Consider the following 71,559-nt stretch of genomic DNA (forward strand, 5'->3'; position numbering starts at 1 on the left):
CCTCTGACAAATTATCTTCTATTATTTTTCTTTAATCTGAACATTTTTGTTTGAGTTTGTGCTGGCAGAATCTTTTCGATCTTTTTGTGCTTTTTTAAGGAAGAAAAAAGTCATCTCATTCTAAAACCTTCGATCGTGTGGAAAATTCTTTATTAATTGAAGCTGAAAGACAGGTTACTTCAGGACGCTGCCAGTAAAGACTGATTACAGCAATTTCCTCTTTGCCATTAATGTACCAAAAGACTATTTCACCGTTTCACACTTTCAATGTTGAAATATTAAATCAGTGTAGGCTACTTAAGTAAACAATGGTTGCATCAACAGAATTAATAAAGTTACTTTTGACACCACTAATCTCTCAAAGTTAAAGCATTGACGTCAAAGTACATCACTAAATTATGCATTTTAACTAAATTATTAGTAATCCAGTTCACCTGTGGCTTGATTGCATGTGACATCTGACAGAATACACATCTTTATTGATATATCCTCAATTTCCTGATTGTATATTGCCATTTTGAAACACAATGGACTATTCATTATAAATGCATGGCAGGATCCACATCCTTGACTGAGTCACAGCGGTTCGTTTATGCAGCTCCTCCAACATCATCACATGTCAAACCTCTCCTCCCTAGAGCAACATACATCATGATCCTAACTCAACAATGAATATCATGTATTCAGTGTCCATTTCGTGCTCTCAGAGATGGGTGTGGAAGGACACATACGGAGACGTCTTATTGAACAAGCACGGCTTTGATTAAGTCTCGCAGGGCCAAATATCCGTGTTTGCCTTGCACGGTTTCTCCCACGCTGGTCTGAGCAAGGCCATAAATTTCTTATTTTAGTTTTTCATTGTCGTTCATTTTTTTTTTATGTCGCACACACATAGAGCTTGAATCTGCCAAATCTTTGTTTTTAGATGTAGGCTCTGTGATGCAAGAGTTTCATGCTGCTAATGAATTGGCGCATTAAAGTTGGAGGATTTTGAAAATATTGATGTTGGTAAAAGACACGTATGCCTTCATCTCTATAACTTTGAATAGAGCCTTTGAATATGATTTTACACATGGAGATAAATTTCTCCCTCTGTTATTACTCAGAGCTTGTGACAGTCTGTGTATTTCTGCTCTCATACACTCCTCTCTTCCAACCAAGATCTCAAAGTATCAAAAATCCTTGGTATGGATTTGGTATCAATCTAGGAAACATTTCAAATTTCTAGCTTCATTTCCTTCAGGTCAGGCGTCATCACTATATGGATACCCTGTAAAGAAATAATTCCAACTCGGAAGCAAGGGCTGCTTGGGGGCCGGAGCTCAGATTCCGAATCAATGTGGAATGGTAGGAAGAGGTTGTAGGTGGGCTACATATTGTCTTGTTTTGTGCTCGTCTTGCACTCATTCAGTTTAAGGTTATACACTGGGTCCATCTTTCTGAAATGTATCCAGACGTCGAGGACAAATGTGATGTTGGGTGTTTGAACCCACATTGTCATCTGAGCCATATATTTTCAATTACTGGAGTGGCTACTTAACTACAATGTCTACCGTAGTGGGAATGCATTTGCAACCCTGCCTATGTATTACTATCTTTGGGACCAAGAAGACTCATGACTTATATGTAAAATCAAATTATGAATTTCCCATCCTTTTTAGCCAGATGTTGTTTACGCCTATATTGGAGATCTCCTAGTATTCCCTCAGTTTCACAGCGGGTTGCAGCTTTTATCATATGAGCCCCTACTTACTTCTAATCGTTGGTTTCCTTTTCCTTACTATAGTTGAAAAACAACCTAATATCTATAACTGCATGCTCATTGTTATGTCACCTGATATGGTCTTCAATACAAATTCTCTAGTCTAGCATGACACTTGACTGTGTCATAATTGTGTATTGGGTCTGAAACATTGGAAGTTGTGTTATCCATTTCACATACAACGAGAGATGTGAACATGACATTTTTCCCGCAAACCTTCATCCTTCACTGCAATTGGCTGAGAATCTTTGAGGACGCAGCTCCATTGCTTACAGCAGGGGGCAATTATTTTTTAGTGTCTTTGTTTCTTAGCAGCAAACAAGTGTGTGTGTCTATGTTCACGAAGCAGCCTGCTCTGCTTGCAAAATGACAGAAAATCAGCACCCCCTGAAACCTCTGCGTCTGGGTCACAGGTATCTTCCAGCATTTAGGCCAGGGGTGGGCAAACTTTTTGATTCGCGGGCCACAATGGGTTCTGAAATTTGACAGAGGGGCCGAGCCAGTCAAGGATGGATGGAGTGTTTGTGTGAACTTATATAAATGACATGTAAAAGCTATGATATGAAAGTATTTGGCCTTTAACAGGCAGCAAAGCATGAATATACAAGTATCATTGTACAAATTGTTTTCCAAATGCATTAATTTAATTACATTTTATTTTAATAAACAGTAGAGAAATTTACGTTCAGTTTCAGTGAGAACAGTGTTGTTGATCTCAATTTTTTGCCAGTGCATCAAAGTCTGGAGTTAGTTTTGTTGTGGCAATTCTCAGGATAGATCTGAGATGTTGGTCGGTTAACCTGGATCTGTGACGGGCTTTGTTGATGATCATGACGCTAAATGTCTGCTCACATAATGTAGGTCAAGCCAAAAAAAAGTCAGCATCTTCTGTGCCGTCCTCCGGAGGTTTGCAAACGTGGCTTTGTTAAGTGAAGCATAAAAGTCATTCAGTTTAAGAGAATTGAACTTCTCCTTTAGGACGGAGTCAGATTCAAGATCGATCAGTTCCAATTGCAGCTCCTGTGGCGCTCTTTCAGGGTCTTGTGGCAGGGGACAGGACACCAGCTGAAGTGACTTTTCAATGTTTTCAAAATCAGAGAACCTAAGGCAGAATTCTCCGTGCAGGTAGTCAAGTGATTTGCTGTATTTCTTTGCGTTTTGCATCGCCTCTTTTTCTTGCGTTGACTGCTTGCTAGCGTAGTTAGCACGCTTCGTAGCAAAGTGACGGCTGATATTGTACTCTTTGAAAACCGCGACAGTTTCTTGGCACATCAGGCATACAGCCTTTGATCGGACTTAAGTGAAAAAATGTTTTGTTGTCCACTCCGTATCAAACACTCGGCACTTACTGTCCACTTTTCGTTTCTTTGATCCACTCATTTTTACAGAAGGGCTCGTAGGGCAAAGTGAAGAAGGGCGTAATACGGTCAATGTCTCTGAAGTGCGCCATCTATTGGGAAAACGCGGGCGTTGCGGGGAAATGTAAAACGAACAAGGTTTATTTAAAATAAAAAAAATTATTTAATAATATAATAATAATTCGGCGGGCCAAATTAAAAAGCCCAATGGGCCGTATATGGCCCGTGGGCCGTAGTTTGCCCAACCCTGATTTAGGCTGTTCCTACGTATGGGAGGAGGGAATGAAGAGTCACTCCTAATGCACAGCAGAACTGATATATTACTGCTGTCTGTCTTTCTTTCTTTCTTTCTTTCTTGCCCACTTTAATCTGTAATTTCTTCCCTTCTCTCTTTCTTCCTTCAACTCCTTTCAAAACAACATATTTAACCTACAGCAAATATAAGCTACTTTGTGTTTGTTGCTAAAAGAATAGTGTTGGATCTGCTTAATTAAACAGGGTGGTGTTTTTTTGTCTGTAGTGATAGAAGGAAAATAACAGATGTATTTGCTGAACAAACACATCTTAGTACACACAACATGGAAATGCCATGAAGGCCCATCCCAGTCACACAGGTGAAGTGGCTGCAGCTCCGCCTCATCTCACAGAGTATAAAACATGACATCCCTCAGATAAGTTCACTCATAGGCAGTCAGTCCTCAGGAACCAACATGGGGTCCACAGGACTTCACTCCACATTGTGGCTCATCTGTCTGATGCTGCTGGTCGGCTCAGCCTTCACTCAGTACGGTCAGTGCATCGCTTACTATTGATACATGATCAGAATATTGGAAGTGCTGCTTTGCTCTGCTTGCCTGTAAAAGCAAACCTTTAAGTCCTTGATTCTTTCACGCATAACCTGTGTCAGCATTGTAATGGTTACACCTTATTAACATCTCTTTTTACCTACATATAATTGATTTAATTTGAGTCTGTGGCAAGAGCTTTTTCTTGCTCTTCCTTTTTCAATCAATAGTTGTTGAACAATTAAATTTATTTAATTCACAGCAAGCATTATGTAGCTTGATTATATTCTATATATGAATTATAATATATATACATATTAAATAAATCATGTTATATATACAATCAAGCTATATATATATACGTGATATTATCATACTGTTTTCTTTAGATTAAATAAAATGTTACTTCAAACCTCTGAAACATCAAACAGTCAGTTTGATGTTTTCTTGTGTTTTTTTTTACAGCCACTACTGTTTCAAGTTCACTGAGTGTGAACCAAGGTAAATAAAGTAATCCTCCTAAACATATACAGTCGCTGTAGTACATCTTGGCTTTTCTGTACTAATGTTCATGTTGTTGTTCTAGCTAACACATCGCATATTGGCCGAGTATGCACGACTTGGGGAAAAAACCACTGGAAGACATTTGATGGGCAGTTCTTTGATCTGCCCTCCACCTGCAACCACGTGATGCTATCACAGTGTAATGCAGGCTATGAGAACTTCAACTTCCAGATGAGACGCAAGATAGTCAATGAAGCTCCCACCATCATCGACATCACCATGAAGCTGGAGGGAGTGAGGCTGGCGATCACTAAAGAGACTGTGACTGTCGACGGCAAGGAGTAGGTTAACTTCAAAGGACCTTAGTCCACTCAAAACAAAACCCACTTAACACTGCTGTAAAATATCAACTAGGGCAGAGATGGTGTTTTTTGTTTCAAACTCCGTCCCGTGTATCTGTTTCACAGATTTCATGAAATATTTCTTTCTTCTGTCTCTCTGTTGGTTGTCAGCCTGAGGGGCCTTTAGGGCCTGTAAAGCCCTTTGAGTCAATTTATGTAAATGATGTTCCTCAAGCCATAATGGGGCTCTTTCGTTTCATCTCGCTTGGCATACTGGGATTCATAATTGCCCTGCCTCAGGTCAATCTCAGCTCTGAAAAAAACACAGCTGGTTCAAAATGCTGTGGCCAGGCTGCTCAGCAGCACTAACCACAGAACAAACATCTACCCTGTCCTGGCTAGATTTCAAGATTTTCTATTTCTGTTATAATGCTCTCAAAAATCAGGGTCCTGCCTATATTTGGCCCCATATTCACCCACAGAACTCTCAGGTCTTCTGATCAGACTTTTTTCTCCTTTTGGAGCTTTGGAACAGCTTAATCCCAGACATCACGTCAGGCAACAACATTACCTGCGAAGCACTTTGTGACGTTTACTCTTGAAAGGTGCTCCATAAATCAACTTTACTTTAACTTAGCATATTGTAACTTACTTTACCTTACCTTACCGCTACCTGAAAGGAAAGTTCAGGAGCTACTATTTTGTTGCTGAAATGGGCCCTGAAACCTTGATCAAGTTACGAAACTGCATTCTGATATGTGCTTCCACTCGCATATTTCGTCCCCAATATACTCAAGCTTCACCACTTTGTTTAGTAGAAGAGACAAGAGAGCCGAAGGCTGCTCCAGCTCATTTTATCTGATACCTTTCAGCCTCTGAATAATTGGCAACTTTCAGTGTATTATCAAGGCACAAACACTGGCAGAGCACTAGCCTAGTGTACATCATATTCAGAGATGCGGCAAATATATTTACGACTTTGAATTATATGCATAACCAAAAGAGGAAGTAATTATGAGTCACTATGTTGACTGACAAAGAGGTTATGTTTACATTGTTGTTGATTGGCTTGTTTGTTTGTCTGCAGGATTACCTGAAAAGTTATGAACTGATTTTCATGAAACTTGGTGGGCAGGTTTAGCATGCTTCCAAGGAACAACACTTTCAATTTTAACAGCGATCCAGATCCAGATTTTGACCTCCCAGCAGGTGTTATCTTGACAAGGATCTGAACAAGGATGTAGAATCACTGTGAAGTACCAAATAGTGATAGATGCATACAACTAACAGCATTATGAGGCCAAGATGTGCAAGAAATTTTTCATTTTTCAATCATTATGGATCTTGATTATATCGATTACACATGATTGAGCTTGAAACCATATGCCGGGTAACATTTACAATTTCACACTTAACATGAATAGTGTGTGTGTTGAGTGCTCCTCGCATATTCTCAGATCATATAATGGTTAGGATTTGTATATTTGGCACAGCACAGAAAATTTGTCTGGTAAGGCAGCCTTAGACTCAATAAAGTAAACATATGTCGATTGGTGCTAAAGTCAATCAAATTTCACTCTACTCTATGTGAGTACAGGTGAATTTATTTTGTTCTATATTAATTAACTTGACTGGAAGTTGAACACTCAAGGTGACTCTGAGATTAGGTTTGTAGGAATGTCATTTGCTAATTAATGTAACACGATTTTACATCTATAGAATTGTGGGTCAAAGCTGTGTTCTTCCATCATGTTTTAAGTTTCTTTTAAACATGCAGAAGTAAAAGAAGCTATTAAGGCACTCATTAGAGCACAAACCTCTACCAAGGTCCACCAGTCCACCAGGTCCTCATCACTGTAGTAATTGTACAATTGTTCATAATTTAATTTGTTCTTATTGTCTCATTTCACTCTGCTTGTGTGTTTTTCTTACTGTAGGGTGCCCCTGCCCTTTGTCAGGTACGGTGTGACTATCAGAGGGACTACGTCCAGTATCACTGTGGAGACGAAGCTTGGAATCAGTCTGGTCTGGAACGGGGACGACTCCCTTGATGTATGAATCACACACTTACATGTACACGCATTAATTCTTCTCTCCAAATTCAGAGGCTGTTGAAGTGTGCTTTCACAACACAGTTCATCATGACTCAACATCACCTGAAAGTATGTACACTAGCTGGGTAACTCTGTTTGCACGTGTGCACTGTTATATGTGTACAAAGACGCTGAGTCTTGATATATTTAAACATTCAAATATGACAAATATTATACCAGATCCACTGCGTAGTCAGAGTGAGTCACTTGGCAAGTTCTTTAGTTAACAGTTTAGAGGAATAGGCAAAAAGTGTTAGACAAAAAACAAGCATGAAAAGCACAAAGCGAACACACTGTAATGAGTTAACAGGCTGCTGAATGCTGCACTTCAAGAAGATGGACATGATTATATGCTTGCAGATTGATATCAGGGTAATAGGGGAAGTTGTGTGAACACATTTAGGTTGACTGCTCTTAAACATGACAACATCCTAATGTGTCTGTGAAGATTCTCAGTCATCGAGGTCATGGTATCCAAGGAAGGGACAACCAAGTCCAGGTGTCTGAGAATTAACCTTCCTTGAACGTCCTGATGTCATTTTGGGAATAATGCTGTTGTCGTGTCCTTTTTATTTTTATTCTACATAATAGTCAACAGTCCATATTAGGACAGAAAAGACAGCCTTTAAAATATTAATTTGATTGGGGTATTTGACCAATAATTCAATTCTTGACAGGTTGAAATTGATGACAAATACCATAAGCACACCTGTGGACTCTGTGGCAACTTTGATGGTGTGGACAATGATTTCCTTGAAAACGGTAAGTTTGTAATCCTGTTCTTAGATTTACTACTGCAGTGCCAGTCGGACAAGCATTGTGTTCATTCTTGTTTGACACAAATAATAATAAAGGAAAGCAGGTGGGCTTGGGCTTGTTTTTACAGCCCTGATTTGTGTTATTGTGGTTTTTAGGGGGGTTTATTTCAAAATGGCAGAAGAGGGTTGCAAGTTTTAGAAAGGACTGCCATAGTTTAAATTTCAGCCTGCAGTGATACTTAAGAACCTGGTAAGATTGTTGTATGCTTCTTGTGTTTCAGGCCAGGAATTGAGCATAGAGGATTACGCTGAGAGCTGTAAGGTGGATGAACCGACAGAAGTCTGCGATGAACCTGCGTCATTTGCTCAAAACACCTGTAACGATGAGGTACTCTCCCTGAGTGATAGGAATCAAACAAGCTGACAGACAATCCTGAGAGGACAAGCTCAGAGAGTGTGGAGAGGAGGATTTGATGGTTGACTGTGTCAAAGGCAGAATCCTAATCCTCAATTCTCATGCTGGCCATTCCACAGTTCTCATGCTGCTTGAGTAATTCAATCAGCATGACAATGATGAGAGCTTGACCTATTCAAGCAGTATGAGAACTGAGTTTGAATTGGCCGGCAGCCTTCACTGATAGTAACGTTTCCACTACGGACAAGAAGGCTGTTTCAGTGGATTGACCACCCTTAAAGGGAGACTTAACACAATTTGCAACGTTTCCTTGAGATATTGAGATACATTTTCTGGCAAAAAGAAACTTGACAGATCAACTGTTTTTATTTATTTGTTAGTCTCGGTTTGCCTGCAGTCAAAGGTTCACTGGTGCTTACTTCGATGACTGCAAAGACCGTCTGGATGTGGAGTCCTTCATTCAAGCCTGCATGACCGACATGTGCAACGCTACATCGCAAGACAAAGCCTTCATCCTCCTTTGCAAAACCATCTCTGAATACTCCAGACAGTGCATCCATGCAGGCGGCACGCCCAAACAATGGCGGAGCCCATCTTTCTGTCGTAAGCTCATCACACCGCTTAATTTATGTGCCTTCTATTTTATAATTTAAGTGGATATATTGTCAGTCAGTAGTGGCTTCTGTTTCTAGTTTGGCTGTTGTATTGCTATGGTACAGATGTATTTTGCTGGCTTGTATTTTGTTCCATGGACATAAGAGCTATTAAAGTGTTTCTCCACAGGTATGACTTGTCCTGACAACATGGAGTTCAGGGAGTGCAGCACTTCCTGTCCTGATACCTGCTCCAACCCTCAGGCTAGTCAGACGTGTGACAGCCATTGCCTGGAAGGATGCAGCTGCCCTGCTGGTACATGCGAGCAAAATGCATTTGATTGATTGTTTTGACCTGAAATTTAGAATGATCATTCAAACTTGAAATTTCATGTCACACTTGTTGTGTTTTAACGTGCCTGTAAAGGTACTGTATGTGAAACTCTTGCTGTCTTGTTTAAAAGTAGAAGTAGTAGGTCTGTCAGGACTGATGCTTTCTCCCCTCCTCAGGAACCATCCTTGATGATGTCAGCAACACTGGCTGTATTGCACAAACAGAGTGCGCCTGCATGCACAACAACAAAGGGTACAAGCCAGACGAGTCCTACACTAGCGACTGTAGATCCTGGTAAGATCAGAATTTCACAGCTTCTTACACATTCCTGAATGATAATAACAATGTATTGTCATTGTTATTCTTATTTCTCACACCCAAAGCACTATAATAGACACAGTAAAATTCGAACAGCGTGAAATTCAAAGAGTATTTTTAACCTTTTATTTTGTACTCATTTTACTCAATAGATCTCAAATCCTTGGTAGCAAAAACACAAGGTATTTGGGGCATTAATACAGATGACAGAATCATGCTCTGGAATACACGTAAAGGAACATAAATTGATACAAACTATTTTGCAAAAGACAAAGTTTCAGTGTAACTACAGTGTAACAGGACATCTTTTGTCACAAATGTGATTTCAACTCTTATTAAACAGCATTTGAATGGATTCCAACTTAAAACTAAATAAATCTATACCTCCTCCAGGCTTTTCCCTCTTAAGGATCTTTGCTTGTTTTGTATCAAAACCTCAAATGTATTGTCGCTTTGGATAAAAGCGTCTGCTAAATGTACAATGAACAGTCCAGTACAGCACTTCAAAGTTGTGGGGATTGAGGGAATTTGTAATTGAAACCTGCTTGGACATGGAGCCAAAGCAGTTGATTGAGGACAGGGATAATATGATAAGTGCGTGCGCGTGTGGCAGAAGAGGCAGATGAGTTTTGTTTTAACTTTTAATACAAGACTTCCAAGCATGACGTGTGTACGCCTCTTGGCATCTTAGAAAAGAGAGGACATGTCTTAGTTCAACTCACTTATCTCAGCACACCCAGCACTTCCCTCCCAATTACACACAAGCAATTCTAACTTCCGTAGATAAGGTTATAGTTTTCAGTCAGAGGTCAGTATTTACCAATTTACCAATTTAAATGATGGGCTTTAATATGAGGTGTAAAATACATTTTCATTGTTCATAGAGAATGCATTTGGTGCCACCTTTTGGTCAATGTTAAGTGGATGCGCATGTACACAGGTTGTAACTGTGTGTGTGTGCTTGCCTTTGACAGTGTGTGTAAAAGTGGCCAGTGGGCCTGCACAGAGAAGAACTGTCCAGGACGTTGCTCCGTGGAGGGAGGATCCCACGTCAACACCTTTGATGGGAAGGTCTACACCTTCCACGGGGACTGCTCCTACGTCATGGCTCAGGTACACCACATCAACCTCACCACACTGCCACTATGGCAGCACATCCGTACCATGGCTAGTGGAAGAACATGACTCCACTAAAAGGATGCCATTCTAGAAACAGAAATTCTTACAGAAGCTGACAAAAATATCAAACAATGCCAAAAGGAAACAAAACAAAGACAAGGCATTTGGCAAAAATGTTTCCGATATCTGCTGCTGCTGTTTCAATCCAGTGCATCAATACTGCGCTGACAACAGTACAGTTGTACCACATGCACGTGCACCAGTGCAAATACGATGTAAGTGAGTGTATAAAATCAACTTGTGAGTTCAGGCCAAGGAAACCAGCTTGAATCAGTTCCCTCCAGTCTAATTAAGGTTTGTCAGTCATTTGATGTTTTTTGTTTGATGCATATCCTGATGTTCTGGTTCTCACAGCCCTGTGAGCAGTTTCAGAAGGAGAGAGGCGTTCATAACCAGGTCACAATAGAGTGGCAATACAGAACGGTTGTCCGATAGCAGCCATCATATAATAAAGCATTATCTGTACATCAGCAGTTTGCAAGCAAAACAGAATGTGAGCAGAGATGCATCAACTTCCTTCTGTCCTTTTTGTGTGTCCTCTGCACACACAACTTCTGTCCTTCCCCGACAGTTGTGTCTTGTTTTGCATTGTAAGTCAAGTCAAGTCAAGTTTATTTGTATAGCCCAATATCACATACAATGTCTCAAAGGGCTTTACAGACCCACAACATTAGGACAATTCCCCACCCAGCCCAAAGCTCTCAAGGAAGACGAGGAAAAACTCCCAAGAAAACCTTGATAAATAAGGAAAAAAAAAAAAAATGATAAATGATAAATGCGTCCGTCCATGGATGCGGCCGTCTGTCACTGAAACAGCCATGGAGCTGAAAAACAGCTGGCCCGTGGACCCCACACTCAAGGGTGTGGGGCCCAGAGCCAGAGGGGTGATCAGTAGACATCAGGAGACATAGGGAGTAAGGTGAAAAGAATCGAGAGAGAAGATCAGCTAATGTGCCCCATCCTCTTACTACACTGACACTGTCACTAACCAGAGTGTACTAAGTCTAACTGGGCCCTGATTTTAACCTGGGTTAGCTAATCACTTTCCTGCAGGTAGGAGACTGTGCCACCTGCCCATTTAGCAGTTATCAAAGTTTGCTGAAAACAGGTGCGTTTTCAAGCGGGATTTGAAAGCTTCTAGAGAGCCTGCCTCTTCAACGAGTGCAGGAAGTGCGTTCCAGAGCAAAGGAGCGCGATACGAAAACGCTCTACTACCAAAGGTTTTCGTCTGGATCTTTGGAATAACAAGCAGGCCTGCTTGCTGGGCTCTCAAAGGTTGGGCGGGAGTGTACCTGGAGAGAAGGTTAGACAAATACACAGGGGTTAAGTTATGCAGTATTTTGTAAGTAAGAAGCAGTACCTTGAAGTCAGCCCTGGCACTGACGGGAAGCCAGTGTAGCGACGCTAGAACCGGTGTAATATGGTCAAATCTCCTGGTTCTCGTTAGAAGTCTTGCTGCAGTGTTTTGAACAAGCTGCAGTTTCTTAAGGGCAGAGGAGTTCAAACCTGAGAAGAGAACATTACAGTAGTCCAGCCTGGAGGTGACAAAGGCATGAATTAAGGTTTCAGCATCTGCATCTGCATTGCAGAATGATAAAGGCTCAGCATACACCGTGCTGGTGGACCTGGTGAAGTGCGGTCTGTCTGCCAGCAAGACCTGCCTCAGAGGTGTCACTCTGGCTCTATACGGACAGGCTGTGGTAAGCATTGCACATATACAACCACTCAAACATATATTACATATATTATATTCATTTTGTCAGCAGTCACATTGGTGGGTAGGGGTGAAATATTCGCTCTATAAAATACTGTTCTATACTGTACTGTCATTATGTTTGTATTTGAGTACAAAGTAACTTTTTTTGTAGCTGGATTTACAATGGACCTACAAGTATATAGAAGTAATAAATATTGTGCAACTCAGCCTGGGTTTATTAGTTCTGTCAGCATACATACTGTGCAGGGCTTTGTACCAAGAGACCAGGGAGTCATTGCTCAGTACCCTCTGCATTGAGATCCACAGTCATTACTCATTCATTAAGCAGCGGATTCAGTCAGAAATTTCTAGGGTTTAAAGTTTAAACCCTAGTTTAATCTTAAATTTAAACCCTAGGAATTACCTCTAAAGCAATGTTTGTTATCGTCTAAATGGTGTGCTGTCCTCCCTCTACAGATAGTCAAAATCCAGTCAACGGGACAGATCTTCTTGAACAACATATTGTGCCAGCTTCCACTTTTCACACGTGAGTGACCATACACACACGCGCACGCACGCACGCACGCACGCACGCACGCACGCGCACGCGCTCACGCACACACACAAACACACACACACACACACACACGCACACGCACATGCACAGGCTGCATGACTCAGCATGGTCGTCTTGGAGGTTCCTGGTTCGATTTCGGCCTCTTAGCAAGCAGAAAAGAATCCAGACTGAAAATCCAGCTCACTTTTGTTTTCTTCTTCTTCTTTATTATGGTGCAGAGGACATCAGAGCCTTCAATCCGTCCTCCTTCTATGTCCTCATCGACACCAAGGTTGGCATACAAGTGATGGTCCAGTTGTCTCCATTAATGCAGGTTTTCATCACGGCTCACCCCTTACTCAAAGGAACCACGAGTGGTACGTCTCGCATGTTTTATGTCATTGTAAGGAAAAATGCTCCCCCCCAAAAAAAGATTTGTCTTTCATAGCATAGAACAGGGAATCTACAAGATATATTTACCTTTTATTGTGGCTAGCATAACTTCTATCTTGGCTCTGTTTGCAACTTACAGAAAAACATCAGCAATGTAGTTAGGAGGTATAAGACCACTGCAGGATATCTTTAAATTCAAATCATAAATAAATAAATCAAATCAACATATCACAAATATGTTGGTTTGCAAATCTTCAGTCGTGTTCGATTTGTTCTTTGTGTTATTGTGTCACACTTCATCCCGACAGGCTTGTGCGGGAACTTCAACAACATTGTGACGGACGACTTCAAGGTCAGGAGTGGGCTGGTGGAAGGTACAGCTACGGCCTATGCAAACTCATGGAAGACCAGGCCCAGCTGCCCCGATATCAAACCAGTGTATGGACACCCCTGCTCGCAGGGCATCAGCAAAGGTACTGGTGGCTATCCTCTATAAGTATGGTGTAGCAAACCACGATGTATCAAACCATTGTACAACACAAATAATACACAAGCAAATTATTCAAAAAGAAAGACAATTTCTCAGAAACAGAAACACTTTTTATTGATCCCCAAGGGGAAATTCTTTTCCTCACTCAGTTGTATGCACATTGTTGTTGTACACAGACAGAAACACAAAAATGCAACACCCCCATGCAAACGAGGTCTGTATACAGCAAATTGTGGAAAGATGCCGAGTGAGGGGGAGCAATTTGGGGGGGTTAGGTGCAATTTGGGGGGGTTAGGTGGTTAGGTGCCTTGCTCAAGGGCACCTCAGCAGTGCCCAGGAGTTCCTCCAACCACCAGCCCATCTTCTGTTTTTATCTTGGTCCTTCCTGAGACTCAAACCGGAGACCCTTCTGCTACCAGCCAAGTCATTCTGCAGACTCAGGCACTGCCACCCCAGGAGATGTGTCCCTCCCTCGAAATGACTTACCACAATGCTAGTCAGTTAGCTAACAGCATGAAGTCTTCCAATAAAAAAAAAAGGTGTAACTTCTCTTGGTATTAAGCAAGGTCTTACAATTTTGTTGAAAAACCCAAACAAAGCACAGATTGAACACAGAAATCAGAAAATGACCAATACACATGGGCACAATGCAAGGCTACAACTACCAGAAACAACTACCGGAAAATGTTACCACTTGGTCACCACCAGCTCACAGTTATGTGAGCTATCAATTAGCACATTTTTAGAATGTCATTAAACAAAATAAAGGCTCAGCAACTACAACTTTGCATCATTGCCCCTAAAATGTCCTAACAACACGTGTTTCTGTTTCTCAGAGAGCTACGCCAAGTACTGGTGCTCAAGAATATCAGATCCCACCGGAGTGTTTGCGGCCTGCCACTCTGTCATCAGCCCCACTGTGTACAAAGAGGTAAGTGTGTGGATGACAGTCGTGCAGTGATACGCATGTCCGCTCTGTCCGTGTCCACACGCTCACACTGTCTCCTTCACAGAACTGCATGTATGACAGTTGCAACTGTGAGAAAAGCGAGGCGTGCATGTGTGCTGCAGTCTCCTCCTACATCTTCGCATGCTCAGCTGTGGGCATCCACATCACTGGCTGGAGAGACACCATCTGTGGTGAGTGACACGGATCACGACAGCATCCGGCCTCATATCAATAACCTATCAACTGATAAGAAGTTTCGCTGGGTGACTGACTTTTATCCAAACTCAGTTTAGTTTAGACTTTGAATGACAATGGAGGTATGGGGGAAAATTTACAACAACATGATTTGATCCCAAAAATAGCCACAGATTATCAACAGACAAATAACGTTTGTAGTTGTAGTTTGCTCAGATTATGCAGATATACATGCTTCATAGACCTTTTTGTGTCTCAGGCAAATTCAGCGCCACATGTCCGTCTGCCACGGTGTACGCGTACAAAATGAGCTTCTGCGGTCGAACCTGTCGCTCACTCGGCCAGACAGATTATTCGTGTCGGGTCACCTCCACCAGCGTGGATGGCTGTGGTTGTGCTGAGGGAACCTACATGAACGAGGAGGGTAAATGCGTGCTCAGCGCGAGCTGTCCCTGCTACGAGGGGGACACAATCATTCCCAGTGGACAGACCATAAGCCGAGACGACTCTTCATGGTAAATACTGTGTGATATTGATTTTACTGTATATAAATGGCTTTTGGCTTTTCTGTATATAAATAAGATCCATGAGCCCCCATGCACAGACACATAACATTACAAAAACCATATGTCCCCGATTTCAACAAAGAGAAAATGGCACATGAGAAAAACCTTGAAAAGCTTCTTTGTGTGAGCTTAGTTCAGTAAGCATCATCAAATAGCAGAAAAAAGTTATATTTGGGAATCCATAAAACTAACTTCATATTAATTCATTCAATGGCCAACAGACCTGTGAGCGAACACCAAATACCTTAAATCTCCTGAAAATCATGACAATGCAGACTGCATCGGGATGTAAATGCGTGTTGACGAGCCAGGGTACCACTAAACACGCTTACACGTCTACATGAAACTAGGTTACTTTCATACATTTGAAAGATAAGGAATATTCTCAGCTGATAAGAGGGACAAGGATTAATCATGATTTCTCATTCATGCTTTTATAGCATCTGCAGACATGGAACCCTCAGCTGCTCAGGGACCCAACATACAGGTACACATTCTACACATTCATTCTTGATATGCACGCACTCCTGTTGTGTTTTTCAACTCTCAGTCTGTCTCATGATTTCTAATTTTAATAGTCCTCATTGCAAAGGCCACCAAAGTAGCTGAGACAGACAGTGCTTAAGTGAGGAATGAACTATTGGGGATTGTTTTGTACGTCCTGGTTGTTATTATCCATTGCATCAGTAATGAAGATGCAAAATAATACGAATTGGCATTTTGAGTAAGAAGTCTGGCTAGCTGTATGTTGTGTTTGAAAATGTCAGTTCAGTATCTACCTTTAGAACCTCAGCAAGAACATTCTAGAGCTAAATTAGAGCAGCTTCACCACTTTTCTATCCTGATTTGTTTTACATTCATAATTCTTTTCTTGAGAGAATACAGCCTTTTTGTGGCATGTAAAGTTAACACATCTGCCTTGGGTTTTGTTTTGCTCAGTGACCCTTGTGTGCAAGCTTCCCATGGTGTACTTTAACTGCTCCAGCGCTCAGCCTGGAACCAAGGGTGCGGAGTGTCAGAAAAGCTGCAACACCCTGGATATGACTTGTGTAAATACAGAAAACCACACACACACACACACACACACACACAAACACACACACACACACACACACACACACACACACACACACACACACACACACACACACACACACATAATATGCTGTAGTGGCACACACGGACAGACCCGGAATCTAGCTCATTTGTTCTTTTCTGCTTCTGTTTTCCTGGGATGCAGATCAGCACAGGTTGCACATCAGGCTGCATGTGTCCCTCCAGCTTGGTGTCAGACGGCAAAGGAGGATGCATCGAGGAGTCCAGCTGTCCGTGTATACACAACGGGAAAGTGTACCAGCCTGAACAGACGCTCATTGCAGACTGCAACACCTGGTTTGTACACACGTGCCTCACACATTATGTACACAGATACAGGGTAGATATGCACCAGTGGTGGAAAAGTACCTTGAAGTAAAGTAAAAGTAGTGATATCTCATGAAATTCACCCAAATGAAAAAATACTTGGGTAAAAGTCAAGCTTTGAAAAGCTGCTGATGGAAATTTTACTTCAGTATCAAAAGTATTTTTGGGATTATAATTTATAATTTAAGAATTGAAAGATAAAGTACAAAACTTAAAGGAGAGATTAAAACATACATATGTTACATATTATATTTAAATAAAGGCAATGAGCATAAAATAACAGCAGCAGTCCCACAAACGACTAGAGAATATGAAGCAATCATACATCTGTTGAACAAGGATTAAAATGCCAACATTCCCCGATGTATGTTAAAAAAAGAAAATGTATCCAAGACAGCGAACTTAACCAAGACAGCTTTATGTATTTCAAAGTGTTTGTAATATGTATGTGTGTGTAGCTATTGCAGAAACAGGAAGTTTGTCTGTACCACCAACGTCTGTGATGGCACTTGTGTAATCTATGGAGACGGTCACTATGTTACATTTGACGAGAAGAGGTTTGACTTCAACGGACAGTGTGAATACACACTCCTGCAGGTACAGTGGCTGCTCAGCACCTCCCTCTTCATCACACTGAGGAAGATGAGAACATAGAGCTAGGCTGAGGAAGGTTTACACTGAGCATTTTGTGTCCCTCTGTCCTTCCTCAGGATTTTTGCGGCAGTGCTCAGAACAGCGGAACCTTCAGAATAATCACAGAGAATGTTCCCTGTGGAACCACAGGAACTACCTGCTCCAAGACCATCAAGATCTTCCTTGAGGTAAACAACACATCCAAACTCTAAATCATATCATCAAACTCAAACATAAACATTTTCATAATGAGGATGATGAAGTTTTTGACATTTCTTACTTCATTTACATCATCCTCGCCAAAAGGTTGCAGGTCTGATACTGGCAAGTGTGAGTGTAAACAATCAGCATAGATGTTTAGCATTTTCAGTGAAATAAAAGTCATCTCAACTATGAGCGTGTTAAATGCTCCTTATAAATGTATATATATTTCTTACAAAATTAAGATTATTTCCTTTACGGTGAAATAGATCAAAGTACTTGAAATACAGTATTTACATATTGTCTTAAAATGACTTCAGTCTAATGATCATTCAATGTAATTGTAATTGTAATTGTTGCCTATTTGTTGTTGATACCTACAGGACAATGAGTTCCAGCTTAAAGATGGAGGCTTGCTGGTGATAAAGGGCAGCGTCCAGGTGTTCCCCACTCAGCTGCAAAAGATGGGCGTCTACTTGGTGCTGACATTGAAGCCAGGAGTTGTGCTCATGTGGGATACAAAGACGAGTCTGCTCATTAAGCTCAGCCAAAAATACCAGGTACGCAGTTGTGAGCAGAAGTAACACAATTTCAACCCATAAATAATGTAATTCAGATTGAATGTTAAAAACCAATCAAAGTTCAAATTCAGAATGCTCATACGTTATAGGTTTAGATATCGAAAGCCAACTAAAACACAAAGGTGAACAAATCAAACTAATAAAGCAATATACTAACATGGAACCAAAAAGAACAAAACCCAATGGCTGTCAGGGGAGAATGACTGACTGACAGCAGCTTATAATCGGTGAGTCTAATTTCCCTGAACCAACTGAAACATACAAGGTCCTGCAGGGAGCTTATTTGCAAAAGCAGATACCTTTGTATTTGCTTTGCATTCCCAATAAGAGCAATCAAGCTGATGCTGGGTTGAAATACAGAGCATTTACAAGTATAACAAGTTTAGTTTTCAACCCCACAGTAATTGTAAAGTAAAGATAATTTTACATATTACACCATCAAAACCTTATGGAGAATTTGTGGAAAAGTTTGGGAATCTCATTGATAAATAAGTTTTTCAGAAAGGCCTCTGCTCATCGGTTGATCTCTGACTGTAATAACCCAAAAACAATGCAAATCCTGCTGGGGCCAATCATTTATCACCTATACTTATTTTCATGACCACAAACATGTACAAGTGTCATTGCATTCCTCTGCCTCAGGGTAAAGTCTGCGGCCTGTGTGGAAATAACGATGGCAACAGTAAGAATGACTTCACCACACGCTCCCACGAAACGGTAGCCGATGTTCTACTTTTTGGGAACAGTTGGAAGGTTTCCAGCAGTTGTCCCAACGCCGTGCTGGTTAGTGACCCCTGTTCCTCCAACCCATACCGGGCAGCCTGGTCCCAGAAACAGTGCAGCATCATCACCAGCGTCACCTTCAAAGAGTGTCATACACAGGTAACTATGGCAATAGCAAACAAATAAATGTGAATAGAGTATATTCGCACATTCAACATTTACAATATTTTCATTTCTGAAAATATGACAGTATCAACTCAGCGTGCTAAATAAGCGCTGTACTGGTTGAAACTTTTGTAGAAAGGAAAAAGTCTACTGTTACTCTATCTGAGCTCATTTTGGCAGCCTGCAGTGTATACATCAGGTTTTTTAGTTTAGTAATGCAATTGGAACATTCAAAGAGAAGATCATTGGGTGAGAGCCAGGGTACACCTTGAATAGGTCACCAGTTTATCCCAGTCGGGTTTAGACTTATCAGAAAATTGCTTTAAGTCTTTGTACCGGGTCCAGTCCATCTTAGGTGGTAAATCCAATTAGAATTTAATTTGCAATGAGCATGTAAATGCAGTGAGTCAGTGCTGGTGTCAACGCTACAATGTACTTGTACTGTGTAATAGAATGTATATACACTGTTTAATTTAATAACTTAACTGTTGAACTACCAGGAGGTTATCTAATTTTCTTTAATCCATTAACAAATGCGTAACTATGTGTTTAAGGTTGACCCTGGTCCATACTTTGATTCTTGTGTGAGAGACTCGTGTGCTTGTGACACGGGTGGGGATTGTGAGTGTTTCTGCACAGCTGTGGCTGCCTATGCCAAAGCCTGTAATGAAGCTGGAGCCTGCGTAAGATGGAGAACTCCAACAATCTGCCGTGAGTTTTGTTAGCTTTTCTCAGCAGTGTAAATTGTTAAAAACTTCATATAAATGATTCATATTATTGTTGTATTGTTTAGCAAAGCATAAAAACTTTTGCATTTGTCAACTGGCCATAGTTCAATTTTTTGTTATAAATGTTGACATTAAAATGTAGTGCCATATAAATATCATTAAACTGTCTTCTGCTGCTAAACAGCACATGAGCATCACAGTTAAAAAACCCTCAACGACAATACAGTATATCTGCTCTGTTACTACCAGGTGAGAGGTAAACATGTGTAGTGCTCATGCAGTGCATAACCATCTGATTTTACAAAGCACAACCTCAACCTCACAATCATCACATTCAGTGACCTTTTGGGCACCATGTTGGGCAAGAAAAGCCACTGAAAAACTAGACAGTAATTAGTTACAAGAGGATAGCTCTGCAGGAAATTTTCACTTGATAAAAATGTATTGTAAAAATGACACATTAAATACAAAATCAAAATCAACTTGAAACACGAAAAATAATATTCAAAAAGTTAGATCATGTCTTGTTTCTTGCAGCAATTTTCTGTGACTACTATAACAATCCCGATGGCTGCGAATGGCACTACAAACCGTGTGGAGCTGATTGCATGAAGACATGTCGGAATCCATCAGGAAAGTGCTCTAACCTCGTCACTTCCCTGGAAGGTACAGTGGCCAAAAACAGCACCAGCTTCAGTAACTACTAGCAGACCCAGTTTGTGTATACAAATAAAGGCCAACTCCATTGTGTCTGTTTTGAAAAAGAGTTTGTTTTTCCCATTCAAATCTCTTGAGTATATGCACATGTGAAATGGGATTCGTCAATACAAAACATGCATATGATAAGTTCAAGAGTGCAAACACATTTAAACATTTTTAAACCTATCTTTGCAATTGTGCATTCAAGGTAATGTTAGTCAACATGCTTTTTTAGTTTTTACTTATTTTACTGATTTAATAGTTTTTATTTTTTCACCCAGCTTCAGTTTTAGCCATATTTCTCAGAATGCACAATATGTTACTTTACTCTATATGTATTCTACCTAAATGCTATTGTGAGACAATGTGAGGATAATGCAATCTTGGCTTGAACATCATCCACCTCCCTTCCACACTGATGTATTGTGTATGAGGCAGTTAGCTGTATCTAAAATAATCTAGTTTTCTGAAAAATAAAAAGGGGGTTGGAGCGGAGGAAAAAAAATAAGCACTGATTCTGTAAAATGCTGTAAGGACAGAAACTGCTATATCTGTATTTCAGCTCAGGTTACTCAAAATGCTATGATGGTTTTGCAGGCTGCTATCCAAATTGTCCTTCTACCAAGCCCTACTTTGATGAAGACACCATGAAGTGTGTTCCTTGGAACCAGTGTGGCTGCTACGACGACGAAGGCAACCATTATGGCCTTGGCGAAAAGACTCCATCTGCAAATTGTTACAACTGGTGGGTTTCATACAAAGCCTTTGTCTATTGGATTGATGCTCTGCTTGTTAAATGATGCAAAATACTTTTTTCTAGTGAAATTTCAGACATTGCAAATTTATTGGGAAATATAAGGAAAACATATTTAAACTGTGTCTATAAATAGAAATCTTGTTGTTGAGTCACTCCCAGAGTACATGATGTAAATCTGAAAGTGAACAAATTCTTAACACATCGAAACCTCAAGCACACTTTACATTGACCATTTCCTTGGGTGCGTTCATTGTTGGAAAAACCTTAGTAGGGGTAATTCATAAACAAAATTTGTGAATCCCCTAAGTTTTTTCTTAAACATTTTATGATATTTATGGAGCCATGCTGGTGTCACTGCTGGTTTAATACTTATTTCTATGTCCCTTGAAAGACTCCATAAAAAAAAGAATAAATTGGCAGTAGTTTGTTGTACTTTGTGTATGTAGCTTCATAAATCAACAACAGATGAGTCAGTCAGTCAACATCTGTTTTCCCAGTTTAATAAAAATCTGCATTTATCATACAATATGATATTTTTTTCATCTTTTTCAAAAGCAAGTGCTGCCAAATGAAAATCATCTGTAGAGTCTAATTTAAGATTTACTAATTATTACTCTGTTATGCATTGTAAAGAAATTCATGACATTACAGTTTTATTGGATGGTATCATATTGACACATGCTGAGTCCCTCCATTTCTTTCTGCTTCACAGCTCCTGTACAATGTCTGGAATAAGCTGCAACTATGATGTGAACGGTAAGACCATAAGAAAACTCTGTTCTCTCATGTCTATAGAACCAATATTTAACTGACTTGCTTAACGATTGTCCTCTAAATCCATAGCTTGTTGCTGCTTTATCAATGGAAAGAATTATCCATATGGTGCAACTATCTACAACACTACGGATGGGCTTGGACACTGTATCACAGCTGCATGTGGGCCGAATGGGACCATAATCAGGGAGGTACACTCATGCGAAATAACCACCACTTCGAGGCCTTCAACTACACCGTTTACATTTACCACAGGTATGACAATGTTAAACACAAAGCACCTTTCTCACGTTGTACTTAATGCATAAACAATTTTACAAAATCTGTATTGGAAGTGAGGCTGTGATGGTGAGACCCAATAGGTCAACTTGGTGATAGAATTTCACTCAGCTTTACACACAGTTGCTGTATGTACAATTGTAAAGAAAGAGATGTAGAGACTTTTATTTGACATTCAATGGATCTGCGCATCCTGAAAAAAGCAGAATACAATTAATGGCTTGAAGCATGTAGGAACAAAGGGCATCCCTCTGTTATTAAAGAGAAACATACAAAAGATACTAAAGGTGGCGCTTAAACAAGTTCCAGTTCGCTTAAAGAAGTTAAAGTTCGCTAAAACATTTACAACTAATGAAATTCTTGGCCTACAACAGGCCCACCTGTGGTCACAACAACAGGTCCACCTGAGGTCACAACAACCCCACCTGAGGTCACAACAACCCCACCTGAGGTCACAACAACAGGCCCTGTTAAAACCACACCTTCAGTTGTTACGTCTACAACTGGTCTTCCAACAACAACCAAAAAGGAAAGTACAACTGGACCCTTTGTGACAACCACGCCAGAAAAAGAAACAACCACTGGCCCAGTGACAGCCTCTACTACAGTTGTTCCTGAAACAACAACAGGCCCAACTAAAGTCACAACAACAGGCCCTGTTGAAACAACACCTTTAGTTGTTACGTCTACAACTGGTGTTCCAACAACAACCGAAAAAGAAAGTACAACTGGACCCGTCGTGACAACCACGCCACAAAAAGAAACAACCACTGGCCCAGTGACAGCCTCTACTACAGTTGTTTCTGAAACAACAACAGGCCCACCTGAGGTCACAACAACAGGCCCACCTGAGGTCACCACAACAGGTCCACCTGAGGTAACCACAACAGGCCCACCTGAGGTCACAACAACAGGCCCTGTTAAAACAACACCTTCAGTTGTTACGTCTACAACGGGTGTTCCAACAACAACCGAAAAAGAAAGTACAACTGGACCCGTCGTGACAACCACGCCAGAAAAAGAAACAACCACTGGCCCAGTGACAGCCTCCACTACAGTTGTTTCTGAAACAACAACAGGCCCACCTGAGGTCACAACAACAGGCCCTGTTAAAACCACACCTTCAGGTGTTACGTCTACAACTGGTGTTCCAACAACAACCAAAAAGGAAAGTACAACTGGACCCTTTGTGACAACCACGCCAGAAAATAAAACAACCACTGGCCCAGTGACAGCCTCTACTACAGTTGTTCCTGAAACAACAACAGGCCCACCTGAGGTCACAACAACAGGCCCAACTCAGGTTACAACAACAAGCCGTGTAAAAACAACACCTTCAGTTGGTACGACTAAAACTGGTGTTCCAACAACAACCAAAAAGGAAAGTACAACTGGACCCTTTGTGACAACCACGCCAGAAAAAGAAACAACCACTGGCCCAGTGACAGCCTCTACTACAGTTGTTGCTGAAACAACAACAGGCCCACCTGAGTTCACAACAACAGGCCCAACTGAGGTTACAACAACAGGCCCTGTAACGACAACACCTTCAGTTGGTACGACTACAACTGGTGTTCCAACAACAACCAAAAAGGAAATTACAAGTCGACCCTTTGAACCAACCACACCAGAAAAAGAAACAACCACTGGCCCAGTGACAGCCTCTACTACAGTTGTTGCTGAAACAACAACAGGCCCACCTGAGGTCACAACAACAGGCCCTGTAAAAACAACACCTTCAGTTGGTACAACTACAACTGGTGTTCCAACAACAACCAAAAAGGAAAGTACAACTGGACCCTTTGTGACAACCACGCCTGAAAAAGAAACAACCACTGGCCCAGTGACAGCCTCTACTACAGTTGTTCCTGAAACAACAACAGGCCCACCTGAGGTCACAACAACAGGCCCAACTGAGGTTACAACAACAGGCCCTGTAAAAACAACACCTTCAGTTCGTACGACTACAACTGGTGTTCCAACAACAACCAAAAAGGAAAGTACAACTGGACCCTTTGTGACAACCACGCCAGAAAAAGAAACAACCACTGGCCCAGTGACAGCCTCTACTCCAGTTGTTGCTGAAACAACAACAGGCCCACCTGAGGTCACAACAACAGGCCCTGTAAAAACAACACCTTCAGTTGGTACGACTACAACTGGTGTTCCAACAACAACCAAAAAGGAAAGTACAACTGGACCCTTTGTGACAACCACACCAGTAAAAGAAACAACCACTGGCCCAGTGACAGCCTCTATTACAGTTGTTCCTGAAACAACAACAGGCCCACCTGAGGTCACAACAACAGGCCCAACTGAGGTTACAACAACAGGCCCTGTAAAAACAACACCTTCAGTTGGTACGACTACAACTGGTGTTCCAACAACAACCAAAAAGGAAAGTACAACTGGACCCTTTGTGACAACCACGCCAGTAAAAGAAACAACCACTGGCCCGGTGACAGCCTCTACTACAGTTGTTGCTGAAACAACAACAGGCCCACCTGAGGTCACAACAACAGGCCCAACTGAGGTTACAACAACAGGCCCTGTAAAAACAACACCTTCAGTTGGTACGACTACAACTGGTGTTTCAACAACAACCAAAAAGGAAAGTACAACTGGACCCTTTGTGACAACCACGCCAGAAAAAGAAACAACCACTGGCCCAGTGACAGCCTCTACTACAGTTGTTGCTGAAACAACAACAGGCCCACCTGAGGTCACAACAACAGGCCCTGTAAAAACAACACCTTCAGTTGGTACGACTACAACTGGTGTTCCAACAACAACCAAAAAGAAAAGTACAACTGGACCCTTTGTGACAACCACACCAGTAAAAGAAACAACCACTGGCCCAGTGACAGCCTCCACTACAGTTGTTCCTGAAACAACAACAGGCCCACCTGAGGTCACAACAACAGGCCCAACTGAGGTTACAACAACAGGCCCTGTAAAAACAACACCTTCAGTTGGTACGACTACAACTGGTGTTCCAACAACTACCAAAAAGGAAAGTACAACTGGACCCTTTGTGACAACCACGCCAGTAAAAGAAACAACCACTGGCCCAGTGACAGCCTCTATTACAGTTGTTCCTGAAACAACAACAGGCCCACCTGAGGTCACAACAACAGGCCCAACTGAGGTTACAACAACAGGGCCTGTAAAGACAACACCTTCAGTTGGTACGACTACAACTGGTGTTCCAACAACAACCAAAAAGGAAAGTACAACAGGACCCTTTGTGACAACCACACCAGTAAAAGAAACAACCACTGGCCCAGTGACAGCCTCTACTACAGTTGTTCCTGAAACAACAACAGGCCCACCTGAGGTCACAACAACAGGCCCAACTGAGGTTACAACAACAGGCCCTGTAAAAACAACACCTTCAGTTGGTACGACTACAACTGGTGTTCCAACAACAACCAAAAAGGAAAGTACAACTGGACCCTTTGTGACAACCACGCCAGTAAAAGAAACAACCACTGGCCCAGTGACAGCCTCTACTACAGTTGTTGCTGAAACCACAACAGGCCCACCTGAGTTCACAACAACAGGCCCAACTGAGGTTACAACAACAGGCCCTGTAAAAGCAACACCTTCAGTTGGTACGACTACAACTGGTGTTCCAACAACAACCAAAAAGGAAATTACAAGTCAACCCTTTGAACCAACCACGCCAGAAAAAGAAACAACCACTGGCCCAGTGACAGCCTCTACTACAGTTGTTGCTGAAACAACAACAGGCCCACCTGAGGTCACAACAACAGGCCCTGTAAAAACAACACCTTCAGTTGGTACGACTACAACTGGTGTTCCAACAACAACCAAAAAGGAAAGTACAACTGGACCCTTTGTGACAACCACGCCAGAAAAAGAAACAACCACTGGCCCAGTGACAGCCTCTACTACAGTTGTTGCTGAAACAACAACAGGCCCACCTGAGGTCACAACAACAGGCCCTGTAAAAACAACACCTTCAGTTGGTACGACTACAACTGGTGTTCCAACAACAACCAAAAAGGAAAGTACAACTGGACCCTTTGTGACAACCACACCAGTAAAAGAAACAACCACTGGCCCAGTGACAGCCTCTACTACAGTTGTTCCTGAAACAACAACAGGCCCACCTGAGGTCACAACAACAGGCCCAACTGAGGTTACAACAACAGGCCCTGTAAAAACAACACCTTCAGTTGGTACGACTACAACTGGTGTTCCAACAACTACCAAAAAGGAAAGTACAACTGGACCCTTTGTGACAACCACGCCAGTAAAAGAAACAACCACTGGCCCAGTGACAGCCTCTACTACAGTTGTTCCTGAAACAACAACAGGCCCACCTGAGGTCACAACAACAGGCCCAACTGAGGTTACACCAACAGGCCCTGTAAAAACAACACCTTCAGTTGGTACGACTACAACTGGTGTTCCAACGACAACCAAAAAGGAAAGTACAACTGGACCCTTTGTGACAACCACGCCAGAAAAAGAAACAACCACTGGCCCAGTGACAGCCTCTACTACAGTTGTTCCTGAAACAACAACAGGCCCACCTGAGGTCACAACAACAGGCCCAACTGAGGTTACAACAACAGGCCCTGTAAAAACAACACCTTCAGTTGGTACGACTACAACTGGTGTTCCAACAACAACCAAAAAGGAAAGTACAACTGGACCCTTTGTGACAACCACGCCAGTAAAAGAAACAACCACTGGCCCAGTGACAGCCTCTACTACAGTTGTTGCTGAAACCACAACAGGCCCACCTGAGTTCACAACAACAGGCCCAACTGAGGTTACAACAACAGGCCCTGTAAAAACAACACCTTCAGTTGGTACGACTACAACTGGTGTTCCAACAACAACCAAAAAGGAAATTACAACTCGACCCTTTGAACCAACCACGCCAGAAAAAGAAACAACCACTGGCCCAGTGACAGCCTCTACTACAGTTGTTGCTGAAACAACAACAGGCCCACCTGAGGTCACAACAACAGGCCCTGTAAAAACAACACCTTCAGTTGGTACGACTACAACTGGTGTTCTAACAACAACCAAAAAGGAAAGTACAACTGGACCCTTTGTGACAACCACGCCAGTAAAAGAAACAACCACTGGCCCAGTGACAGCCTCTACTACAGTTGTTCCCGAAACAACAACAGGCCCACCTGAGGTCACAACAACAGGCCCAACTGAGGTTACAACAACAGGCCCTATAAAAACAACACCTTCAATTGGTACGACTACAACTGGTGTTCCAACAACTACCAAAAAGGAAAGTACAACTGGACCCTTTGTGACAACCACGCCAGTAAAAGAAACAACCACTGGCCCCGTGACAGCCTCTACTACAGTTGTTCCTGAAACAACAACAGGCCCATCTGAGGTCACAACAACAGGCCCAACTCAGGTTACAACAACAAGCCGTGTAAAAACAACACCTTCATTTGGTACGACTACAACTGGTGTTCCAACAACAACCAAAAAGGAAAGTACAACTGGACCCTTTGTGACAACCACACCAGAAAAAGAAACAACCACTGGCCCAGTGACAGCCTCTACTACAGTTGTTCCTGAAACCACAACAGGCCCACCTGAGTTCACAACAACAGGCCCAACTGAGGTTACAACAACAGGCCCTGTAAAAACAACACCTTCAGTTGCTACGACTACAACTGGTGTTCCAACAACAACCAAAAAGAAAAGTACAACTGGACCCTTTGTGACAACCACACCAGAAAAAGAAACAACCACTGGCCCAGTGACAGCCTCTACTACAGTTGTTCCTGAAACAACAACAGGCCCACCTGAGGTCACAACAACAGGCCCTGTAAAAACAACACCTTCAGTTGGTACGACTACAACTGGTGTTCCAACAACAACCAAAAAGGAAAGTACAACTGGACCCTTTGTGACAACCACGCCAGAAAAAGAAACAACCACTGGCCCAGTGACAGCCTCTACTACAGTTGTTGCTAAAACAACAACAGGCCCACCTGAGGTCACAACAACAGGCCCTGTAAAAACAACACCTTCAGTTGGTACGACTACAACTGGTGTTCCAACAACAACCAAAAAGGAAAGTACAACTGGACCCTTTGTGACAACCACGCCAGAAAAAGAAACAACCACTGGCCCAGTGACAGCCTCTACTACAGTTGTTGCTAAAACAACAACAGGCCCACCTGAGGTCACAACAACAGGCCCTGTAAAAACAACACCTTCAGTTGGTACGACTACAACTGGTGTTCCAACAACAACCAAAAAGGAAAGTACAACTGGACCCTTTGTGACAACCAAGCCAGAAAAAGAAACAACCACTGGCCCAGTGACAGCCTCTACTACAGTTGTTGCTGAAACAACAACAGGCCCACCTGAGGTCACAACAACAGGCCCTGTAAAAACAACACCTTCAGTTGGTACGACTACAACTGGTGTTCCAACAACAACCAAAAAGGAAAGTACAACTGGACCCTTTGTGACAACCACGCCAGTAAAAGAAACAACCACTGGCCCAGTGACAGCCTCTACTACAGTTGTTCCTGAAACAACAACAGGCCCACCTGAGGTCACAACAACAGGCCCAACTGAGGTTACAACAACAGGCCCTGTAAAAACAACACCTTCAGTTGGTACGACTACAACTGGTGTTCCAAAAACTACCAAAAAGGAAAGTACAACTGGACCCTTTGTGAAAACCACGCCAGTAAAAGAAACAACCACTGGCCCAGTGACAGCCTCTACTACAGTTGTTCCTGAAACAACAACAGGCCCACCTGAGGTCACAACAACAGGCCCAACTGAGGTTACAACAACAAGCCGTGTAAAAACAACACCTTCATTTGGTACGACTACAACTGGTGTTCCAACAACAACCAAAAAGGAAAGTACAACTGGACCCTTTGTGACAACCACGCCAGAAAAAGAAACAACCACTGGCCCAGTGACAGCCTCTACTACAGTTGTTCCTGAAACCACAACAGGCCCACCTGAGTTCACAACATCAGGCCCAACTGAGGTTACAACAACAGGCCCTGTAAAAACAACACCTTCAGTTGGTACGACTACAACTGGTGTTCCAACAACAACCAAAAAGGAAAGTACAACTGGACCCTTTGTGACAACCACGCCTGAAAAAGAAACAACCACTGGCCCAGTGACAGCCTCTACTACAGTTGTTGCTGAAACAACAACAGGCCCACCTGAGGTCACAACAACAGGCCCTGTAAAAACAACACCTTCAGTTGGTACGACTACAACTGGTGTTCCAACAACAACCAAAAAGGAAAGTACAACTGGACCCTTTGTGACAACCACGCCAGTAAAAGAAACAACCACTGGCCCAGTGACAGCCTCTACTACAGTTGTTCCCGAAACAACAACAGGCCCACCTGAGGTCACAACAACAGGCCCAACTGAGGTTACAACAACAGGCCCTATAAAAACAACACCTTCAATTGGTACGACTACAACTGGTGTTCCAACAACTACCAAAAAGGAAAGTACAACTGGACCCTTTGTGACAACCACGCCAGTAAAAGAAACAACCACTGGCCCCGTGACAGCCTCTACTACAGTTGTTCCTGAAACAACAACAGGCCCATCTGAGGTCACAACAACAGGCCCAACTCAGGTTACAACAACAAGCCGTGTAAAAACAACACCTTCATTTGGTACGACTACAACTGGTGTTCCAACAACAACCAAAAAGGAAAGTACAACTGGACCCTTTGTGACAACCACACCAGAAAAAGAAACAACCACTGGCCCAGTGACAGCCTCTACTACAGTTGTTCCTGAAACCACAACAGGCCCACCTGAGTTCACAACAACAGGCCCAACTGAGGTTACAACAACAGGCCCTGTAAAAACAACACCTTCAGTTGCTACGACTACAACTGGTGTTCCAACAACAACCAAAAAGAAAAGTACAACTGGACCCTTTGTGACAACCACACCAGAAAAAGAAACAACCACTGGCCCAGTGACAGCCTCTACTACAGTTGTTCCTGAAACAACAACAGGCCCACCTGAGGTCACAACAACAGGCCCTGTAAAAACAACACCTTCAGTTGGTACGACTACAACTGGTGTTCCAACAACAACCAAAAAGGAAAGTACAACTGGACCCTTTGTGACAACCACGCCAGTAAAAGAAACAACCACTGGCCCAGTGACAGCCTCTACTACAGTTGTTGCTAAAACAACAACAGGCCCACCTGAGGTCACAACAACAGGCCCTGTAAAAACAACACCTTCAGTTGGTACGACTACAACTGGTGTTCCAACAACAACCAAAAAGGAAAGTACAACTGGACCCTTTGTGACAACCACGCCAGAAAAAGAAACAACCACTGGCCCAGTGACAGCCTCTACTACAGTTGTTGCTAAAACAACAACAGGCCCACCTGAGGTCACAACAACAGGCCCTGTAAAAACAACACCTTCAGTTGGTACGACTACAACTGGTGTTCCAACAACAACCAAAAAGGAAAGTACAACTGGACCCTTTGTGACAACCAAGCCAGAAAAAGAAACAACCACTGGCCCAGTGACAGCCTCTACTACAGTTGTTGCTGAAACAACAACAGGCCCACCTGAGGTCACAACAACAGGCCCTGTAAAAACAACACCTTCAGTTGGTACGACTACAACTGGTGTTCCAACAACAACCAAAAAGGAAAGTACAACTGGACCCTTTGTGACAACCACGCCAGTAAAAGAAACAACCACTGGCCCAGTGACAGCCTCTACTACAGTTGTTCCTGAAACAACAACAGGCCCACCTGAGGTCACAACAACAGGCCCAACTGAGGTTACAACAACAGGCCCTGTAAAAACAACACCTTCAGTTGGTACGACTACAACTGGTGTTCCAAAAACTACCAAAAAGGAAAGTACAACTGGACCCTTTGTGAAAACCACGCCAGTAAAAGAAACAACCACTGGCCCAGTGACAGCCTCTACTACAGTTGTTCCTGAAACAACAACAGGCCCACCTGAGGTCACAACAACAGGCCCAACTGAGGTTACAACAACAAGCCGTGTAAAAACAACACCTTCATTTGGTACGACTACAACTGGTGTTCCAACAACAACCAAAAAGGAAAGTACAACTGGACCCTTTGTGACAACCACGCCAGAAAAAGAAACAACCACTGGCCCAGTGACAGCCTCTACTACAGTTGTTCCTGAAACCACAACAGGCCCACCTGAGTTCACAACAACAGGCCCAACTGAGGTTACAACAACAGGCCCTGTAAAAACAACACCTTCAGTTGGTACGACTACAACTGGTGTTCCAACAACAACCAAAAAGGAAAGTACAACTGGACCCTTTGTGACAACCACGCCTGAAAAAGAAACAACCACTGGCCCAGTGACAGCCTCTACTACAGTTGTTGCTGAAACAACAACAGGCCCACCTGAGGTTACAACAACAGGCCCAACTGAGGTTACAACAACAGGCCCTGTAAAAACAACACCTTCAGTTGGTACGACTACAACTGGTGTTCCAACAACAACCAAAAAGGAAATTACAACTCGACCCTTTGAACCAACCACACCAGAAAAAGAAACAACCACTGGCACAGTGACAGCATCTACTACAGTTGTTCCTGAAACAACAACAGGCCCACCTGAGGTCACAACAACAGGCCCTGTAAAAACACCTTCAGTTGGTACGACTACAACTGGTGTTCCAACAACAACCAAAAAGGAAATTACAACTCGACCCTTTGAACCAACCACGCCAGAAAAAGAAACAACCACTGGCCCAGTGACAGCCTCTACTACAGTTTTTGCTGAAACAACAACAGGCCCACCTGAGGTCACAACAACAGGCCCTGTAAAAACAACACCTTCAGTTGGTACAACTACAACTGGTGTTCCAACAACAACCAAAAAGGAAAGTACAACTGGACCCTTTGTGACAACCACGCCAGAAAAAGAAACAACCACTGGCCCAGTGACAGCCTCTACTACAGTTGTTCCTGAAACCACAACAGGCCCACCTGAGTTCACAACAACAGGCCCAACTGAGGTTACAACAACAGGCCCTGTAAAAACAACACCTTCAGTTGGTACGACTACAACTGGTGTTCCAACAACAACCAAAAAGGAAAGTACAACTGGACCCTTTGTGACAACCACGCCTGAAAAAGAAACAACCACTGGCCCAGTGACAGCCTCTACTACAGTTGTTCCTGAAACAACAACAGGCCCACCTGAGGTTACAACAACAGGCCCAACTGAGGTTACAACAACAGGCCCTGTAAAAACAACACCTTCAGTTGGTACGACTACAACTGGTGTTCCAACAACAACCAAAAAGGAAATTACAACTCGACCCTTTGAACCAACCACACCAGAAAAAGAAACAACCACTGGCACAGTGACAGCATCTACTACAGTTGTTCCTGAAACAACAACAGGCCCACCTGAGGTCACAACAACAGGCCCTGTAAAAACACCTTCAGTTGGTACGACTACAACTGGTGTTCCAACAACAACCAAAAAGGAAATTACAACTCGACCCTTTGAACCAACCACGCCAGAAAAAGAAACAACCACTGGCCCAGTGACAGCCTCTACTACAGTTTTTGCTGAAACAACAACAGGCCCACCTGAGGTCACAACAACAGGCCCTGTAAAAACAACACCTTCAGTTGGTACAACTACAACTGGTGTTCCAACAACAACCAAAAAGGAAAGTACAACTGGACCCTTTGTGACAACCACGCCTGAAAAAGAAACAACCACTGGCCCAGTGACAGCCTCTACTACAGTTGTTCCTGAAACAACAACAGGCCCACCTGAGGTCACAACAACAGGCCCACCTGAGGTCACAACAACAGGCCCTGTTAAAACCACACCTCCAGTTGGTACGTCTACAACTGGTGTTCCAACAACAACCATAAAGAGAAGTACAACTGGAACTGTCGTGACAACCACACCAGAAAAAGAAACAACCACTGGCCCAGTGACAGCCTTTACTACAGTTGTTGCTGAAACAACAACTGGCCCACCTGAGGTCACAACAACAGGCCCACCTGAGGTCACAACAACAGGCCCATCTGAGGTCACCACAACAGGCCCACCTGAGGTCACAACAACAGGCCCTGTTAAAACAACACCTTCAGTTGTTACGTCTACGACTGGTGTTCAAACAACAACCATAAAGGGAAGTACAACTGGACCGGTCGTGACAACCACGCCAGAAAAAGAAACAACCACTGGCCCAGTGACAGCCTCTACTACAGTTGTTCCTGAAACAACAACACGCCCACCTGAGTTCACAACAACAGGCCCTCCTGAGGTCACAACAACAGTCCCAGTTAAAACCACACCTACAGTTGGTACGACTACAACTGGTGTTCCAACAACAACCAAAAAGGGAAGTACAACTCGACCCTTTGTGACAACCACGCCAGAAAAAGAAACAACCACTGGCCCAGTGACAGCCTCTACTACAGTTGTTTCTGAAACAACAACAGGCCCACCTGAGGCCACAACAACAGGCCCACCTGAGGTCACAACAACAGGCCCATCTGAGGTCACAACAACAGGCCCATCTGAGGTCACAACAACAGGCCCTGTTAAAACCACACCTTCAGTTTTTACGTCTACTACTGGTGTTCCAACAACAACCAAGAAGGGAAGTACAACTGGACCCGTCGTGATAACCACACCAGAAAAAGAAACAACCACTGGCCCACCTGAGGTCACAAAAACAGGCCCTGTTAAAACTACACGTTCAACAACTATTAAGGCAACTACATCTGAAGCAACCACCACTGGACCAGTAACTGAAATTTCAGCGAGCACAACTGTGTACACAACAACATACACAGTAGTTACAGGACAAGGAACTACAACCACTCAACAACCTAGTCCTCAAGTTTTTATTACTACAACATTGCCACCATTTACCACACCTGGCTTGTGTTCCTGTCACGTCAATGGAACTTACTATTATGCAGGTATGTCATTCTTTTATTTTTAATTTCAGAGTTTTTTATGCTCAGTTAGAGTAAGCAGTTGCCCTTTTCAGCAGCCCTAGTTTTTAATTCACTTGCTGTTTTTCTTTGTTTTTTTATCACTTGAATAATAATGAAAGTATTTACATTTTCTCACTAAATTTATGCTGTTCTCAACTATTAATATGACTGGAGTTGCATCAAAATTAATGTTTTGTTGAGAACTCATTCCTTCAAACAGTTTCAAACTGAAACCATGTATTTGTATTGATTGTACTGTATTCCTATTTTTTTGCAATTAATTAGTTGTAAATATTTGGCATGAAGGAAAATAAAGTAAAATTAACACTTATTGAGATCAAACAGAGATACACATGATGATATTTTGGTGATATATCCCAGCACATACAAATTGTAGTGGTTCTTTTCTCAAGTGGATGCATCTTCATTCTCCTGAGTTGTTAATGTTCATGTTAATGTTAATGTTGTTAATGTGGCTGCTGTCATTTCTCTCCAGCAAGTCATGCATTACTATGTTTGATATACCTTTATATTAATTGCTGCGACTTAATACAGTGTAAGATAGGGTGATGGGGTTAAATTGACCTAATTTAAAAAGCTACATTTAAAAGCTAAATTATTCATTTTAGACATATCTGAATTATAATTTATGTTATGTATATCTGCCACATTCTATTTTAATTAATAATTAATTAATAGTTTGTATTGTCTTGTTTATACTATGAAAATTAATGCAGTGTCCATGTTAAATACATATTCTATAATTCACGTGAAGTTTTTAAATCGTTTTTTTCCATTTTAATTTTGTTGTTAGTGTTTGACTGTTGATATCATTCCTTTATTTTCACAGGGGACCTGGTCTATAATCGCACTGATGGTTTAGGGTGGTGTTATGTTGCATATTGCAATTTGACTTGTGAAATCGCGCAACAGTCAAATCCATGTGGCACAACAGTGCCACCCACCACTACCCGCACTATTCCTACCACTCCTACCACAGTGCCACCTACAACTACTCTGGACTGCATCAATGTGTATCCACAAAGAAAGGTGTGAAATACTACATTTGTTTTTCCCAGTAGGATAACATCTTAATTCTGTTTGATAAGACTACTTACTTATTTGCTACTACTTTTAGAATGGGGAGTCCTGGAAGGTTGACAACTGCACTGACGCTGAATGCATCAATGGGGACGTTGTACAAAAAATGTATGCGTGTGCCGAAGTCCAAAAACCAATCTGTGTTAATGGACGCAAACTTGTAAAGGTCTATGATTACAGGGGCTGCTGCTTCCGTTATGAATGTGAATGTGAGTTGACAGATGTAAACCTACATTTGGTTACATTTACCATTTTCTTCTTGGACATCCACATAATTAATCAACTATAAATTGTGGTGGTCGGCATGAATAACTCATACATGGTACTTCTTATCCTACAGGTGTGTGCAGTCTCTGGGGAGGCTCTCACTATAAGACATTTGACGGAAAATCATATGATTTCCAGCAGGATTGTTCATTCTACCTGGTTAAAGAAATCATTCCTAAACATAAATTGACAATTATACTGACCATCAATGAATGTAGTACCTCAAACGATGCATCCTGTACCAAGTCTCTACTTGTTCTTTACCAAACCTACGAAATTGTCCTGACTCAGTTCAAAACATCAGGAACAACAACCAATGTGGTAAGCATTCCCATTTAACTTGTCAAGACATATTGGGGGTAATTCATTAAAAAAAAATCACAATAACCACACGGCTCTTCAGATACAAACGTTGAAAAGAGGCTCCAATTTGACTCTGATCTAAATTAATGGGACACTTAAAATCTGGCACTGTTTGTATGAATTACCACTTTGATTGAATTACCTCTATTGTTAACTGCTTTAATGACAGTATCTTACTTCATTCATGATGTCATTGAAAGCTACCGACTTGACGGTTAATGATGGAGTTTGACATGCTGCTATGTGCTATTCATTGTTTCCCTTGTGTTTTGTTGTGTCCTTCTTCAGGTGTTTGTGAATGACAAACGCATCTATCCTTCCTATCAAAATTCAGCCATTTGCGTCACTGGTACTGATATGGCGATCACTTTGACGATACCAAATATTGGTGTAAAAGTGGTTTATAGAGGTTCCTCCTTCACTATTAACATTCCTTATTCCATCTTCATTGGTAAAACTGAAGGACAGTGTGGTGAGTTATCAGAACCTTTAATGTGTGAAAGGCATTGATATGCATGAGGTATCTCTACTTTTACTGAAGTATAGCTTCAAAGTATTGATCTACCTCTGAACGTTGTTTTCTCAAAACAAGAAATAAATAAAGCATGTCTTCTCCATCCAGCACCTCCACCAGACCAACCACATTCATTAACATGCAAACATCTATGTCATTTGTAAGCATGTGTAATTACACTCACTGTCTGGGGTTCAGCTTGCCCATTTCTTATCCTGCTTCTGCCTTCTCAGGTACCTGCGACAACTCCCAGGCCAATGACTGCCGTAAACCCAATGGCCAGGTAGCAGACTGCAAAGACTCTGCAGGCCAATGGAATGTTCCCGACACACCCTGTGAGCCCACACCAACCCCACCAACTACTACTACAAGTCCAGGACCAACCACATCAATTACAACTGGACCAGAACCAACAGTCACAACCACAGCCCCATTCACTACCACTGTGCCTCCATGTGAGCCTGCCATCTGTGAGATCCTGAAGAGCAGGTGAGAGAACAGCTATATGCTTTATGTTTTCCCCCACATTGGTTTCGTCTGCCCAACTGCCATTAATCAGCAGGATTTCTCAAAAAGTATGAACAATTTTTCATGAAACTTGGTGGGCAGGTTTTTACCCCATAACCTTTGAATTATATATATTTTTTTAAAAACTGGATAGTTTTGTATCTCCTGCTCAACTTGGTGTCAACTAACACAAATTTCTACATACAGAGTGTCTTGACCAAGCAGGACAAAAAAATGTATCTTTGCCTTTTTGAACTCTATATCATTTTGCTGTAATTGACTGCCAAACTTGAGTAGCTGTGTTTCATTCTTCAAAGTGCTGTGTCGTGTGAATTAATGACTTACTTCTACAATATATTTATCCTTTAGTCTGTCTATTGTAACCAAACTTGTATATTTATCTATGTGTCCGTCTATTGTATGCCGTGGACAAGTGCACTCACTAGTACAAAAAAAAAAACATCAGTCAACTAATCAAATTCATAAAAGATGATTTCGGGTCACATTTTCTCAGATTTAGCTAAATAAATTACATGAATACATGAGTTATTTTGGCCCTATCCAGGCCATTTTTATGTTCTGATCACTTGCCTTAACCTAGTCTTTCTTTTTTGTCCCCTCTAGTGTATTTGCACCATGCTTTTCAGCTGTGCACCCAGAACCATACATTAAGACCTGCAAGTCGGACATTTGCAAAAGTGGCAATAACACCTGCGCCAGCCTGGAAGCATATGCTGCCGAGTGCTCTAATGAAGGAATCTGTCTCGACTGGAGGAACGCCACCAACGGGGAGTGTGGTAGGATTTGGATCAAAGAAACTGTTCAGAACTAAGTGTGTATAATGTCCAATTGTGGAGTATATGAGATGAAAGTGAAACTCTGGACTTTCTCAAACTGTCAGATAATGCTAACAAGGAAGGGCATCAATGAAACGATGATGGATGAAAAAGAGATCTGCATTTACTTCTGACATGTGAAAAATTTAAAAAAAATGTCCACATCAGAAACCATTAGAAAAAGAAAGCATTTATAACTTACACTACAGCTATAACAAAAACATAAATTTTATATCACTACATATGGTTATTTTTGAATTTTTTTCTCCAGAATGTTTAATTATTATAACTACATAGGCTAATACATTAAAAATCTATACATGAAGGGATAGTGATTAAGAACATGCAACCAGAAATTGAAGGAGCATGCAGGAGGTGGTACTGTTGAACTCCTGCTATTGGCGGATTTTGTGTTATCTTAAAGTGTGCACATAAATTACCTGCTTATGTGTGCTCAGCAGTCTTCAAATGTTTAAAAACTGATCTCTATCTTACAGTGCACGAATGTCCAAGCAACAAGGTGTACTTGGCCTGTGGCCCAACTGTCGAGCCTACATGCAATGACGGGTAAAACATATTATACACTATCTCTTATTATTGTAATTTGTAGTAGTAGTAGTAGTAATTGAAGAAGTGGTAGTCGTATTGTAGTTTTCGCTTATAATAATACAATGAAAGGGAACAAATACTTTTTTATTAACTTCCATAATTACAATACATTTTTACAGTTTTATAGAGATCAGCTGTTTTATGACAAGACAATTGATTTACCACCATTTTTCATATCAGGTACAACAAGGTGTTTGGAAAAGATTCTCAGACTGACACAAACTCAACCGACACTAGGGAAGGTTGCTTCTGTCCTGAAGGCACCACGCTGTTCAACACAGTCTACAAGGAGTGCGTGAAGGAGTGTGGTAAGATGAGATGCTTCGAGAAGACAGCAAACTTTGGTTTGGCTTATGAAATGTTTTTATTTACACTACTTTTTTAAATTGCAGGTTGTGTTGGACCTGATGGCAAACCCAAACAGGTGAGGACCCCTGCCTTAAACATGCATTCCTGCACAGACTAAGACGAGCTGTGTTTTTATGAGCTTTCTGCTGTTCTTCTCTTTCTCATAGCCTGGGGAAAAATGGATCAGCGACTGTCAATCGTGCATGTGTGACCCAGATTCCATGAGTATTGAGTGTTCGGCTATTGAGTGCCCTATAACACCTGGTCTCAACTGCAGCAGGCTTGGCGAGAGGCTGGTGACCAAAACAGAGAACTGCTGCCAGAAACAATCCTGTGGTCAGTTACACAATTCTTTGTGGTTGTTTTTAAGAAGGGGCAAAGAGATGGAAAACTTGAAAAACTGATGTTCCTGCCAAAGCGCTCACAAATTCACCAGCAGGGATTTGGGTTGGATTGAGATAGAAAATCTGTTTACAGTTTTACTGTTTAAAAATACTTAAGCCTGGATGAAAAAAGTGTTACCTTTGCACTGTCCACATATTTCTTTTTTAAAACTCACTCATTCTGGCAGTCAGCATCACATGTATAACTTTTTTCAGGAGACCTGTAGTAATACATCTGGAACATTCACTTCAGTCTTCAATTTGTCTTAGCATGCAAATTTGTACCTTTTATTGGTGAAGTTATAGTCAATTCTAGCAGTCTAATTCAGAGGAGAGCAGACCACTAGCTCTGCTCACTAGTACTCTGCTATATTCCGGCAACAAATGTCAATGGCAAACTAACAATAATCACTTCCAAATATTGAGCATCCTCTCCTCCTTTCCCCCTCCCGAACAGAATGTGACGCAAACCTGTGTCCCATGGTAATCCCCACCTGTCAACCTGGGTTTGAGCTCAACGTCACCAAGGAGACTGATGACTGTTGCACAACATATGAGTGTGGTAGGTGAATCTAGCACCAATGTCAACTAAACTCAATCTGCTGACGTTAAATAATTTGGTAATTAAGGAAATTTAAAGAAATGTACATCATTTCTCTTAAAAGTTCCACCATGACTGAAACATTTGAGAATATGATATATATTTTTAAACATTCTTAATTTATCCATCATTTTGAACTGCAGCATTTAGGCAATTTTGAATCGTACATTTCGTTAGGGAACATGCTATTTTAGTGCAAGAAGGAAAATCGGATTATGGAGAAGTGGGATCTTTTGGGGCTGATTGCATCATCAATGCTTCTCTCTAAATATACAAGTCTTGAATTGACTATAATTAAGTGTCACATTAATTACAGTAGACGTATACATTAATAATCTAGTTTAGATTTTAACTTGTGTTACTCTCCTCTCTTTTGTTTCTGCAGTTCCTAAAGGTGTATGTGTCTACGACATGACTGAGTACATGGTAGGAACACAGAACACATTCGACAACCTTGTCTCACTGTCCAACTGCAAATACAATCTACATTAAAACTTGCACTTGTGAATTCTGCCAAACATAAACATTTAAATCAAAAAATCAAAGTATGAATTGAAATTCTCAACAAAATGTCTAACAACCATAACAAGCGTACACTAAAATATAATTCACTGCTCAAATCAAGCCCTTTCAACTGAACTCTTATGTTTTTCTTAGCCTGGTACTAAGATACCAACACCAGAACTACCACCAGAACCACCTATAGAATCACCAGTAACACCAATTCAACCATCAGGAACAACAACTACAGGACCATCTGGCCCAGGTGTACCATCAGGAACAACAACTGCCAGACCATCTGGCCCAGAAGTACCATCAGGAACAACTGTCAGACCGTCTGGCCCAGGGGCTCCATCAGGAACAACAGCTGCAGGACTGTCTGGCCCAGGGGTACCATCAGGAACAACAACTGCAGGACCATCTGGCCCAGGGGTACCATCAGCGACAACAACTGCAGGGGTACCATCAGGAACAACAACTGCAGGACCACCTGGCCCAGGGGTTCCATCAGGAACAACAACTGCAGGACCGTCTGGCCCAGGGGTACCATCAGGAACAACAACTGCAGTACCATCTGGCCCAGGGGTACCATCAGGAACAACAACTGCAGGGGTACCATCAGGAACAACAACTGCCAGGCCATCTGGCCCAGGGGTACCATCAGGAACAACAACTGCAGGACCACCTGGCTCAGGGGCTCCATCAGGAACAACAACTACAGGACCGTCTGGCCCAGGGGAACCATCAGGAACAACAACTGCAGTACCATCTGGCCCAGGGGTACCATCAGGAACAACAACTGCAGGGGTACCATCAGGAACAACAACTGTAGGGGCTCCATCAGGAACAACAACTGCCAGACCGTCTGGCCCAGGGGTACCATCAGGAACAACAACTGCAGGACCATCTGGCCCAGGGGTACCATCAGGAACAACAACTGCAGGACCGTCTGGCCCAGGGGCACCATCAGGAACAACAACTACAGGACCTACTGGCCCAGGGGTACCATCAGGAACAACAACTACAGGACCGTCTGGCCCAGGGGCACCATCAGGAACAACAACTACAGGACCTTCTGGCCCAGGGGTACCATCAGGAACAACAACTGCAGGGGCTCCATCAGGAACAACAACTGCCAGACCGTCTGGCCCAGGGGTACCATCAGGAACAACAACTGCAGGACCATCTGGCCCAGGGGTACCATCAGGAACAACAACTGCAGGACCACCTGGCTCAGGGGCTCCATCAGGAACAACAACTTCAGGACCGTCTGGCCCAGGGGTACCATCAGGAACAACAACTGCAGGACCGTCTGGCCCAGGGGTACCATCAGGAACAACAACTGCCAGACCGTCTGGCCCAGGGGTACCATCAGAAACAACAACTGCAGGACCGTCTGGCCCAGGGGTACCATCAGGAACAACAACTGCAGGACCGTCTGGCCCAGGGGTACCATCAGGAACAACAACTGCAGGACCGTCTGGCCCAGGGGTACCATCAGGAGCAACAACTACAGGACCGTCTGGCCCAGGGGTACCATCAGGAACAACAACTACAGGACCGTCTGGCCCAGGCGTACCATCAGGAACAACAACTACAGGACCGTCTGGCCCAGGGGTACCATCAGGAACAACAACTGCAGGACCATCTGGCCCAGGCGTACCATCAGGAACAACAACTACAGGACCGTCTGGCCCAGGGGTACCATCAGGAACAACAACTGCAGGACCGTCTGGCCCAGGGGTACCATCAGGAACAACAACTTCAGGACCATCTGGCCCAGGGGTACCATCAGGAACAACAACTGCAGGACAACCTGGCTCAGGGGCTCCATCAGGAACAACAACTTCAGGACCGTCTGGCCCAGGGGTACCATCAGGAACAACAACTGCAGGACCATCTGGCCCAGGCGTACCATCAGGAACAACAACTACAGGACCGTCTGGCCCAGGGGTACCATCAGGAACAACAACTGCAGGACCGTCTGGCCCAGGGGTACCATCAGGAACAACAACTGCAGGACCATCTGGCCCAGGGGTACCATCAGGAACAACAACTTCAGGACCGTCTGGCCCAGGGGTACCATCAGGAACAACAACTGCAGGACCATCTGGCCCAGGCGTACCATCAGGAACAACAACTACAGGACCGTCTGGCCCAGGGGTACCATCAGGAACAACAACTGCAGGACCGTCTGGCCCAGGGGTACCATCAGGAACAACAACTGCAGGACCATCTGGCCCAGGGGTACCATCAGGAACAACAACTGCAGGACAACCTGGCTCAGGGGCTCCATCAGGAACAACAACTTCAGGACCGTCTGGCCCAGGGGTACCATCAGGAACAACAACTGCAGGACCGTCTGGCCCAGGGGTACCATCAGGAACAACAACTGCAGGACCGTCTAGCCCAGGGGTACCATCAGGAACAACAACTACAGGACCGTCTGGCCCAGGGGTACCATCAGGAACAACAACTACAGGACCGTCTGGCCCAGGCGTACCATCAGGAACAACAACTACAGGACCGTCTGGCCCAGGGGTACCATCAGGAACAACAACTGCAGGACCGTCTGGCCCAGGGGTACCATCAGGAACAACAACTGCAGGACCATCTGGCCCAGGGGTACCATCAGGAACAACAACTGCAGTACCGTCTGGCCCAGGGGTACCATCAGGAACAACAACTGCAGGACCGTCTGGCCCAGGGGTACCATCAGGAACAACAACTGCAGGACCGTCTGGCCCAGGGGTACGATCAGGACCAACAACTGCAAGGGCACCATCAGGAACAACAACTGCCAGACCGTCTGGCCCAGGGTTACGATCAGGAACAACAACTGCAGGACCGTCTGGCCCAGGGGTACCATCAGGATCAACAACTCCAGGCGGAATATCAGCACCAACAACCACCAGAACCCCACCATTCAAACCTGGACCCTGTCAGGAGTGCTACTGTGGCCCCAATATGGATCCTGTTACTAAGCTCAACTTCATTCAATGCAAACCCATTGTCTGCCAAACAAATTGCAGCAAGGTACGTCTACTCACAGTACAGAATGCCTAACATAGTCTTTACAGTCACAGCATTTGTAATTCACACTTGCCTTACCTTTTGCTGTGCATCTACGTAAAGGTGGCTTGTAAATCAAGTGTTAGAGGGAATCATGTTGATTTAAGTTTGTAGTTGTTTTAATGTTTTCCGTCTCTTTTTTCCAGGGTCATGAATATCAGGCTATGGCTGACAAGTGCTGTGGAAAGTGTGTTCAGAAAAGCTGTATTTTCACCACACCAGACAACACAACTGAAGTCATTGATGTCAGTTGATGATTCTTGATCATTGTCAAGTAGAAAAATGTTCAAATTTTAAGATAACTACTGTACACAGTCTTAACACACAAAACAATGGATTATTATTGTTTTAACAGCAATTATTCTGAATAATACAGAGCTTCTCTTCTGCCTTTTGGTACAGGTTAATGGTACATATGTTCCTCCTGGTAACAAGTGTGTGAAATACACCTGTGAGAAGATTGGTAATCAGTTTGTCACCAAGGAGACCCAGCACACTTGTCCTCCCTTTGATCCCCTGGACTGTGAACCTGTGAGTGTCTTTCCTGATTAACACTAATTATTCACTGATTCACCCTGCAGTCTTGCTCGCCCTGCAGTTTTCATCGGTCATGTCTTTACAAAAGCGGTAAAATGTGCTTGTCTTCATTCAGGGAACTGAAACAACTGACTCTGATGGATGCTGCAAGAAATGTAAGCTTAACATCATGACAACTCTCAAATAAGTGCAGTATCAGTGTAAATTACTCTCACATTAACTATCGTAGATGTGTTTGAAAAATACTACTGAAAATGTATTTGGCAAAGCTTTGTGGTCATTGAATAGAGAGACTAACCCCAAGCTATATGTTCCAGGCAAGCCAAAGAAAATATGTGAGGTCAAGAGTAAGGACACGGTCATTGAGGTGAACGGCTGCAAGAGCCTGCCTGTCAACTTCACATTCTGCGCTGGACAGTGTGGAAGCTCATCCATGTGAGTCCATGTTATACCTGTGTGAATGCCAGTAAAACAGACTGAAAAACTAAAATGTAATGAATTTTAATAGTCTTGGTCTATTTGTCCATATAACGGCTGATGGCTATCAGACGGAACATAATGAAGTCCAATGCAAATCAATTGAAATATTACACAGGAAGCTGTGTACAGCACAGACAACGGGACTTTTTTTGTCTTGAAGATGTTTTGCTATCCAAACTTTTTAAATTTGAGGCTGACAAAAAACACAAGTTTGTGCATCTCATGTAATTAATTTAGCCTTTTTTATATTTTTTTTTATTTGAATCATTATCACCCATTACATGTACATGCACTAAATACTATAAATGCACTTAGACAAGTCTGCAACAAAGCTGTCCATACTGGGTGTCATCTATATTTATGTCATGTTCACCTCCATAATGGTCTTGTTGGTAGTGAACCTTTGCAAGTGCAGGATAAGGAAAGCTAATGCTGCTTTGTGTTTTCTGTGCAGTTACTCTGCAGAGTCCAACTCAATGACGCACCAGTGTGAGTGTTGCCAAGAGACCAAGACCAGCCCGAAACAGGTTGAGCTCCGCTGTGCCGACGGCAGCAAGAACCTTTCCACGTACATCGTCGTTGAGGCCTGCAGTTGCAACAAAGCAAAGTGTGTTGAGTGGGCTGTAGGCAGCCAAAAGGGGCGTCGCAGGAGACGCTGAGCAGAAGAAGATGAATACTGCATCTCACTGGACTGAACCCTTGCAGACATTATGCAAACATTATATAGATCCAGTTATTCTTGACAGGTTTTATTATTTATATCCCAACATGTTGCCTGATTCTTGGGCAACTCTTTTGAAGAGTCACAAGATATGACTGTGATGTAAACTTTATATAGTTAAATGTGGAATTGAAGTATATAAATAAAATTATGCTACAGCAAAATGAACCTTTGACTCTACATTCTTACGGATCTCTCAATTTATTCACTCACACAAACATACATACACACAACCTCACTCAAACAAACATGCACGCACGCTCATTCACTAACATACACACATGCTCACACACATGCCCATTCACACACACACACACACACACACACACACAAACGCACAACATGAAATATTCAGGTTCATGCAGATTTGATACCAGTAGCTCCCTGTAATCATCCATGATTACCCACAACTGTAGGGTATGTGAATGATGATACTTTTCACCGATTGGTGAAATGAGTACAAAGTTGTGAGTCCTTTTGATTGTAGTTTTATTGAGCTTTACTGAGCTGTTTATTTATCTGATCTAGAGGAATCCTGACTTTGAGTTTCGTTATTAAGAAGATTCTGCACAATTGCATCCTGCCCCTACAGCTCACCATTTGACAACTTTAAACATTACATTCCTAACCGAAAGTTTGTAAAACTTACAATAATGACACACACCACCCATCGTGGTTGGATTTATTATAGTTAATATTAAGGAAGGAATTTGGATAATAAGGATGTTATGTGACATGTTTGACTAAAAATAAATCCTTTGTTTACCTTCTTTGGAGACACACATTTGGACCAGGGATCAGCTTAATGCTGCTTTCGATGCAGCCCAGAACTGGAAAATGTATGATCCCCTACTATTAATGCATGATGCCCTACTATTAAATGATACACGTTCTTTCATCTACCTATGTTGAACGCACTTATTGGAAGTCGCTTTGGATAAAAGTGTCTGCTATGACCACAATGTAATGCAATGTAATGTATACATCTAAACATGAAGTTATACAGGGTAATATGTGTACCTTCATTTTTCCAGCAGTGGCGGGCCCTGCATTTCACACCTAGGCCTTCAGTGATGTCCTACACAGTCCTACCTGAATTATTCCAGCTCTTAATACCATCATTATGACGCCATGGCTCTAGAAACTATACATTTTGACAGGAACGCAGCATAACTGGGCGTTGCATCACCATAACATTGTCAAGTAGAACAGAGTTATATTAAAAATTCCCGACGCATTTATAATCAATAAATCCGCATTTACAATTAAGAGTGTTAAACTACCATCTTTAAGATCGCTTGGATACTGTCAAAACTTAAAAATAAAAGGCGCTTTTAAGGGATTAGTGTACAAAGTTGTATTAAGTCTCCAAAAGTATGTGAGCTTTAGCAAGTTTGTTCACTAAACAGCACATTGTCGCAACCAAAGCAGTTTCAAATTGATTTAATATTGACGACATAAAATGACAAAAATATATAAGAATAAAATAAAAAATAAAATGCTTTGTTCTCACCAAAACAACTGAAAATTTAACACAAAATCCATTCTCTTTCTTTCCTCAAGAAGACTTCAATGACTCTGTACAGTTTATCTGTGCGTTTCAGTTCAACCAATATGTCCTTTTCTATAGACATGAAGGCTAATGCTGAAAGCCAAGGCTGTCCAAGTTCAGTTTGCTAGCTCTGCATAGCTCTGCCTCTCAAAAGTGCGTATCCAATCAAAAGACGTGCACGTGCTAACGTTATCGTACACCTGCTTGCTCGCCCGTTGTCGCAATCTGATTGGTTAACGCCACAGTTCTGTTTCCATTCACTTTAACCTACAGGCGACCGCACTGTTGATTCTGAAGGCCTAAGTGCAGTTTTCTTGGTCCCTGGCAACACATTATGGCTGAAACATGATTGGGTGAAAGCTCTAACATAAAAGCCAGCCCTCCAAATCTTGTTCAGAGGTTGGAAGCAGCGCAACTAAGACGAAAGCTATGAAATGAAGAGAATAGACTATGGGGAATAATTTAATACATATTTGTGGAAAATATATATCAAATTTAAATTTATATTCTGATGATGTTTAGGCCAGCAGAGAAGGCCTTGCTGGCCCTGACAGCCCACCGCTAGGTTAAACGAACTGACAAGGGTTTATTAAAGTTAGGAACAGCAGAAAACTAACTGTTGAGGATTACGTTGTGAAGGACCGTTCAACTTTAGATTTCACGTTTGAAATCTAGCCATAGTTTTCAAAAACACAAATGCTTATATACAAATTCTCCAAAAACATACTTATAAATACTAATACTGACTGCAGAGAAGTTTTTTTTAAAACCCTTAAGGAGCTGGGCCGGGCTGGGGCAAGAGATGAAGTGGTCTCCAGAGCTGACTGCAAACCAACACTAACATAACAAATGTAATAAACCTGTTTATTGCTGCTCTGTTGCAACTTCTTCCGTCTCACCGTGTTTTTTAACCCAAGTGCATGAGCGTAAAGTGACGTTCATCCTACTGCTGCACTGAAGTAAATGCAATTAATGTGTAAGTCTGCCAATATTGTGCAATTTAATCTGCAGTACAGTATGTGACTGTGATTATTGTGACTCTGATTATGAGCGTAACCGTAGTTTGCTGTTTACAAGAGCTTCAAAATTGCAGGACGGATTTAATTGCACTATGATTAGATCAAATTGTGTTTGTATAGCTATAGCCCAATATAGCATTCAATCTCTCAAAGGGTTTTACAGGCCCACAACAACACATGGTTCCTGACGTGAGCTCTCTAGGAAGACAACAAAAAAATGTATGTATAAGGAAAAGGAAGGAACCTTGGGAGAGGCAGTACTACAATGTCTTTAATACTGTACAATAATACAACAAAATCAAATCAAAATCAAAATCACCAGAATACAGCAATAGATGAATACTGTATATCAATGGACAAAAGATGAATACAATATACAATACTAAATAACAATGACAATAGTAACAAGACTCCTGGGAGAAGGGAGAGAGAAAGAGTTCTTACAGCGAGTCTTGTCGCCGGAGCAGCGGTCCAGATAATGACAGTGCATGTAAACCTAGCTGTTGATATTGTGCATGTATTCTGCTTAGTCATACAAATTCGCCTTCAGAGATGTAAAGGTACTAGCAGACTTTGTCCCACCTCTGACAAATTATCTTCTATTATTTTTCTTTAATTTGAACACTTTTGTTTGAGTTTGTGCTGGCTGGCAGAATCTTTTGTGATCTTTTTGTGCTTTTTTACTGAGGAAAACAAAACATCTTGTTCTAAAACCTTTGATTGTGTGGAAAATTCTTTATTAATTGAAGCTGAAAGACAGGTTACTTGCTGCCAGTCAAGACTGATTACAGCAATTTCCTCTTTGCCATTAATGTACCAAAAGACCACTTCACCGTCCTTTCAATGTTTAAATATTACATCAGTGTTGGCTACTTAAGTAAACAATATTGGCATCACCAGACTTAATAAAGTTACTATTGACACCACTAATCTCTCAAGTTACAGCATTGACGTCACAGTATATCACTAAATTATGCATTTTAACTAAATTATTAGTATTCCAATTCACCTGTGGCTCTTACAGTGTCTTACTCTGCTTGATTGCATGTGACATTTGACAGAATACACATCTATGTTGATATATCCTTAATTTCCTGATTGTTTATTTATTCATTATAAATGCATGGCAGTGTCCACATCCTGGAGTCAAAGGGGTTTGTTTATGCAGCTCCTCCAACATCATCACAAGTCAAACCTCTCCTCCCTAGAGCAACATATATCATGTTCCTAACTCAACAATGAATGTCATTTATTCAGTGTCCATTTCGTGCTCTCAGAGATGAGTGTGGACGGACACATACGGAGCGACTTATTGAATGAGCACGTCTTTGATTAAGTCTCGCACCGCCAAATATCTGTGTTTGCCTTGCATGGTTTCTTCCACGCTGGTCTATGAGCAAGGCCATAGATTTGTTATTTTAGTTTTTCGTTGTCTTTTTTTGTCTCGCACGCACGAAGAGCTTGAATCTGACAAACCTTTGTTTTTTTGATGTAGGCTCTGTGATGTAAGAGTTTTATGCTGCAATGAATATGTGCATTATAGTTGGAGGATTTTGAAAATATTGATGTTGGTAAAAGACACGTATGCCTTCATCTCTATAACTTTGAATAGAGCCTTTGAATATGATTTTACACATGGAGATCAATTTCTCCTTCTGTTATTACTCAGAACTTGTGACAGACTGTGTATTTCTGCTCTCTTCCAACCAAGATCTCAAAGTATCAAAAATCCTTGGTATGGATTTGGTATCAATCTAGGAAACATTTCAAATTTCTAGCTTCATTTCCTTCAGGTCAGGTGTCACTATCACTATATGGATTCCCTGCAAAGAGGTAATTCCAACTCTGAAACAAGGGCTGCTTGGGAGGGGGAGCTCATATTCTGAATTAATGTGGAACTGTAGGAAGAGGTTGTAGGTGGGCTACATACTGTCTTGTCTTGTGCTCGTCTTGCACTCATTCAGTATAAGGTTATACGCAGGGTCCATCTTTCTGACATGGGGAGGCAGTAGCTCAGTGGGTAGAGCTTCCGCTTGGAAGTCGTCTCCCTGCCGAGGTGCCCCTGAGCAAGGCAACGAACCCTCAATTGCTCCCCCTCTGTAATGGGTGGTAATGTAATGTTAGTCGCTTTGGATAAAAGCGTCTGCCAAATGATCGTAATGTAATGAAATGTATCCAGCCGTAGAGGACAAATTTGATGTTGGGTGTTTGAACCCACATTGTCATCTGAGCCATAAATCGTCCGTCTGCCAAAGGTTACACAATTACTGGAGTGGTTACTTTACTACAATGTCTACCATAGTGGGAATGCATTTGCAACGCTGCCTATTTATTGCTATCTTTGGGACCCAGAAGACTCACGACTTATATGTAAAATCAAATTATGAATTTCCCATCCTTACTAGCCAGATGGTGTTTATGCCTACATTGGAGATCTCCTAACATTCCCTCAGTTTCATGGCGGCTTTGCAGCTTTTATCATATGAGCCCCTACTTACTACTAATCACTAGTTTCCTTTCCTTACTATAGTTGAAAAACATCCTAATATGTATAACTACATGCTCATTGTTATGTCACCTGATACGGTCTTCAATACAAATTCTCTAGTCTGGCTGACATAACTGTGTCATAATTGTGTATTGGGTCTGAAACATTGGAAGTTGTGCTATCCGTTTGACATACAACGAAAGATGTGAACATGGCATTATTTCCGCAAACCTTCATCCTTCACTGCAATTGGCTGAGAATCTTTGAGGATGCAGCTCCATTGCTTACAGCAGGGGGCAATTATTTTTTAGTGTCTTTGTTTCTAAGCAGCAAACAAGTGCGTGTGTCTGTGTTTACGAATTAGTCGCCCTGAGGTTTTCTGCTTGCAAAATGACAGAAAATCAGCACCCCTGAGACCTCTGCGTCTGTGTCACAGGTTTCTTCCAGTATTTAGGCTGTTCCTACATATGGGAGGATGGAATGAAGAGTCACTCCTCATGCACAGCAGAACTGATATATTACTGCTCTTTCTTTCTTTCTTTCTTTCTTTCTTTCTTTCTTTCTTTCTTTCTTTCTGGCCCACTTTAATCTGTAATTTCTTTCCTTCTCTCTTTCTTCCTTCAACTCCTTTCAAAACAACATATTTAACCTACAGCAAATATAAACTACTTCATGCTTGTTGCTAACAAGAATAGTGTTGGATCTGCTTAATTAAACAGGGTTGTGTTTTTTGTCTTTAGTGATAGAAGGAAAATGACAGATGTATTTGCCAAACAAGCACATCTTAGTACGCACAACATGGAAATGCCATGAAGGCCCATCCCAGTCACACAGGTGAAGTGGCAGCAGCTCCGCCTCATCCCACAGTGTTTAAAACATGACATCCCTCAGATAAGTTCACTCATTGGCAGTCAGACTTCAGGAACCAACATGGGGTCCACAGGACTTCACTCCACATTATGGCTCATCTGTCTGATGCTGCTGGTTGGCTCAGCCTTCACTCACGGTATGTTCAGTGCATCGCTTACTATTGATACATGATCAGAATATTGGAAGTGATGCTTTGCTCTGCCTGCCTGTAAAAGCAAACCTTTAAGTCCTTATTTCTTTCATGCATAACCTGTGTGAGCATTGTAATGGTTTCACCTTCTTAACATTTACTTATCTCTTTTGACCTACATATTATTGATTTAATTTGAGTCTGTGGCAAGAGCTTTTTCTTGCTCTTCCTTTTCAATCAATAGTTGTTAAACATTTTAACTTATTTAATTCACAGCAAGCATTATGTAGCTTGATTATATTCTATATATGAATTATAATATATATACATATTTAATAAATTATGTGATATATACAATCAAGCTACCGGTATATATATATATATGTAATATTATCATACTGTTTTCTTTAGATTAAATGAAATTTGACCTCACATCTCTAAATTCTACAATAAGTGGAACAGTCAGTTTGATGTTTTCTTGTGTTGTTTTTACAGCCACTACTGTTGCAAGTTCACAGAGTGTGAGCCAAGGTAAATAATAATAAATCTCCTAAATTTATACAGTCGCTGTAGTACATCTTGGCTTTTCTGTACTAATGTTCACGTTGTTGTTCTAGCTAACGCATCGCACATTGGCCGAGTATGCACGACTTGGGGAAACAGCCACTGGAAGAGATTTGACGGACAGTTCTTTCAGCTGCCCTCCACCTGCAACCACGTGATGCTATCACAGTGTAATGCAGGCTATGAGAACTTCAACATCCAGATTAAATGCATCATAGTCAATGAAGCTCCCACCATCGGTGACATCACCATGAAGCTGGAGGGAGTGCTGGTGGCGATAACCAAAGAGACTGTGGCTGTCAACGAGAAGACGTAGGTTAACTTCAAAGGACCTTAGTCCACTTATCTCAAAACAAAACCCACTTAACACTGCTGTAAAATATCAACTAGGGCAGAGATGTTGTTTTTTGTTTCAAACTCCATCCTGTGTATCTGTTTCACAGATTTCATGAAATATTTCTTTCTTCTTTCTCTCTGTTGGTTGTCAACCTGAGGGGCCTTTAGGGCCTATAAAGCCCTTTGAGTCATTGCATGTAAATGATGTTCCTCAAGCCACAATGGGGCACTTTTGTTTCATCTCGCTTGGCATACTGGGATTCATAATTGCCCTGCCTCAGCTCAATCTCAGCTCTGAAAAAAACCCAGCTGGTTCAAAATGCTGTGGCCGGGCTGGTCAGCAGCACTAACCACAGAACAACATTTACCCTGTACCGGCTAGATTTCAAGATATTCTATTTCTGTTATAAGGCTCTCAAAAATCAGGGTCCTGCCTATATTTAGCCCCATATTCACCCACCAAACTCTCAGGTCTTCTGATCAGAGTTTTATCTCCTTTTGGAGCTTTGGAACAGCTTAATCCTAGACATCACGTCAGGCAACAACATGACCTGCAAGGCACTTTGTGAAGTTTACTCTCGAAAGGTGCTCCATAAATCAACTTTACTTTAACTTAGCATATTGTAATTTACTTTACCTTACCTTACCGCTACCTGAAAGGAAAGTTCAGGAGCTACTATTTTGTTGCTGAAATGGGTCCTGATACCTTGATTAAATTGTGAAACTGCATTCTGATATGTGCTTCCACTCGCATATTGGTCCCCAATATACCGCAAGGGAGGGAAATGACTGCTCAATTGCACCAAGGGGTAAAGAAAGAGCTTGTCTGTGATCCCTCACATACAGTCTGTCTTGTATAGCTGTGATGTGCTGTTATTACCATATGTTGTCTCTGTATGTACCTACTAGGCAGGCAGTAGCTCAGTGGGTAGAGCTTCCGCCTGGGAACTGAAAGGGTCACCGGTTCGAGTCCCTGCTGAGGTGCCCCTGAGCAAATGATCGCAATGTAATGTTGCAAAATACATTGCTGTCTACAGTAAAAGAGGAGATGTCTGACATAAACTAAAGCAGCTGGGGTTAATAAGACCTATCTGTAAAATTCCAGTTTGTACTGATAGTGCCTCAAGAATGGAGTCAGAATGTCAACTCACTGGATTGTTCTTGTGTATTAATGACTGTGTGTGCTTGCTTAGAATCAAGCTTCACCAGTTTGTTTAGTAGCAGAGACAAGGGAGCCGAAAGCTGCTCCAGCTCATTTTATCTGATACCTTTCAGCCTCTGAATAATTGGCAACTTTATTATCAAGGCACATACACTGGCAGAGCACTAGCCTAGTGTACATCATATTCAGAGCTGCGGCAAATATATTTATGACTTTTTCATATGCATAACCAAAAGAGGAAGTAATTATAAGTCACTATGTTGACTGACACAGAGGTTATGTTTACATCAGTGTTGATTGGCTTGTTTGTTTGTCTGCAGGATTATCTGAAAAGTTATGAACTGATTTTCATGAAACTTGGTGGGCAGGTTAAGCATGCTTCCAAGGGAACAACATTTTCAATTTTAACAGCGATCTAGATCCAGATTTTGACCTCCCAGCAGGTGTTATCTTGACAAGGATCTGAACAAGGATGTAGAATCACTGTGAAGTACCAAATAGTGATAGATGCATACAACTAACACCATTATGAGGCCAAGATGTGCAAGAACTTTTTCATTTTTCAATCATTATGGATCTTGATTGTATCGATTACACATGATTGAGCTTTAGAATATGCTGGGTCACATTTACAATTTCACACTCAACATGAAGAGTGCGTGTGTTGAGTGCTCCTCGCATATTCTCAGATTATGTAATGGTTAGGATTTGTATATTTGGCACAGCACAGGATGATATGTAAGAGGGAAAATCTGTCTGGTAAGGCAGCCTTAGACTCAATAGAGTAAATATATGTTGATTGGTGCTGAAGTCAATCAAATTCACTGTACTCTATGTGGGTACAGGTTAATTTATTTTGTTCTATATAATTACCTTGACTGGTAATATAAAAGTATATAATATAATATATATATATAACCCCCAACTGCTCTATGGGCGCCGTAGATGGCTGCCCTGCACCCCCTCTGTAATGCAAGATAAATTTAAATTGTAATTGTGTGTTGGAAGTCGCTTTGGATAAAAGCGTCTGCTAAATGACTAAAATTAAATGACTCAGCATGGCTGACGAGGTCATCTTGGAGGTTCGTGGTTCGATTACAGAAAATAATCCAGACTGAAACTCCAGCTCATTTGTGTTTTCTTCTTCTTTTTTGTATGGTGCAGAGGACATCAGAGCCTTCAAGCCGTCCTCCTTCTATGTCCTCATCGACACCAAGGTTGGCATACAAGTGATGGTCCAGTTGTCTCCAGTAATGCAGGTTTTCATCACGGCTCACGCCTTACTCAAAGGAACCACGAATGGTACGTCTCGCTTGTTTTCATTGTAAGGAAAAATATTCCCCCCCGAGAAAACGACTTGCCTTCTCCGTTCTCTACACCGGCTCCCCGTAGCTGCTCGCATCCAGTTTAAGACTCTGGTGCTAGCCTACAGGGCAGTGAAAGGAACAGCTCCTTCATACCTCCAGGCTATGGTCAAGCCCTACACCCCCGGCCGACCACTTCGCTCTGCTGCCTCCAGGCGACTGGCTGCCCCGGCGCTCAGCGGCCCCTGCTTGCGATCGATGCGGTCACGGCTTTTCTCTGTTCTGGCACCTCAGTGGTGGAATGATCTCCCGACTGATGTCAGGACAGCGGAGTCGCTGCCCATCTTTCGCCGCAGGCTGAAGACCCATCTCTTCAAGAAACACTACCCGGATCCTCCCTCTTAGGACATCACCTACTCTGTCCTAGCTCTTCTGATGCTCTTGTTTTCTAATCTTTCAATTCTAATTTGTCCTTTTTTCTTTCATTTGTAATTTGTCCTTTTTTCTCATTCATCATAGAACCTAACTTATTGCACTTCTACTCTAGCTCTAGTTATGCTCTTAGCTGTTGGTTTAGAAAGGAAATGCGCTTAAGATTTCTTGTGACCTGAAGTTCTTTTATCTGCCTTTGTTGAACACACTAATTGTAAGTCGCTTTGGATAAAAGCGTCTGCTAAATGATCGTAATGTAATGTAATGCATCAGTAATGAAGTTGCAAAATAATACGAACTGGCATTTTGGTTCAGAAGTCTGGCTAAAAAAATGTATGTTGTCAGTTTTAGCATCTGCCTTAAGAACCTCACCAAGATCATTCTAGGGCTAAATTAGAGCAGCTTCACCACTTTTCTGTCCTGATTTGTTTGCATTCATTATTCTCGTAAGTCTTATTGTGGCGTGTAAAGTTAACACATCTGCTTTGGGTTTTGTTTTGCTCAGTGACTCCTGTGTGCAAGCTTCCAATGGTGAACTCCAACTGCTCCAGCGCTCAGCCCGGAACCAAGGGTGTGGAGTGTCAGAAAAGCTGCAACACCCTGGATATGACTTGTGTAAATACAGAAAACCACACACACACACACACACACACAATTCGCTGTAGCGGCACACACGGACAGACTCGGAATCTAGCTCATTTGTTCTCTCTGCTTCTGTTTTCCTGGGATGCAGATCAGCACAGGTTGCACGTCAGGCTGCATGTGTCCTTCCAGCTTGGTGTCAGACGGCAAAGGAGGATGCATCAAGGAGTCCAGCTGTCCGTGTATACACAACGGGAAAGTGTACCAACCTGAACAGACGCTCACTGCAGACTGCAACACCTGGTTTGTACACACGTGCCTCACACATTATGTACACAGATACAGGGTAGATATGCACCAGTGGTGGAAAAGTACCTTGAAGTAAAGTAAAAGTAGTGATATCTCATGAAATTCACCCAAATGAAAAAATACTCAGGTAAAAGTCAAGCTTTGAAAAGCTGCTGATGGTAATTTCACTTTAGTATCAAAAGTATTTTTGGGATAACTCTGCTTAAGTATTGAAAGTAAAAGTAAAATACTTAAAACAGAGAATAAATACATACATATGTTACATATTATATTTAAATATAGGCAATGAGCATAAAATATCAGCAGCAGTCCCACAAACGACTAGAAAATATGAAGCAATCATACATCTGTTAAACAAGGATTAAAATTCCAACATTCCCCGATGTATGTTAAAAATAGAGAAGTTTTTCAAGACAGCAAGCTTAACCAAGACAGCTTTATGTATTTCAACGTGTTTGTAATATGTATGTGTGTGTAGCTATTGCAGAAACAGGAAGTTTGTCTGTACCACCAATGTCTGTGATGCGGTTTGTGGAATTTATGGAGACGGTCACTATGTTACATTTGACGAGAAGAGGTTTGACTTCAACGGACAGTGTGAATACACACTCCTGCAGGTACAGTGGCTGCTCAGCACCTTCCTCTTCATCACACTGAGGAAGATGAGAACATAGATGCAGGCTGAGGAAGGTTTACACTGAGCATTTTGTGTCCCTCTGTCCTTCCTCAGGATTTTTGCGGCAGTGCTCAGAACAGCGGAACCTTCAGAATAATCACAGAGAATGTTCCCTGTGGAACCACAGGAACTACCTGCTCCAAGACCATCAAGATCTTCCTTGGGGTAAACAACACATCCAAACTCTAAATCATATCATCAAACTCTGACATAAACATGCAGGTTTTCATAAGAGGGTGAATGAAGATTTTTACATTTCTTACTTCATTTACATGATCCTCGGCCAAAAGGTTGTGAGTTAAACAATCAGCATAGATGTTTAGCATTTGAAATGAAATAAAAGTCATCTCAACCATGAGCATGTGAAATGCTCCTTGTCAATGTATATAAATATATTTCGTACAAAATAAAGATTATTTCCTTTACGGTGAAATAGATCAAAGTACTTGAAATACAGTATTTACATATTGTCTTTAAATGACGCCAGTCTAATGGTCATTGGATGTAATTGTAATTGTAATTGTTACTTATTTGTTGTTGATACCTACAGGACAATGAGTTCCAGCTTAAAGATGGAGGCTTGCAGGTGATAAAGGGCAGCGTCTAGGTGTTCCCCACTCAGCTGCAAAAGATGGGCATCTACTTGGTGCTGACATTGAAGACAGGAGTTGTGCTCATGTGGGATACAAAGACGAGTCTGTTCATTAAGCTCAGCCAAAAATACCAGGTACGCAGTGAGCAGAAGTAACACAATATCAACCTATAAATAATGACATTCAGATTGAATGTTATAAACCAATCTAAGTTCAAGTTCGGTCCTGAAGAGAGCTTATTTGCAAAAACAGATGCCTTTGTATTTGCTTTGCATTCCCAATAACAGCAATCAAGCTGATGCTGGGTTGAAAAAGAGAACATTTACAAGTAAAACACGTTTAGTTTTCAACCCCACAGTAATTGTAAAGTAAAGATAATTTTACACATTACACCAGCAGAACCTTACGGAGAAGTTCTGGAAAAGTTTGGGAATTTCATTGATAAATACGTGAGGAGAACCTGCTGAAGAGTTTAAAGATCATTTTTTCAGAAAGGCCTCTGCAACGTGGTTGATATCTGACCGTAAAAATCACAAAAACAATGCAAATCCTGCCTCGGGGCCAATCATTTCACGTCACAGCCCTCCTCTAACTTATCAGACTGACCCAACCTATACTTGTCATTTTGATGACCACAAACATGTACTAAGTGTCATTTCATTCCTCTGCCTTAGGGTAAAGTCTGCAGCCTGTGTGGAAATAACGATGGCAACAGTAAGAATGACTTCACCACACGCTCCCACGAAACGGTAGCCAATGTTCTAGTTTTTGGGAACAGTTGGAAGGTTTCCAGCAGTTGTCCCAACGCTGTGCTGGTTAGCGACCCCTGTTCCTCCAACCCATACCGGGCAGCCTGGTCCCAGAAACAGTGCAGCATCATCACCAGCGTCCCCTTCAAAGAGTGTCATACACAGGTAACTATGGCAATAGCAAACAAACAAATGTGAATAGGGTTTATTCACACATCCAACATTTACAATATTTTTTTTATCTGAAAATATGCCAGTATCAACTCAGCGTCCTTAATAAGCGCTTTTCTGGTTGAAACTCATGTAGAAAGGAAAAAGTCTACTGTTACTCTGTCTGAGCTCATTTTGGCAGCCTGCATTGCATATAATATATCAGGTTTAGTAATGAAATTGGAAGGTCACCAGTTTATCCCAGTCTGGTTCAGACCTAAAATTGCTTAAAGTCTTAGTACCGGGTCCAGTCCATCTTGAGTGGTAAATCCAATTAGAACTTAATTTGTAATGCGCATGTAAATGCAGTGGGTCAGTGCTGGTGTCAACGCTACAATGTACTTGTACTGTGTGATAGAAAGTATACACACTGTATAATTTAATTACTTAACTGTTGAACCACCAGGAGGTTATCTAATTTTCTTTAATCCATTAAAAAATGCTTAACTATGTGTTTAAGGTTGACCATGGTCCATACTTTGTTTCTTGTGTGAGAGACACGTGTGCTTGTGACACGGGTGGGGATTGTGAGTGTTTCTGCACAGCTGTGGCTGCCTATGCCAAAGCTTGTAATGAAGCTGGAGCCTGCGTAAGATGGAGAACTCCAACGATCTGCCATAAGTTTTGTTTGCAGCTCTTCACAGCAGTGTAAATTGTTAAGAACATATAAATGATTCATATTATTGTAAGTTATTTAGCAAAGCATAAAACTCGTGCATTTGTAAACTGACCATTGTTAGATTTTTTGTAATAAATGTTGACAATAAAATGTAGTGCCATATAAATATCATTAAACTGTCTTCTGCTGCTAAACAGCATGAGCCTCACATCTAAAATACCCTCAACGATAATACAGTATATCTGCTCTGTTACTACCAGGTGAGAGGTAAACATGTGTAGTGCTCATACAGTGCATAACCATCTCGATTTACAAAGCCCAACCTCAACCTCACAACCTCACAACCATCGCATTCAGTGACCTATTTGGCACCATGTTGGGCAAGAACAGACACCGAAAAACTAGACAGTAAGTAGATACAAGCAAATAGCTCTGCAGTAGATTTTCACTTAATAAAAATTGTATTATAAAAATTACACATTTAATACAAAATCAAAATCAACTTGAAACACGAAAAAAAATATTCAAAAAGTTAAATCATGTCTTGTTTCTTGCAGCAATTTTCTGTGACTACTATAACAATCCTAATGACTGCGAGTGGCACTACAAACCGTGTGGAGCTGATTGAATGAAGACATGTCAGAATCCATTAGGAAAGTGCTCCAACCTTGTCACTTCCCTGGAAGGTACAGTGGCCAAAAACAGCACCAGCTTCAGTAACTACTAGCAGGCCCAGTTTGTGTATACAAATAAAGGCCAACTCCATTGTGTCTGTTTTGAAAAAGAGTTTGTTTTTCCCATTAAAATCTCTGGATTATATACACATGTGAAATGGGATTTGTCAATACAAAACATGCATATGATAAGTTTAAGAGTGCAAGAGTGCAAACACATTTAAAAAATTGTAAACCTATCTTTGCAAATGTGCATTCAAGGTAATGTTAGTCAACATGCTTTTTTACTTTTTACTTATTTTACTTATTTTACTGATTTTATAGTTTTTATTTTCACCCAGCTTCAGTTTTAGCCATATTACTCAGAATGCACACTATTTTACTTTTCTGTTTTACCACATGAACTCTATATGTATTCTACCTATATGCAATTGTGAGAGAATGTGAGGATAATGCAATCTTGGCTTGAACATCATCCATCTCCCAAGACACCATGAAGTGTGTTCCTTGGAACCAGTGTGGCTGCTACGACGACACCGGCAACCATTATGGCTTTGGCAAAAAGACTCCATCTGCAAATTGTTACAACTGGTGGGTGTCATACAAAGCCTTTGTCTATTGGATTGATACCCTGCTTGTTCAATGATCAAAATACTTTTCCCGAGTGAAATTTCAGACATTGCAAGTTTAATGGGAAATATAAGGAAAACATATTTAAACTTTGTCTATAGATTGAACTCTTGTTGTTGAGTCACTCCCAGAGTACATGATGTAAATCTGAAAGTGAACAAATTCTTAACACATCGAAAAGTCAAGCACACTTTACATTGACCGTTTCCTTGGGCGCTTTCATTGTTGGAACTCTTTAGCAGGGGTAATTCATGAACAAAATTTGTGAATCCCATAACTTTTTTCTTAAACAGTATATGATATTTATGGAGCCCTGCTGGTGTCACTGCTGGTTTAATACTTACTTCTATGTCCCTTGAAATGCTCCATAGAAAAGAGAAGAATTAATCGGCAGTAGTTTGTTGTACTTTGTGTATGTAGCTTCATAAATCAACAACAGATGAGTTATCAGTAAACATTTGTTTTTCCAGTTTAATGAAAATCTGCATTTATCTTACAATATGATATTATTTTTTAAATAATTTTTTTAATTTTTTAATTTTTTATCTGCTTTTTCAAAAGCCGGTGCTAATGAGAATGAGAATGAGAATCACCTGTAGAGTGTAATTTAAGATTTACTAATTATTACTCTGTTATGCATTATAAAGAAATTCATGACATGACAGTTTTATTGGATGGTATCATATTGACACATGTTGAGTGCCTCCACCTGGGATAAAATAACAGGCACATTTCTTTCTGCTTCACAGCTCCTGTACAATGTCTGGAATAAGCTGCAACTATGATGTGAACGGTAAGACCATAAGACCATAACTCTGTTCTCTCATGTCTATAGAACCAATATTTCACTGACTTGCTTAACGCTTGTCTTCTAAATCCACAGCTTGTTGCTGCTTTATCAATGGAAAGAATTACCCATAAGGTGCAACCATCTACAACACTATGAATGGGTTTGGACACTGTAAGACAGCTGCATGTGGGCCGAATGGGACCATAATCAGGGAGGTATACTTGTGCATAACAACCACCACTTCAAGGCCTTCAACTACACCGTTTACATTTACCACAGGTATGAAAATGTTAAACACAAAGCACTTTTCTCACATTGTACTTTATGCATAAACAATTATACAAAATCTGTATTGGAAGTGAGGCTTTCATGGTGTGACCCAATAGATCAACTTTGTGACAGAATTTCACTCAGCTTTACACACAGTTGCTGTATGTAAAATTGTAAAGAAAGAGATGTAAATGGCTTTTATTTGACGGTCAATGGATCTGCTTTTCCTGAAAACAGCAGAATACAATCAATGGCTTGGTAGACATAGGGACAAGTGCATCCCTCTATTATTAAAGAAAAACTACATTAGATGCTGGAGGTGGCACTTAAACAAGTTCGAGTTTCCTAAACAACTAACAACTAACAAAGTTCTTGGCCAACTACACCTTCAGTTGATACGACTACTTCTGGTGTTCCGACAACAACCAAAAAGGGAAGTACAACTGAACCCGTCGTGACAACCACGCCACAAAAAGGAACAACCACTGGCCCAGTGACAGCCTCTACTACAGTTGTTCCTGAAACAACAACAGGCCCGGTCACAACAACAGGCCCTGTAAAACCCACATCTTCTGTTGTTACGACTACAACTGGTGTTCCAAAAACAACCAAAAAGGGAAGTACAACTGGACCCACCACGCCAGTAATAGACTATTGGACTCCTCCAGGGAGCACAACTGAGTACACAACAACATACACTGTAGTTACTGGACAAGGAACTACAACTACTCAACAAACTAGTCCTCAAGTTGTTAAAGCTACAACATTGTGTTCCTGTCTCGTCAATGGAATTTCATATAATCCACGTACGTCATTCTTTCATTTTGAATTTCAGAGTGTTTATACTTGGTTACATGTAGTAGTTGCCCTTTCCAGCAGCCCTAGTTTTAAATTCACTTTTTCAGTTTTTCTTTGTTTTTTCATTACTTAAATAATAACAAAAGTATTTACATTTTCTTACTAAATTCATGCTGTTCTCAACTATTAATATGACTGGAGTTGCATGGAAATTAATGTTTTATTGAGAACTCATTCCTTCAGACAGTTTCAAACTGAAACTATGTATTTGCATTGATTGTATTGTATCCTATTTTCTTGTAATTAATAAGTAGTAAAGATTTGGCATGTTGGCAAATTACAAATTAAGTCAAATTAACACTTTTTGAGATCATACAGATATACACGATGATATTTTGGTGATATATCCCAGCACATACAAACCAAATGGTTCTTTTCTCAAGTGGATGCATCTTCATTCTCCTGAGTTGTTAATGTTCATGTGGTTGCTGTCATTTCTCTCCAGCAAGTCATGCATTACTATATGTTTGATATACCTTAATATTAATTGCTGTGACTTAATACGGTATGAGATAGGGTGATGGGGTTAAATTGACCTAATTTAAAAAGCTACATTTAAAACATTCTGAAAAGAATAGAACTGTATTGTATCACATCTGACTTAAAATATTTATAATTAAATAATAGTTTGTATTGTCTTGTTTGTTTAAACTACCAAAATTATGCAGTGTCCATGTTATATACATATTGTATAGTTCACGTGAAGTTTTTCAATTGTTGATATGATTCCTTTTTTTTTCTCAGGGGACATTATCTATAATGCAGCTTATGGTTTAGGGTGGTGTTACTACGCATATTGCAATTTGGTTTGTGAAATCGAGAAACCGACCAAACCATGTGGCCCACAAACCACTACCCCAGTTATTCCTACCACGCCTACCACAGTGCCACCCACCCCTACCCCTACTAATCCTACCACTCCTAACACAGTGCCACCCACCCCTGCCCCCACTATTCCTACAACTCCTACCGCAGTGCCACCCACCCCTACCCCAACAATTCCTACAACTCCTACCACGGTGCCAACCACCCCTACACCCACTACCACTCCTACCACAGTGCCACCCACCCATACTATTCCTACCACAGTGCCACCCACCCCTACCAAAACTATTCCTCCAACTCCTATCGCAGTTCCACCCAACCCTACCCCGACTATTCCTACCACTCCTACCACAGTGCCACCCACCCCTACCCCCACTTTTCCTACCACTCCTACCACAGTGCCATCTGCAACTACTCTGGACTGCATCAATGTGTATCCACCAAGAAAGGTGTGAAATACTTACTTAATACTTTTTACCAGATGGATAACATCTTAGTTCTGTTTGATAGGACTACTTACTTATTTATTACCTATCTACTTTTAGAAAGGGGAGTCCTTGAAGTTTGACAACTGCACTGATGCTGAATGCATCAATGGGGACGTTGTACAGAAAATGTATGCGTGTGCCGAAGTCCAAAAACCAATCTGTGCAAATGGACGCAAAGTTGTAAAGGTCTTTGATGACAGGGGCTGCTGCTTCCGTTATGATTGTGAATGTGAGTTAACAAATGTAAACCTACATTTGGTTACATTAACCATTTTCTTCTTGGACACCCACATAATTTATTAACTATAAATTATGGTGGTCCGCATGAATTTCTCATACATGGTACTTCTTATCCTACAGGTGTGTGCAGTCTCTGGGGAGACTCTCACTATAAGACATTTGATGGAAAACCATATGATTTCAAGGAGAATTGTTCTTTCTACCTGGTTAAAGAGATCATGACTAAACATAACTTGACAATTATACTGACCAACAATGACTGTAGTACCTCAAAGGTGCATCCTGTACGAAGTCTCTACTTGTTCTTCACCAAACCCATGAAATTGTCCTGACTCAGTTCAAAACATCAGGAACAACAACCAATGAGGTAAGCATTCCCATTCCCATTCAACTCATGACTCACTATGTCAAGACATATTGGGGGTAATTCATTAAAAAAATATCACAATAACCACACGGCTCTTCACATACAAACGTAGAAAAGAGGCTGCAATTAGACTTTTATCAAAATTAATGCAACATTTTAAATCTGGCACTGTTCATATGAATTTCCACTTTGTATGAATTACCTCTATTGTTAACTGCTTTAATGTCAGTATCTTACTTCATTCATCAGTTATTAATCATTAATCAGCAGGATTTCTCAGAAAGTATGAACAATTTTTCATGAAACTTGGTGGGCAGGTTAACCACTGCGGCACTTTTTACCCACCCTTTAAAAACATATAATAGCGTTTAAAAAATCTAAAATTGGATAATTGTGTATCACATACTACATATTTGGGTCATCTGTCAAACATTTCTACATACAGAATGTCTGGACCAAGCCTGACAAAAAAATGTATCTTTGCCTTTTGGAACTCTTTTCTCATTTTGCTGTAGTTGACTGCCAAACTTGAGTGAAGGTGTTTCATTCTTCAAAAAGTGCTGTGTCGTGTGAATTAATTATTAATTTATACAATATATTTATCCATTGTCTATTGTTTTTTTTTTGTCCATGTCTATTGTAACCAAACTTGTTTGTCTGTCTATTGTATGCGGTGGACATGTGCACTCATTAGTACAAAAAATAAAACATTAATCAACTGATCAAATTCATTAATGATGATTTCAGGTCACATTTTCTCAGATATATCAAAATAAATTACATGTATGAGTTATTTTGGCCCTGTCCAGGCCATTCTTATGTTCTGATCACTTGCCTTAATCTAATCTTTCTTTTTTGTCCCCTCTAGTGTATTTGCACCATGCTTTTCAGCTGTGTCCCCAGAACCATACATTCGGATGTGCAAGTCGGACATTTGCAATGGTGGTAATAACACCTGCGCTAGCCTGGAAGCATATGCCGCCGAGTGCTCTAATGAAGGAATCTGTCTCGACTGGAGGAACGCCACCAATGGGGAGTGTGGTAAGATTATCATCACAGACACTGTTCAGAACTAAGTGTGTTTAATGTCCAATTATGGAGTATATGAGATGAAAGTGAAACTCTGGACTTTCTCAAACTGTCAGATAATTTCAAAAAGGAAGGGCATCTATTATATTAGTTTTCATTCAATCTTTGTTTGGTTATAGCATTGTTGCACCAAAGAAATATGTACAAATAATTTACCACAGCAGAACCAGTGTTGGAATATGAAATAAGGTAATTAATGATAAGCAGCTATAGACTAAACACAGAGATCTGCCCGCCACAGTAGTCGTGTCATGCAACATTGGGACAAAGGTCTATGTAAATGGTGGTTTGTGTCTTTGCATTTGTTTGACGATAAATGAAAAAGAGATTGGCTTCTCTGGAGTAGATCTGCATTTACTTCTGACGTGAAAAATTAAAAAACAATCTCCACATCAGAACGTTCAATAATTACAAATAACTACAAAGGGTAATACATTAAAAAATCTATACATGAATGGAAGGTGATTAAGATCATTAAAACCAGAAATTGTGGGAGGAGGCAGGAGGTGGTACTGTTGAACTCCTCCTCCTATTGGCTGTGTGCTCAGCAGTCTTCAAATGTTTAAAAACTGATCTCTATCTTACAGTGCACAAATGTCCAAGCAACAAGGTATACTTGGCCCGTGGCCCAACTGTCGAGACTACATGCAATGACATATTATACACTATCTCTAATTATTAGTCGTAGTAGTAGTAGTAATTGAAGAAGTGGTAGTCGTATTGTAATTCTCGCTTATATAAATACAACAAACGGAAAAAATACTATTTTATTATACAAGACAATTGATTTACCACAATTTTTCTTATCAGGTACAACAAGGTGTTCGGAAAAGATTCTCAGTCTGACACTAACTCAACCGACACTAGGGAAGGTTGCTTCTGTCCTGAAGGCACCACACTGTTCAACACAGCTTATAAGGAGTGCGTGAAGGAGTGTGGTAAGATGAGATGCTTCGAGAAGACAGCAGATTTTGGTTTGGCTTATGAAATGTTTTTATTTACACTTCTTTTTGAAATTGCAGGTTGTGTTGGACCTGATGGAAAACCCAAACAGGTGAGGACTCCGGCCTTAAACATGCATTCTTGCACAGACTCAGACAATTTTTATCAACATTCTGCTGTTCTTCTCTTTCTCATAGCCTGGAAAAAAATGGACAAGCAACTGTAAATCGTGCATGTGTGACCCAGGTTCCATGAGTATTGAGTGTTCGGCTATTGAGTGCCCTATAACACATGGTCTCAACTGCAGCAAGCTGGGAGAGAGGCTGGTGACCAAAACAGAGAACTGCTGCCAGAAACAATGCTGTGGTCAGTTACACAATTCTTTGTGGTTGTTTTTAAGAAGAGGCAAAGAGATGGAAAACTTGGAAAACTGATGTTCCTGCCAAAGCTCTCACAAATTCACCAGCAGGGATTTTACTTGGATTAAGATAGAAAATCTGTTTACAGTTTTACTGTTTAAAAATACTTGAAAAAGTATTACCTTTGCACTGTCCACATATTTATTTTTTTACAACTCAGCTCATTCTGGTAGTCAGCATCACACGTATAACTTTTTTTTATAACTTTTTTCAGAAGACCTGTAGTAATACATGTGGAACATTCACTCCAGTCTTCAATATGTCTTAGCATGCAAATGTGTACCTTTTATTGGTGAAGTTATAGTCATTTCTAGCAATCTCATTCAGAGGAGACCAGACCACTAGCTCTGCTTAGTAGTCCACTGCTATATTCCAGCAACAAATGTCAATGGCAAAATAACAATAATCACATCCAAATTTAGCATCCTCTCCTCCTTTTCCCCCCCAACAGAATGTGATGTAAACCTGTGTCCCATGGTAATCCCCACCTGTCAACCTGGGTTTGAGCTCAATGTCACCAAGGAGACTGATGACTGTTGCACAACATATGAGTGTGGTATGTGAATCTAGCACCAATATCAACTAAGTTCAATCGGCTGACGTAAAATAATTTGGTCATTAAGGAAATTTAAAGAAATGTACATAATTCTTCTCTTAAAAGTTCCACGATGACTGAAACATTTAAGAATACAATATATTATATATATATATATATACATATATATATTTGTTCAAACATTCTCAATTCATCCATCATTTTGAACTGCAGCATTTGGGCCATTTTGAAGTGTACATTTCGTTAGGGAACATGCTATTTTAGGGCAGGAAGGAAAATCGGAATATGGAGAAGTGGGATCTTTTGGGCCTTATTGCGTCATCAATGCTTCTCTCTGAATATACAGGTCTTGAATTGACTATAATTAAGTGTCACATTAATTACAGTATACGTATACATTAATAGTCTAGCTTAGATGTTAACTTGTGTTACTCTCCTCTCTTTTGTTTCTGCAGTTCCTAAAGGTGTATGTGTCTACGACATGACTGAGTACCCGGTAGGAACACAGAACAGAGTCGACAACCTTGTCTCACTGTACCACTGCAATTACAATCTAAATTATAACCTGCACCAGTGAATTCTGCCAAACATGATGACTTGACTGATTGTTGCACATTGGATTGAATTGAAATTCCCAACAAAATGTCTAACAACCATAACAAGTTTACACTAAGATATAACTCACTGCCTAATTTTAAGCCCTTTTAACTGAACATAGGGAACAACAACTCCAGGGGGAGCATCAGCACCAACAACTCCAAGACGACCTGGCACAGATTACGACATCGTGACAACTCCGGGGGGAGCATCAGCACCAACAACTCCAAGACGACCTGGCACAGATTACGACATCGTGACAACTCCGGTGGGAGCATCAGCACCAAAAACTCCAAGACGACCTGGCACAGATCAAACACCACAAACCACTAGAACCCCACCATTCAAACCTGGACCTTGTCAGGAGTGCTACTGTGGCCCCAATATGGATCCTGTTACCAAGGTCAACATCATTCAATGCAAACCCATTGTCTGCCAAACAAATTGCAGCAAGGTATGTCTACTCACAGTACAGACTGCCTAACATAGTCTTTACAGTCACAGCATTTATAACTCACACTTGTCTTACATTTTGCACTGCATCTATGTAAAGGTGGCTTGTAAATCAAGTGTTAGAGGGAATCATGTTGATTTAAGTTTGTAGTTGTGTTTTTTTAAGTTTAATGTTTTCCGTCTCTTTTTTCCAGGGTCATGAATATCAGGCTATGGCTGGCAAGTGCTGTGGAAAGTGTGTTCAGAAAAGCTGTATTTTCACTACACCAGACAACACAACTGAAGTCATTGAGGTCAGTTGATGATTCTTGATCATGATGATCATTCTAGAAAAATGTTCATTTAAAGAAAATTAATGTACACAGTCTTAACACATGGAACAATGGATTATCATTGTTTTAAAAGCAATTATGCTGAATATTACAGAGCTTCTCTTTTGCCTTTTGGTACAGGTTAATGGTACATATGTTCCTCCTGGAAACAAGTGTGTGAAATACATCTGTGAGAAGATTGGTGGTCAGTTTGTTACCAAAGAGACCCAGCACACTTGTCCTCCCTTCGACCTCCTGGACTGTGAACCTGTGAGTGTCTTTCCTTATTAACACTAATTATTCACTTATTTACCCTGCAGCCTTGCTCGCCCTGCAGTTTTCATCGGTCATGTCTTTACAAAAGCGATAAAATGTTCTTGTCTTCATTCAGGGCACTGAGACAACTGACTCTGATGGATGCTGCAAGACATGTAAGCTTAACATCATGGCAACTCTCAAATAAGTGCAGTATCAGTGTTAATTACTATCACATTCACTATCATAGATGTGTTTAAACAATACTACTGAAAATGTATTTGGCAAAGCTTTGTGGTCATTGGATAGAGAGACTAACCCCAAGCTATATGTTTCAGGCAAGCCAAAGAAAATATGTGAGGTCAAGAGTAAGGACACGGTCATTGAGGTGAACGGCTGCAAGAGCCTGTCTGTCAACATCACATTCTGCGCTGGACAGTGTGGAAGCTCATCCATGTGAGTCCAGGTTATATCTGTCTGAATGCCAGTAAAACAGACTGAAATCTAAAATGTAATGAATGAATTTTAATAGTCTGGTCTGGTTGTCTATATAATGGCTGATGGCTAACAGACGGAACATAATGAAGTCCAATTCAAATCAATTGAAATTAAATATTACACAGGAAGCTGTGTACAGCACAGACAAAGGGACTTTTTTTTGTCTTGAGGATGTTTTGCTATCCAAACTTTTTAAATTTGAGGCTGACAAAAAACATAATTTTGTGCATCTGGTGTAATTAATTTTTTCTTTTTTATATTTATTTTATTTGAGTCATTATCACCCATTACATTTCCATGCACTTATTAATATAAATGCACTTAAAGACAAGTCTGCAACAAAGCTGTAAATACTGGGTGTCATTTATATTTATGTCAGGTTCACCTCCATAATGGTCTCGTTGGTAGTGAACCTTTGCAAGTGCATGATAAGGTATGTTAATGCTGCTTTGTGTTTTCTGTGCAGTTACTCTGCAGAGTCCAACTCAATGACCCACCAGTGTGAGTGTTGCCAAGAGACCAAAACCAGCCAGAAACAGGTTGAGCTCCGCTGTGCCGACGGCAGCAAGAACCTTTCCACGTACATCGTCATTGAGGCCTGCAGTTGCAACAAAGCAAAGTGTGTTGAGTGGGCAGCAAGCAGCACACAGGGGCGCCGTAGGAGACGCTGAGTAGAAGACGATGAATATTGCATCTCACTGGACTGAACCCTTGCAGACATTATGGGACCATTATATAGATGCAGTTATTCATGCCTGATTCTTGGGCAACTCTTTTGAAGAGTCACAAGATATGACTGTGATGTAAACATTATATAGTTAAATGTGGAATTGAAGTATATAAATAAAATTATGCTACAGCAAAATGAACCTTTGACCCTACATTTTTACTGCTCTCTCACTCACTCACTCACTCACTCACACAAACATACAAATCACACACCCTCACTCAAACATACATGCACGCACGCTCATTCACTAACATACACACATGCTCACACACACGCTCATTCATACACACACCCACACACAGACAGAGACACACACACAGACACACACACACACACGCGCGCACACACACACACACACACACACACACACACACACACACACACACACACACAAACACATAACATAAAATATTCAGGTTCATGCTGATTTTGATGGCATGTATCAGCAGAATTCTCAGTTACCAGTTGCTCCCTGTAATAATCCATGATTACCCATAACTGCAGTTCATCATCATCAAATCAATCCAATGTGAATGATCTTCATACTTTTCACTGATTGGTGAAATGGATACAGAGTTGTGAGTGCCTTTTGATTTTATTTATATTCAGCTTTACTGAGCTGTTTATTTATCTGATCTAGATGAATCCTGTCTTTGAGTTTCGTTATTAAGAGGATCCTGCACAATTGCATCCTGCCCCTACATCTCACCATTTGACAACTTTAAACAATACAATACATTCCAAACCCAAAGTTTGTAAAAATGACAGACACCACCCATCATGGTTGGATTTATTGTAGTTAATATTAAGAAGGAATTTGGATTATAAGGATGTTATGTGTCATGTTTGACTAAAAAGACATTCTTTGTTTGCTTTCTTTAGAGACACACATTTAGACCAGGGATCAGCTTAATGCTGCTTAACACATAGCCCACACCTGGAAAATGTATGATCTCCCACTATTAAATGATACATCTAAACATGAAGTTATACAGGGTAATATGTGTACCCTCATTTTTCCAGCAAGAAAATTACACAGCTCATACATCTGCATTAAAGCAGTGGCGGGCCCTGCATTTCACACCTAGGCCTTCAGTGATGTCCTACACAGTCCTACCTGAATTATTCCAGCTCTTAATACCATCATTATGACGCCATGGCTCTAGAAACTATACATTTTGACAGAAACGCAGTATAACCGGATGTTGCATCGCCTTAACATTGTCAAGTACAACAGAGTTATATTAATATTTCCGAAGTATTTATAATCAATAAATCCGCATTTACAATTAAGAGTGTTAAACTACCAACTTTAAGATTGCTTGGATACTGTCAAAACTTAAAAATAAAAGGTGCTTTTAAGGGATTAGTCTACAAAGTGTTATTAAGTCTCCAAAAGTATGTGAGTTTTTAGCAAGTTTGTTCACTAAACAGCACATTGTCGCACCCAAAGCAGTTTCATATTAATTTGTATATGTTAAAGACATAAAATGACAAAAATATATAAAAATAAAAAATAAAATGCTTTGTACTCACCAAAACAACTGATTATTTGAACCCAAAATCCATCCTCCTTTCTTTCCTCAAGAAGACTTCAATGACTCTGTTGTATAGTGTATCTTGCTGGCTCTGCATAGCTCTGCCTCTCAATAGTGCGTATCCAATCAAAAGACGTGCAAGTTAGTGATGGGCCGTTCGCTCTTTGAGCGAGACGTATGACATTACATGCCATTACAGCTTCTTACCTTCCCACAGATGGCCTCATCAACAAGACCTATTGTTCTGATTGTATGGTCTTCGATTGACCATACAATCAGATGGTTGGGGGAGGCAGTAGCTCAGTCGGAAGAGCTTCTGCTTGGGAACCGGAGGGTCGC

General features: G+C 41.3%; 1 protein-coding gene across 1 annotated transcript; it reads left to right on the forward strand.

Annotated features, from left to right (window-relative positions):
- Positions 1 to 3,830: 3,830 nt before the first annotated feature.
- Positions 3,831 to 40,276, forward strand: LOC143004754 (mucin-2-like). Its single transcript, XM_076155886.1, has 44 exons — positions 3,831 to 3,909; positions 4,371 to 4,406; positions 4,492 to 4,750; positions 6,688 to 6,802; positions 7,521 to 7,605; positions 7,883 to 7,989; positions 8,397 to 8,619; positions 8,800 to 8,925; positions 9,120 to 9,237; positions 10,236 to 10,374; positions 12,030 to 12,140; positions 12,614 to 12,683; positions 12,932 to 13,069; positions 13,394 to 13,558; positions 14,412 to 14,506; positions 14,589 to 14,715; positions 14,979 to 15,234; positions 15,726 to 15,772; positions 16,225 to 16,334; positions 16,526 to 16,677; positions 17,166 to 17,304; positions 17,418 to 17,528; positions 17,925 to 18,101; positions 18,765 to 19,004; positions 19,565 to 19,721; positions 20,276 to 20,404; positions 21,035 to 21,182; positions 21,907 to 21,950; positions 22,038 to 22,223; positions 23,588 to 23,901; positions 25,420 to 25,435; positions 25,730 to 25,834; positions 35,106 to 35,305; positions 35,394 to 35,565; positions 35,697 to 35,944; positions 36,275 to 36,458; positions 36,734 to 36,989; positions 37,632 to 37,804; positions 38,341 to 38,410; positions 38,633 to 38,760; positions 38,845 to 38,876; positions 38,968 to 39,136; positions 39,641 to 39,745; positions 40,170 to 40,276. The coding sequence occupies exons 1-44, from the start codon at positions 3,831 to 3,833 to the stop codon at positions 40,274 to 40,276; spliced, it is 6,168 nt and encodes a 2,055-aa protein (XP_076012001.1).
- Positions 40,277 to 71,559: the final 31,283 nt, after the last annotated feature.

The sequence above is a fragment of the Genypterus blacodes genome, unplaced genomic scaffold (assembly GCF_046128005.1).
Source record: "Genypterus blacodes isolate CSIRO-AG114 ecotype Tasmania unplaced genomic scaffold, CSIRO-AGI_Gbla_v1 ptg000067l_1, whole genome shotgun sequence".
NCBI classification, from domain to species: Eukaryota; Metazoa; Chordata; class Actinopteri; order Ophidiiformes; family Ophidiidae; genus Genypterus; species Genypterus blacodes.

Excerpts from the sequence above, each read along its gene's own strand:
- LOC143004754 (XM_076155886.1), top strand. The coding sequence starts at position 3,831 with ATGGGGTCCACAGGACTTCACTCCACATTGTGGCTCATCTGTCTGATG. Across the intron at positions 19,722-20,275 it reads GAGAACTCCAACAATCTGCC|CAATTTTCTGTGACTACTAT; the intron begins GTGAGTTTTGTT and ends TGTTTCTTGCAG. Across the intron at positions 35,566-35,696 it reads CTTCCGTTATGAATGTGAAT|GTGTGTGCAGTCTCTGGGGA; the intron begins GTGAGTTGACAG and ends CTTATCCTACAG.